The sequence below is a fragment of the Primulina tabacum genome, chromosome 14 (assembly GCF_025594145.1).
Source record: "Primulina tabacum isolate GXHZ01 chromosome 14, ASM2559414v2, whole genome shotgun sequence".
Lineage (NCBI taxonomy): Eukaryota > Viridiplantae > Streptophyta > Magnoliopsida > Lamiales > Gesneriaceae > Primulina > Primulina tabacum.
Window position 1 is genome coordinate 30159832 of NC_134563.1, and position 72089 is coordinate 30231920.

The window sequence follows — 72089 nt, forward strand, 5'->3', positions numbered from 1 at the left end:
TCCATGAAAAAAATGAAAAATGGAAGGGAATGCCACGTTCAAGAGGTGACCAAGACAAGTGTCCCACTTAAATTTTCATATTTGCACTTTAGTCCCTCAACTTTTCACTAATTGCAAATTGGCCCCCGCTCAATCTTTTTAATTCAGTTCAATCCTAAATAATTCCATTTCAATCCTAAATAATTGCAAACATCTTGGAATATAATTCAACACTCCAAAAGTTTCCAATTACATACTCTCGGATTAAAATAATATCATCTTTATTATCTCGGGCCTTACATTTCTCCCCCTCTTAGATCTGAGTTCGTCCTCGAACTCATAATAATCCATTCAGAGATATCAGAAGAAATGCATAACAGAGTTTAAACCAAGAATTAAATATCTGATTCCAATCTGGAATAAAATTTCACTAAGTATAATTGTCATAATACTTCTCCAATCCTTCTGACAGAATCAATCTCGAATTACTGGCTATACAACATTCGTATAAACCAATCTACAGCTCATCACATATCAGTACCATCAGCTGTTATCAAATCTGTTTATCTCAAACAAAGACATATACAATCTTCAGCTTCAAATACCAATCGTCATCCTCCGACGTTGGTTTCTTAAATCTGTCCATTCTGAACTGTCTTAATAACTGTTGTCATATAGTAATTCATACAGTGACAATAATTCATAACAACTAGTGCTAACATCCAGCACTAAAGCTGTACCAACATCTTCTAATATCTGAATAATACCATCTGACAGTCTGTTAATCTGTAAAACAAGCTAAGAGAGAGCTCGTGATATACTCGGTCACAAGTATAAAATCAATCAAAAATTACAATCTGATATAATCTACTGTGGCATTCTGATCTTTCTGACCACTTCTCTGACATCGATCTGTGTCATTTGGTCATGTGTGTACGTTATCTGGTACAAACTAATAGATATAGATTGAACAATCTGTCAATCACAATCATATTCTATCACGATCTGGAGAAAATGGCGGTAATTTCATTACGAAAGCCATAGAAATGTACTCCCATTTCTATTTAGAACTATACAATTCTGTAATAAATCTTCTGATCTCTATCTTTCTTTTTTTTTCTGTTAGTAATTCAGACATATCAGTACAATTTCTGCCAACATTTCAATACAAATTCTGTCATAACTGATCTAATCTGTCTATATCAAAACTATCTGTTCGAATATAATATATTCTCAATTATCAAACTGAAAACTGAATCCACTACGGCGCATTTCTGACCCTATCTGTGATATCTGATTCGAACTATTTGATACAAACAAATCAGTTAATAACATAAATTAAGGAAAATATACCTACCTGGTATTCGGCTCTGACTATCGATATCAAATTATGTTATACAATTCTGAAACATTCTGACATCATAAGATAATCAATCTCATACAAAACACAAAATCACATATCTGTTACTCTGTTCTGATTATAAAAATCTAGTTCTGCACTGATTACATTCTGAACTGCTGTAACTCTCGAAATCAACTCTGATTCGGTTGGAACTGTATATACTCTCACTGGTTCACAATAATCTGTAGCATATACGGATTCAAAACAACAATAATACCAAATCAGAAACGAAATATCAATATCCTATACAGATCTAGTGAGTTCAGTGAACTCATAAAACAATGATTTCTGGTCAATATCTTCATGTCATTCTGATCAACTGTTATATCTCATCTGCAAATAAAATATGCTCCCCAAAACAATATAAGATGTCTCAAATACTGATTTAGAACAATAACAATACTCAGCAGATATAAAGCAACAGTCGAATAAAATAATCTGCCAAATCAGACAAAATACATTTCTGACAATTCTGACATTTCCGAACTTTCTGGTCTTTCTGATATCGGTATCTTATCAGCCACTAATCGAACTCTCAACTGTGTCAAAATCAATCGGTATACTAACTTCAGATAACGCATACTCTGAATACAATCTGTTTTAAGCAAGATTCTTATCTGAATAATTTATGTATACAATCAGCATAGTTCTCAGAATATCCAATAAAATCTTTCGTTATCCGATTCGATCAATCAAATACTGTAATTATATCAAAATATCATAGATATAACAAGCATAGAATCATCAGAACATTCCTGAAGATACTGAAACATGCCACAGAGAAACACTAAATCAGATGTAACTCCTGTTTGATATTCTTCTACTGATCTTTCAATTCATTCTGTATCATTCTGTACATTCAATATCATTCTGTACTGAACTCTAAAATAACAATCAATATATGATCTGGATTCAATTCTGAAATCTATCTGTCTGATATAAAGCAAATCTAAAATCTTATCTAAGCAAGCATCAGCCAATTCGTATATCATTGGCAAATCTGCCAATGCTATGCTGGATTTCAGTATATCTACTGAATACATAAGGATACCATATGTTCTTTTCTGTATAAATCGAGTCATAGACAATTTAAATATCACAGGAATTCTAAATCTAGAATACTGTGAAATCTCTAGTCACCAACCATATCTGGTCTGAATCTTATACTCTCCTGAAAGGAATCTATAATAATTTTGTACTTGTTCAGCATATTAACATCAATAATGCAGTCAAATCAGAAAACACAAGTACATCATAATCTAACTCGATCTTATTTTCATCTTACTGTAGTATACAAGATGGCACAAAAATCTCTGATATCAATCTTTCTTTCTCAACAAGCAAAGACATAAATATTACAGTAATACAGACCCAACAGATAATGCATATCTCCATGCAACTCATTCAAAGATAATCATAGCAAGTGCATTTGTATATAAATCAATACATATGCAACATAATCATAAAAGATTAGTACCTGTCACTATGTCACCTAGTGGTTCCTGGGTCTGTCCCTCGATCACATATCCACATGGTCCAGCCCTCTAAGATCTGCGGGAACCTCTCTGTGGACAAACCTTAGCAAAATGCCCTGGCTGTCTACAAATATTGCATCTACCAAGCACTCCTTGGCATTGCTCTGAGGAATGTCTCCCTCCGCAAGTCCTGCAATAGACCTCAGTATGACTTGGACTGGAACCACTTGAGCTAGAGGAACCACTTCCCAACTTCTTGAATGGCTTCTTTCGAGCTTTCAGCAAATCTTGCTTCCTACTCATACTGCCGCGCTCAATTTGGAGAGGGGATTGCTGTGTCTGGGGTTGCTTCACACACAACCTTGTTAATTGTCTAATCAGACTCGCCTCCGCTCTCTTCGCTCTACTCAAGATATCAGCAAAATGGTAAGGTCGCTGCAAATTCATCAATGCAACTACCTCCGAATTCAACCCTCTGATGAACTGATTCACTACAGCTTCATCATTTCCAGCTAAATTAGGAGCAAAACGCAGTAGAGTAGAGAATTTAGCCACATATCCTTCAATATTCAGCTGCCCTTAGCTCAAATTCTCAAACTTTGCTTTCTTGTCCTCTCGGTACGAAACTGAGAAAAATCTTCGATAAAATTCAGTTCTGAATATTTCCCACGTGATCACAGTACCACGTTGTGCTAAGATTCCTTTGATTGTAATCCACCAACTTCTGGCAGCCTCTCGTAACTGGTGAAATACCAATTTAACTCTCTGTTCATCTGTACAAGCAAGTAAATCGAACAGTATTTCTATGTCATCAACCCAGTTCTGACAATCTTCGGATGTCTCGATACCACTCAGAATCGGCGGCTGAAATAACTGAAGTTCTGCTAACTTTACTTCCATCTGAGTTTCTGATGCATCTATCTGTTCAGACGAAATACTACCCTTTTCTGGAATTCGCCGTGGAGGTATATCTGAACATCAACAAATTAATACACAATCTATATAATCTGTCTCAGCCCTCCTCTGATCATATACCTCTGATTCAGACTCGGTTCTGATCCAGTCTTGATAATTACATGCTGTAATCAACTCAGATAACAAACAACATGTAATAGGGAAAGCAATAAATCATGCTAGCACACACAATGTAGGTCAACATTGAAATAATTCTCATGCTAGCAATCACATGCAAGGAAAGAAAATTCAATCTACCCCGCTCATTCTTTTCTATCTCAGTCTAAAGAATCTATCAACTCTGACTATCTCAATCTAAAGGATCTATCGCTCTGATACCACCTGTTGTGGGGACCCGGACGCTGATATTCTTCTTAATCATCTTTGAGATTTAATTATCAATTAAGATAAACAGGGTCTAAAAATTTTTCTTTTTAAAATAAAGTGCGGAAGGTAATGGCATCTACATAATATACATATCTGTATAAAACTACATTTCAGTATAAAGGTACAGTAATGTACAACATTCTTTTCAATTAATCTAAGGTTCAACTACTAAAGTTCAAGTAATAAAACCAAATCTATCCAAGTCCGGAATCACCACGCTAAACTCGTCTTCTCTCATCATCTTCTCGACCCCGATCTTGTCCCACCTGTTGTCATGCACACATACAAAACAAGACAACAGCCGGATACTCCGGTGAGAATAAATCCCAGTATAAAACATGGTAAGCATGCATATAAACAATCTAAATTATAAACATGCTATCATGGACATATTTAAAAGTAATAGATTTCATAATCTATAAAATCAAATCAAAATAAGCATGCAACTCAATTCAGATAAACATGCAGTTTAATCAAATCATAAACATATACTATCATGACTGAAAGCAATAAAGATGGGTTTCATAGTCTATGAAACCACATCCATAAACGCATGCAGTTCTAGTCAAATCATGTCTAGACTCGACTCAACTATAACTCTAGGGATCCCGGTATGAATAAGACGATCTATCACCTACCCTCCCAATCGAGGTGACGGTACGTCTTATTCCTAGACTTCGGCCTGATCTATATCCACGTCTACAATAGGAGACTGATCTTTCCCTACGCTGTGATATAGCCGAACATCTAGAAGTTTGACTGATCTGTCAAGACTCCCTATCTTAAATGCAATAAATAACAATCTGTAATTAAAGCATAGCATATCAACACATAAACAAAACATATTCATATCAGAATATAACAATAATCTAGTATGTGATTTTGTTGGGAAACTCAAATAGGATCTTATTTGAGTCGTGTCTTCCCGAATATCACATGAATTATACCTTTGTCGTCCCGGTCTGACGAAGACGATGACCTGTATTCAAATCTGTCCATATCAAATCTGAAATGACAATATCGAATACACTGTATCAGTGAATAACTCAATACACAATCTGTTCTGATTAATACTCAACTCAATACACAATCTGGTCAATATCAATGTAATCTCAATCACTATCATATCTAATCAATCTAAATCAATACTGAATCTGATCCATCTAAATCCAATAATTCAAAGTAAGACTTGGTTTGCTCAAAACTCAATCTATATCAATTCCGGCGGCATAACGGCGCAAATTCGATATACCCGGCAACTCAAACATCATTAATCTGATACCAACGACTAAAAACCTCACAATATCAACCACAACATAATAAAATCTGCACCTACTAGGTTCGAACAACATGCTGGATTTTTCAAACCAATTCATATGATGTCCGTTCTTCGATCCGATTACGGTTCTATAATCTCTATATACTCAAGAACACATATCAACAATTAAATCACAAATCCTCCAACATCTAAATTTTGAAACATGCTGGAAATGGATGAAAATTACCTCCCCTTGAAGCTCTTAAGGTAAGGATCAAGAATCTATATTTGGATTAATAAGTTGATGGTTGGATGTTGAGATATGAATTTTTGAAGATCAAAATCTTTGAAGGAACCCATGGAAACTCACGTTTTCACCCTTCCAAGCTAGGCATCCATGAAAAAAATAAAAATTGGAAGGGAATGCCACGTTCAAGAGGTGACCAAGAGAAGTGTCCCACTTAAATTTTCATATTTGCACTTTAGTCCCTCAACTTTTCACTAATTGCAAATTGGCCCCCGCTCAATCTTTTTAATTCAATTCAATCGTAAATAATTCCATTTCAATCCTAAATAATTGCAAACATCTTGGAATATAATTCAACACTCCAAAAGTTTCCAATTACATACTCTCGGATTAAAATAATATCATCTTTATTATCTCGGGCCTTACATCATGTGTCTGTACAACTGGTTCTACCATAGTAATGTTTGGTTCTGGATTTTGACCATCTTTGACACTTGATTCTGCATCATCTTCACTATCCAGTTCCAGATGAATTCTGTGTAATCTGTTACTTAGATATGTTAGAAATTTCAGGAGCATTGCTATCTTCATCAAAAACGACATGAATAGATTCTTCAAAATTAAGAGTTCTATTATTGAAAATTTTATATGCTTTGCTTACCGCTGAATATCCAAGAAAAAGTTCAACATCTGATTTTGAATCAAATGCTGATAAAATTTTTTACCATTATCATGCACAAAACATCTACAACCAAACACATGAAAATATGATACATTAGGCTTAATTCCTTTCCATATCTCATATGGAGTCTGATTATGTCTCTTGTTGATCATGGTTCTGTTTTGTGTATAACACGCTGTGTTGATTGCTTCTGCTCAGAAGCGCTGAGAGATGTCTGCATCTGCTAGCATTGTTCTAGTAGCTTCTTTAAGAGTTCTGTTTTTCTCTCATATACTCCATTTTGTTGAGGCGTTCTGGCAGCTGAATATTCATGATGAATACCCTGTTCATCCAAATATAACTCAAGAATTTTGTTAGTAAATTCAGTGCCCCGATCACTTCTGATTTTAATGATAGAAACTGATTTTTCATTTTGAATCTTTTTTAGAAGCTTGATCAGGAGGCCACTGGTTTGATCTTTTCCAGCAAGAAAGATTACCCAAGTAAATCTAGAAAATTCATCAACAACAACAAAAGTGTATTTCATTCCCCCTAAGCTCATAATAGGGATTGGACCAAACAAGTCCATATGCAATAATTCCAAACATCTTGATGTTGATTTACTATCTTTATTCTTAAAGCTAGATCTTACTTGTTTGCCAAGTTGGCATGCAGAACATACATGATTCTCAACGAAACTAATATCAGGTAAACCATCAACTATATTCTGCTTCTTGAGATTATTGATTGACTTGAAGTTAAGATAATTCAATCTCTTGTGCCATAACCAATGTTTATCACTTAGGGAGGCAACTAAACATGTAGGAACATTAACATGATCTTTGTTCCATGATACTTTGTAAGTGTTGCCTTCTCTCTTTCCGCCTAAGACTATAGACTCATTAGCATCTTTAACTGTTCAGGTATGCTTCTGAAAAGCTACTGAGTATCTATTATCGCATAGTTGACTAATACTAATTAAATTGTAACATATATTTTCAACCAAGAGCACATCATTTATAGTGATATTACCGTGGATAATCTTACCCTGACACACGGTTTTACCTTTTGAGTTGTCCCCAAAAGTTATCTTTGGTCCATTACTACTCATTATTTCTGAAAGTATACTCTTTTGCCCAGTCATATGTCTGGAACATCCATTGTCCAGATACCATGTAGAGCTGCTTATCTTGGCTTTCCTCTCCTGTTCATGCAAACACAAGTTTTAGTAACTGGTACCCAATCTATTTGGGTCCAAGCCTTATCAGTCCTTTAGGAACCCACATTTGTATAATTTTAGGTGATCTTGTACTTCGGGTATCCTTAGATGTGCGTGCAACAGAAGGTTTATTAATGTTATTTCTAACAAAATGCATTTTAGGATGTTGTTCTTCCCTTCTGTTTTTATCGTCTGGTCTGTATCTCTTCTGAACTGATATAAAATTATAGTACTGGTAGTTTCTAACCTTCACAGAAGGTTGTCTTCCTGAGTTGAATCCTCTACTGGATCCAGCACTCTGATGGACTCTACTCTTAGGTTCAACGTAACCCAGACCATAATGTTTACTTTTGTTCGTCTGGTCTACAAACCTTTCAATTTGAACAGTTGGTACTTCTGGTTTATGTACCATACTGGATTTAACAAAGTGAATGTATTTCCCTTTGCACATATCCAGTTTTGGCTTTGTACTTGTTTCAGAAGTGCTTTCATCATTACTGAATCCGAGACCACTTCTGTCTCCATATTGCTTATGTAATTCTTGCATCTTTTCTCATGAAACATAAGACTTATTCCATGAATTCACCAGTACCGATAGCTTCTGATTTTCATACATCATCGTCTGGTAATCTGCATTTACTCTGTCATTCTCAGTTCTTAATTTACTTATCTCAACTTCTAGATCACTGCAGCTGTTTTCTTGCAAGCAAGTGAACTTACTGATTTGATCATTCAAGTTTTGATTTTCAATTTTAACTTCCTCGAATGACTGAGAAAGTCTTGAGTACTCTTCTACCATATCATGCAATGCTTTAACTAAATCATTTCATGTAAATTCATCAGAATCAAAATCAAATACCTCTCCAGATGTCGAGATTGATTCGGTCCTTCTTAGGTTTCGGGCAGTCAGCAATGAAATGTCCAATTTTTCACAGTTGAAGCATGCCATATCACCAGGTGGTGATTCTTTTTTGAAGTTTCGGTTTGGACTTTGGTATGCTCAGTGATTCTTCTTCATGAATCTTGAAATTTTTTTCACAAATAGGGACATTGCATCATTACTGATTTGTTCAGTAGTCTTGTTAGATGTACTTTCAATAGCAGCAGCAGGTGATACACTTTAAGCAACTGTAGCAGTAGCTGCAAGAGCCTTGGTAGGTGGATTCGACAAGGGCTCTTCTCCATTTATTACTTCCAATTCAAACTCATAAGCTTTCAAATCTGCAAACAAGTCATATAGCTCCAACTTGTTGAGATCTTTTGAGACTCTCATATCCATTTTCTTAACATCTCATTACCTGGGTAAAGCTCTCATCATTTTGAGTGTCACTTCTCTATTGCCAAGTTCCTTTCCCAAAGCTGCTAGTTCATTTACTAAGCTGCTGAATCGCTCATCAAATTCGCTTAGAATTTCTTCAGCTTTCATCTTAAGATTTTCAAACATTTGCATTGCCACAGACATCTTGTTTTCCTTTGTCTATTCATTTCCTTCACAAATTTGGATGAGTTTCTCCCAGATCTCTTTTGCTGTAGGACACATTTTGATTTTGCTAAAGGTATTCTTGTCAAGTGTTTTGTAAAGAATATCCTTAGCAACATTATCTAGATTTGCTTTCTTCTTGTCCTCGCTTTTCCATTCACTTCTTTGGTTTTCAACCATTTGTGGTACACCTACAGTAACAGCAATAGCTGTATTAGGCTTTAGAATTTTTAAGGGACCATTTGTGATGACAAACCACATATCATCGTCTAGGGTTGCAAGATGGGCTTGCATCCTAATCTTCCAAACATCGAAATTCTCCTTTTAGAACATAGGGACTTCGCTGAAATGTGTCATTTCTATTGTAGATTTTCAGAACAAGAATAACCTGCTCTGATACCACTTGTTGGGGATCGATTTAGAGTTTAGAGGGGGCTGAATAAACTCGTTCCTTTCTTTGACGTTTTTTCAAAGTTGCTAGAATCCTGTTAGATTATAACTTATCTTGTTCGAATATATTTCCAGCAGATCACAATAATTTGTGCAGAAACGATTTGATGGTTTGAGGTGAAAACAATAAAACAGTGGGTAGTAAACAGTAGTTGTTTCTGGAAGTTCGAATATGAAATTTTCTACGTCTCCCCTTCTTTTGTTTCGAGAAGGTATCACTAAAAGACTTTGGTTTTTACAGTACAACTCTTATACACACCCACTTCAGTTGGACTTACCCTTTAGTGATACCTTCTGGAAACAAAAGAAGGGAAGACTTTCACAACACAATATAATGAATACAACAAGTTTCTGGAAAAGACTCTTTTCCAGATTACAAACTCTTCTCAATAAGATGTAATAAGGTGAATAACTTGTGAAGAGATAAAAAACAGCAGCACAAGACAATCTCAGAAGATCAGATGTCTGCTATAAAGAGTGTGCTGCTTTTCTGTATATTGAGCTTGAAGATAAAGAGTAGTTCTTGATTGCTCAAAACAACGTAGGAATGATAGACAAAGAATGTGTTCCTTGTTGATAATAATTGTTGTTCTCTATATTAGATTGATCATTTAATATATAGAAACCTTGAATTCAACGTCTATAAACAAAACGATTTCTTTGACTCTGAGTGAATCAGCTTTATCACCGAAAAAGGGTCATGCGAAAAGCTTCAGAATAATCAGTCTTTGTTTTATACCAAAACTAGTAAGACGTGTTAAATGTCTTCATACATCATTAAATGGTGCAATTAATACTAGTACTATGTAAAGTAACGGTAACATTAAGACTTGTAACGATCAAACGAAAGACATTAAGTTCTGCTTCTGCTTAGGCTAACCGTTAAGTTTAGCTAAAAAATACTTGATAAGTACTGCTTTTGTTTTAGCGATACGAGTGCTTCTGCTATTTATATTTAACTTTGTTTTTAATATCATCCTCTACTGATTTTGACTCGCATCATCATAATTAAAGTAAGTCTAACATAGACTAACATAAAGAACCTTAATGCAAAATGTTTCGAGAAAACACAAGCATTAACTATCAGGAGAAATGCGGATATTACAATAACTCCATCCACAATGAGGAAAAATGTTGGAAGAAGCATGGGAAATATGTGGTTTGCTGAAGTGACAAGCATCATATTCAAGACTACTCGAACAAAAAGGACAAACGCCACTTGCACCAAAACTCAAAATTTTAGTCAGAGCATCGTTGGAAAAAAGAATGTGTCAATCCCATACCCGAATAATGATATAAAATTATAGATAGTGATTATTTAAATAAATCTAAAAATAATGATTGATATGTACTCATGGAAGATAGGATAATAAAGGATATTAAGTTTAAAAAAAAATAGTATAAGAGATCTAAATTTTCAGGGTGCAATAACAACTCTTGTTAGGAGAGCAATTGAAAGATTACGTTTGAACTGTTATACGATTTTAAATATTAGATTTATACTATTAATATTAGCTATAATTTTTGTTTTAGCGGCAAGTGCAATATTAGAAAGAAGATTGTTGTGGTGAAATAATTGCCTCTGCTTAGGGATGTAAACGAACCAAACTGTTTGTGAGCTATTCGAAACTCGATTCGATAAAAGCTCGTTTGAGCTCGTTTAATGAGGCTCGTTAAGATAAACAAATCAACTCAAGCTTTACAGTATTTGGCTCGTTAGCTCGTGAACATGTTCGTTGGTAATTTTAATGAGTAATCTTTTAGATGAAAAAATAATATTTTTGATATTTGATTTATTGATTTTGCATATTATTTATGAAATAAGAATTATTTGATTTATTAATTTTAATAAGAATAATATATTTTTCTTTAAATATATAATTTACTTTTTAATTAATTTAATGAAAATTTAAATGTATAATTCATATTTATTAAGCTTGTTTAGGCATGATAAATGCTTAAATAAGCTCGTGAGCCATGCATATATTCGTTAAATAAAGCTCGAGCTCGGCTCGATTATAAACGAACCAAGCTCAAACATTCAAGAGTTCGGCTCGGCTCGACTCGATTACATCCCTACCTCTGCTAGGACAACAATCAAAACGTAGCGCTTAAGCTGCTGTACGATTTAAAAAATTAGAATTCAACCGTTACTACTAGCTATAACTTTTGATAAAAGAATAAACATTCGCTCATACAAAATTAATGAAGATTTTTTAGGTAGAAAAAAAAATTATTTTACCATACATACCAAAATTATTTAATTACTCTATAAGGAGTATTTCTTAATCAAATGACAAATATTTTGAAAAAATAATTTTATATCTGAATTTTTTTTAAAAAAATTATTCATTCCTCTAAAGCCTCCATCATTTTCAGTTGGTAGAACCCCATTGATCAACTTTTGGTAACTTTTTATCATTACAATTTCGTAGTATGATCTTTAATGACTTCCGATAATTTTTTTTACCGAGTACTTTTCTAAGCAATTCTCGTGTTTGAATACGTCATTAAACTCTTTTTTTCCAATGCAACATAGCAAGTTGTTCGTAGAAATATGATGCACATTACACATTTGTTCAGTCAACCCACCTTTTCATCAACGCAAGATTAGTAGTAGTCAAAGAAAAAAATGTCATTGTCCACGAAGAACGTTCGACTCGATGGAATAAGTGAATGATTGCTTTAATGATCAGACGTCCGATTTCTCATGCCGACATCATTTCAGACAAGCTTCACACACATAAATTGCTCATTGTAATCTATCTGACTGATATAATTTGCAGACTATTACGTTAATCCAACGATTTATCCAACCGGATATTCCGACATGGAAAAAAGTCATTTGCATACCTCCCTTTAGGTGGGGTCGAAAGCTAACTTCATGTATTTATTTCATTGTCGCCTATGGAGACTTTTGTCACCTCAGATTAGGTGTTTTCGATGCACTCAATGCAACATTTATGACTCTATGTTACTTTTCGATTAAAAATATATAAAGTCGTCTATTTCTTCAATAATAATTTAAGTTCAACTCACCTATTTTTTTTATTATATATAATACAATATATAATATTAATTCTTATATTTAGAATTTAAATTATAAATCTTGAAGTTTCGCAAGCATGCCACGAGTCCTCACTATTTCATCTCAAGCATTCAAAGAAATTATATTTTATTTGTGTCTTGGTACACGATATGTATATATATATATATCTTAATTTTTATTTTTTTTGTGTTAAATGATATGGTACTTTATTGAGATATAATAGTGATAAATAATGTACTAAAATAGTTTTATGATATTTATTTATATAATGACGATCAAGTATTTTATAAATTTTTATTAATATTTGAGTAGATTTATTGTGAAATGGTCTCACGAATCTTTATCTGTAAGATAGGTCAACCCTACCGATATTCACAATAGAAAGTAATACTTGTAGCATAAAAAATAATTTTTTTCATAGATGACCTAAATACGATATTTGTCTCATAAAATACAATACATGAGACCGTCTCACACAAGTTTTTACTTTAATATTTTCGTATGCGCAAAATACATTTAATTTTGTAATGTAATACATGAGAATGAAAATAATCTAGAATTTTTGCAGACATAGGCACGAAAAAATACAAAAAAAATAATTTTTTTAAATTTATGATTTTTTATATTATTTAAAAAGGAAAAAAAAAATTTGAAAAGTCGTTAAGGAGAAACTTCACTACCTAGCGTTCACCAATTAATAGAGACGTCGACGAAAGCGTACCCACCAAATCTCCACCAGCACGGGCGACATTCTTTAAATACAGCTGCTCCACCGATTACTTCGAGGATTCACGCTTCTTGTGCGCTTGGCATCCGATTCTCTTACGCGTTCGATTTCTAAATTCCGATTCTATCTCTAATCCCTTTTCCTGGTGAGCTTCGATGATAACCCTTTTCATATACTTTGGAAAAAAAAAAAGATTTGTTTTTTGGTATTTTGGAGGTAAATGATGATTGCATTCACGTTCATTGGCTATTAGTGAGTTGTTGTTTTTTAATCAAATTGTTGGATTGAATCTGTTTGTTCATGAGATGTTCCTGGGAAATGCTTGTTTTAGTTCTCGGGTTATTATTATCATGTTTTTTGGTTTTATCCGGAATTATGGATAGTGGTGTCTTCAATTCTGATGAATTATATGTGATGTTTGTGAATATAGTATCAGAAGAATCTTCACTTTGCTGTGAATTAGTGTTCCGATGGGATTGGGAAGCATTTACAAGAGGCGTGCCAAGGTTTTTACATTAGCTGTTGTAATTTACCTCGACTATAAGGTATAGTGTGCTTCTTTCGGTTATCTTGACCTGATTATTTACTCATGCTGCGAAATGGAAACCATTTTCTTTGCTTTGTTTTCTTTCTGTTTTAATGTCTCGTAATCCTGAGGCAATTTCCTCTCATTTTTGTATGATTTTTTTTTATCTATAGGCCCTGCAACAGAGAGAGAAATGGATTCGCAAGTCTAACAGTGATGATCTCTGGGAGAAAGCTCACGAACGTAATGCTAAGCGTGTTCTTAATTTGATAGTTGAGCTGGAAGGTTTGTGGGTGAAACTTGGGCAATATCTATCTACACGAGCTGATGTGCTTCCCCAGGCCTATATTCGGCTTTTAAAACAGCTGCAGGATTCTCTTCCTCCTCGCCCTTTAGAAGAGGTGATTACTTTGATTTTAACATTTATCGGTTTTGTGAAAGTTAGTGGAAGATGAGCATGGTTCCACCCTAACTAAAATTTAGGCATGCCACAGCAAGAAGATCACAAGTTATTAGAGGTTGTAGTCACCATCCTCGAGATCCATGAATGGACCAAAATTTTCTGCCAGGAATTTGCATATATACCATGTCACTCTCCCATATGATTGGCTATCAGAAATATGCATTTTTGTTTTGGTTATATTGTTGTTGTACCATAGATATCTACATTTTTTATGGCTACATTGATGATAGTACCTCAAAAATTTGTGGGGAAAAACAGCTTTTTGAGTTTAAATGAGAGTGGAAATTTGTTGTGATAAAAAGTGGATAGGCCAAACCTGCATGATTGGGGAAATCAATCCTAGCCATCTCATCTACTATTTTTTTTATAATATTTTTTTTATATATATGAATATGCTTACCATTGTGAGATAAAAATTTGAGCAAATAAATCAGTTTTACCCTCAAATGGTGAAATTTATGCAAATGTTCTTGGGAAACCTATAACTAGATTCTTTTATGCAGGTTCGTCAAACTATCAAAACAGAGTTAGGGGGATCCATGGACGAGCTCTTCTTGGATTTCGATAGAATTGCTCTGGCAACTGCATCAGTAAGACCCTTGTGCAAATATTACTGTCTGAGAGAACCAAGGAACTGTGGATGCAGATTATTGCTTTTTGATAACACGTTGAAGTACAATTAATCATTTTTTTGTTAGTAGAAAGGAACGGATATTATACCATTACCGTAACAACTTTGTACTTGTTCTTAGTGATGGAAATTTTTAGACAAGAGTAGTTCTGCTGATCATTTGAAGCTGTTATCCTAGTGTCTTAAGAAAAATCATGAATAAATAGGTTCTCTACAGATATCTACTTCCCAGATACAGGACTAGTGGTCATTCTGACATTTTTTCATTTTGTCTTTTATGAACATAAGTATTATTTTGCCTATAGTTGTTTCCATTTTTGCCTGTGGCGGAATGATTTATATGCTGGATGTACGTAATGATCTGTTTGATCTTTTATGCAGATAGCTCAAGTTCATCGGGCTACCATGATGGATGGGAAAAAAGTGGTTGTTAAAGTTCAACATGAGGGCATAAAGGAAATTATATTAGAGGTCATTATAGACCTTTGTTCTTGGGGTGTTAGGATGTTGTTTGAGTAATGTGCCAGACAATAAAAGGATTATTGCAAACTTCACTTTTGCAGGACTTGAAAAATGCCAAGTCTATAGTTGATTGGATTGCTTGGGCAGAACCACAATATAACTTCAATCCCATGATAGATGAGTGGTGCAAAGAAGCACCCAAGGAACTTGACTTCAACCATGAGGCTGGTAGGTGTGAATTCTTCATTTAGTTGTATCTTTTGTCTTGCACTTGCAGTATCATTTAACTCTTATGTTGCTTCTCCTTTTTGTGTAGAAAATACTCGGAAAGTTTCAAGGAATCTTTGCTGCAAAAGTAACAGTGGTGATGACAATATAAAACGTGTGGACGTCTTAATTCCAGAAGTTATTATGGTATTATTTTTTCTAAATCTTTGAGATGAAATTCTGGTCTACATAGATTGGTGCTTTTCCTTGAGAAACTAAACAATCATGGTTGCTAGTCAAATTTTCAATGACGGTAGTGAATACAAAATAATTGTTTTCTATCAAGTGTTAAAGATTTAGATTCACTATTTTTTTTAAAAAAAAACCGTTATCTTTTTTTTATTGTTATTAGAGGCAATGAAAAAATTAACCGGCCCTACCTATAGCAATGAAGCATAACAAAACCACTTTTCAAGTGCCTACCAACAAGTGCACCACTGTCTGTGTGGGTGGCAGGTTCAATATGAGTTGAGCCTGCTCAATTGATTTGTTAGCTTCCTTGAGTATGATGCTGAAGCTCGAAATTTGCGGACTTGTGAGGTTCAAAAGCTGATGAGCCTAATTGTGAGCACTTTTTTCTTTGATATGAACTTAATCTTCAACGGGTATTCAAACTTTGAGAGGATCCCATTTAGCTGTTTGTTATCGAAAATATTCAAATTTTACTTGTACACTTGTATCAAATGTAAAGGGAAAAAATGTATAAGAAGATAGAAAGAGATGTAATTGCTGCGGATACAATGTGATTTGCCTTATTTGCTCTGTCAAAGATAAAATGAGTAATGCGCTGCATCATAAGTGAGATTTATCATCTTTGATTTTATTGCCAATGGTTTTTCTTGAAAGACCACGATAAATAATATTTTTTTATTTTTGTTTGAAGTACAACTTAGATAGGAAGTACAATTAAACAGATTATTTAGTTGAAAGGTGGCTTGGAGTTGGTTTTTTCTTCAGAAATATCAAGACACGGAATTATTCTATAAACTTTGTTGGATTTGTTCTTTCTATCTTGTGATGGTAAAAACTTGAATTTACTAGTCTTACTCTACATTTAAGAACTTCTGTATTTATAAACCTTAGACAGACCAAAAATGCTCTCTAGGTATCTCTATCAATCAAATTGAAGCTCCATGCTTCCACGGGAAAAGAAAATAGGAGTATAAATCTACTTCCTTCAGTAATATGTTATTATGTTAGCAAAAGTCGGTGAATAGTGAATACCTAACCGGATGGCAGCTACAACATTGTGATACCATATTAGTAGTTTTTCAATTGGGTTCAACTGCTCTACAAAGGTGGTTCATGAGATTCAATAAAATGTTAGTTGTTTTCATTTATTATGTACAAATTGTTCTGAATATAGTTCTCTGGGTGTGGTAAAATGTTCCTTTGTACTGAAGACCCCACCCATCCTCAATTTTTTCTTTTTCCTGCATTTTACTGTGAAAGGAGTTGTATTAACTTTTCACTCTATTTTTCGTTAAGTCAACTGAGAAGGTCCTCATTTTAGAGTATATGGATGGAGTACGACTAAATGACTCAGAATCATTGGAAGCACTTGGTGTGGACAAACAAAAACTTGTGGAGGAAATTACACGCGCCTATGCCCATCAAATCTATGTTGATGGTTTTTTCAATGGTGATCCTCACCCTGGTACTCTCTGCTCCCTCTATCTTTTACATGTCTGTATGTTATTTTTCCTAATAGTCCACAATTTGTTAATTGTTTATGGGATGTAAAATAGGAAATTTCCTTGTGAGCAAGATTCCTCCACATCGACCAATTTTGTTAGATTTTGGTCTTACAAAGCATCTATCAGCAAGTATGACACAAGCACTGGCAAAAATGTTTCTAGCATCTGCTGAGGTTAGAACTATTCTTTTATTTTAGTTCTTTATATTACCTGACACGTAATTGCCTAAAATGATTCGAAAGCACAATCCAATGTATAACTATCCCTCGATACTTGAAACTTCAATTGTTTTGCTGACTCGAATACATTCCAACTTTGACATTCTTTTATTGTGATTCTTTATAATAAACTAACACGTAGAAGCTCATAAATAATCAGAAAACCCAGTTCAGTCAATAATTATCCCCTGATTCCAGAAACTTCAATTGTATGGCTAAGTCAAATGCCTTCCACCTTTTACACTATCCTTTTATTGTGGTTCTTTTTATTAATTGACACGTGGAAGCTCATAAATGATTAGAAAGCACCATCCAATCTATTACCATCCCCTGATACTTTCATTCCTCCTTTTGCATGGAACTGTGCTGCTATTGAATTTTCTAACTTGTACATCACAAAACACCCTTTCTCTTGCAGGGTGATTACGTGGCACTTTTATCTTCCTTTGCAGAAATGGGACTAAAGATGCGGTTGGACCTTCCGGAACAAATGATGGAGATAGCAAATGTGTTCTTCCGCACCTCAACTGTGGCAAATGAAGCTCCTGTAAGCTAGCACATTTTGTTATAATGTGAGTTTTCCAATTGTGTACTCAATGAACTTTACTCATTGGTCTAGCAAAACATGAAAATCTTGGCTGAGCAAAGGGCTAGAAACATGAAGATTGTGCAAGACAAGATGAAACTCAATAAGAAAGAAATGAAACGTTTTAATCCCGTAAGTTCATAATGTCTTTCGGTTTGCTACTATCAACCTATTGATGAGCTATCTTTTCTTAGTTTCTAAGATATTTCAAACATTTCTTCAGGTCGATGCTTTTCCTGGTGATATCATTATTTTTGGCAGAGTAATTAATCTCCTGAGAGGTGGAACACAGATATATAGTATAATCTCTATAATTCATAGCATCGGGACCACGTAAATTCTATCGACAAAGGAGATATTTAACAATCAATACACACGTATATTTTAATTAATTTGCATAGTAATCTAGGATTAAATGAGCATACACTTAATCAACTAAAAAATCATGTGCATATTATTAAAGTTGAATTACTCTGTTATCATGTTATGAACTAAGCAAAAAAATGATAAAAGAGGAGTATATAAATTATATGATATTGTTAGTATGCCAAATGGTAGCAAATCAAAGCCCTAAATATAGAAAACAATTAGTCAATTTAAATTTATATAGTTTTGGGGTGTGACAGCTAAGGAAGTATACAAGTATCAACAACACTTCGCGATTTTTTATTCTTATAGTATGATAAGGCAATTACAAACTTCTAGATCTAATTGGAAAAATTAGAGATGATATTTAATTATTTTTTAAATTAAAGAAAATTAAGAAACAATATTCTTGTTTTAAAAAGTTGCCGGCTCAACAAACAGTCACGGTTTCTATTTATTTTTATAAGTTTAGCAAATTATTAAGTTAAAAAGATTATGATGTATATGTATACATATAATTGTATATAAATTTTTCTCTACAAATTTCTCCTGAATTTGGGAACCGGCATGGATATCAGGGCTTTCATCATCCATGAATGTACGCATTGTATATGTGGATATCATGAGACCATTTGCTGAATCCATTTTGCAATTGTAAGCTTTGCTCTCTCTCTCTCTCTCTTTTTAATATTTTCAAGGTCGCTTGCCTCATTTGCTATTTGTGTAACTTCTCTTAGCAACCTAAACAATGGTCCAGCATTTAATGCACGATGGATCCATGACACTCCGATCTTATCTAATGTTGAAGACAAGTTGAGGCGGCTCTTAGTTGATCTTGGGAATGCTGATAAAGTACTTGGGATCCAGGTGCATACTACTGCTTCATGACATGTCCGAAAGAGAGCTAATCATTTTTTTCCCAAAATAGATAGTGCTTTTGGTAGTTACTTGATAGAGGAATTGATATCTGCGTTCATCTAGAGCTTTGGAATAGTGTGTAAGAGATTAACAAGATATAGGATTTATCCTAGTACATTCTTGTCTTTTTTATATGATAACATGAAAATTTCTGAAAAAAATTCTGTTTCGGCAAAAATTATGTCATTTGTTATACAATGAATGACTAATTTGTTAGTATGTCTGACACAGTATTTTAGTTTGTCCATTTCTTCTATTGAGAAGGCTGATTTGACTCGTCATAAATTCCCGTGGCTTCTTTGACAGGCCTTCATTTCTGTTTTGAAAATGTATAGGTATGTGCCTATAAAGATGGAGAAGTAATTATTGACACGGCTGCTGGGGTGCTTGGAAGATATGATCCTCGGCCTGTTCAACCGGATAGTTTATTCCCTGTTTTTTCTGTATCAAAAGGGATCACGGCAGGCATGGTACATTGCCTAATTGATGATGGGTACGCAAAAGCTTCCGTGCTTATGTTGTCCCTTGCAAGGAAAATCTTAAGTGATTGTGCTTTAAATATTTTGTACTAGTCACTTAATATTTGTCACTTAAATAGTTTAATGGATTATCACCGTGATTTGGGAATCAAATACTTGTCATTTTACAGAAAGTTATAACTAGTGATAATAATGCAAATCAAATATTTTAAATCATAAAGCATCCCAAACTCCATATCTCAAGTTCTTGTCGCAGGAAGCTGAATCTCGAGGAGAAAACTGCAAATATCTGGCCTCACTTTGAATCCAGCGGAAAAGATCAAATTAAGGTAACTTTTTGTGCTGCAGTTTAATTTTGCCGATGCTATTGAAGTATGTCATCTATTTATGGCAAAACTTGTAGTCGTTGAGAAAAATAACGAAGATGGTAATGAGAAAATCTGAAGTTTCTGAACTCCAACCTTTTAATTGACAAAAGTAAGATGCAGTTTACAATTCCCAAGTAGAACTCCTATTTTGTTTTATTTGTTTATGTTTAGCATAATTAAACAAAATGTAAATATATATTTTTTATTTATGCAAAATTAGGTTCATCATGTACTTAATCATACGTCTGGGTTACACAATGCCTTGGCTAGTCTGACACGTGAAAATCCGTTGCTAATGACTGATTGGGATGAGTGTCTGGACTGTATTACGGCGGCGACACCAGAGACTGAACCCGGTCATCAGCAGTTGTACCATTATTTATCTTTTGGATGGCTATGTGGCGGTATTATTGAGGTATTTCAGATCTTTTTAAAATGGAAAGCATATAAATTCTGGTCTCATCCAAAATGGATCTCTATTTTTTTTTTGAGTTACTTCAGGTTGAGGTTTAAATGCTATCAAATGCCTGATATACCTGATTTGTTTAGCAGCAAACATTTCACATATTATGACCCTTACATTCAAAGTTCTATTTATTTGACATATTAAATATATGTAGATGGGGAAATGAAGGAAAAAACTTGTAGTTATCATGACTAATCATGATCATATATCCAGTAGTAAACAGTTATATGGCTTAGAAAGATTTTGAAACAATCTGCTGAATGGATTTTGTCGCAGGACTACAAAAAATCTACAAGAAAAAAGGATTGTGGTGGATCCTTTTGCATATTCTGTTTATATGCCTTGATATACCGCATATAAACTTGTCGATATTTGAACTGGCATGATATGGAGATAATAAAATATCGTCATCATTCTTGTTGTGCAGTATGCCTCCCATAAGAAGTTTCAGGAGATTCTTGAAGAAGTGTTTATTCGTCCTCTCAATATAGATGGCGAGCTATACATTGGAATTCCTCCAGGCATGTCCATTCATCAACTGTTTTGCTCACACTCACTTGTGCTCTTGATACACTGTGTTCATCTTTGCTTACTCAATTGAATATCTTGACTGAAAGGAATTTCATGCTTCACACTACCCAGAAGGGTGTCTCTAGGAGTGAATATTTATCAAAACATCCGCTTGTATTGATAAATTAATTTCCATGAATCATTGGGGTAATGCCCTTAGGGTACCATCTCATCACCCCTTAACTGAGGATCAAACTATTTTTTCAATTCAAAACATAGTATTTTTAAACCTCGGTGGAGTTATACATAGTAATGGCTATGGCATGGGAGGTTTTTCTGAACCTTTAGGGTTGGAACATTCGGTTTACTAATTTTTTAGTCGCTCGTTATTTTGTTCATTTATGACATCTATTTATATTTGCGAAATTGTTAAAAGCATGGGCGACCCTTTAACATGGGCGACCCCAGAATTCGACTGCATTGTTTGCCTCTGGGTTTGTTCCATTTGGGGGACAACATATTAACTTCTCCCTTGCCAAAATTATAAGCTTGAAATTGTCCTTAGTTTTTTTTTCCGGCACATAGCCTGACCATATAGTTTCTTTCTCGTAGGTGTGGAATCTCGACTTGCCACGCTTACCGTAGATATGGACGAAATACAAAAATTTTCAGAAATCAGTAAGCGTCCAGACCTACCATCCACCTTTCAGAACCAAATACAAGATGTTTCTCAAATGGCATCCACTCTTCCTGCCTTATTCAACACACTTAACGCACGCCGTGCCATCATACCTGCTGCTAATGCACATTGCTCAGCTCGAGCCTTGGCACGCTACTATGCAGCTCTTGTCGATAAAGGTGTCATTCCACCGCCACATTCTTCTTCCACCAAGCCCCCACTCGGCAGCCATCCGCACATTCCCAAGTTCTCGTCTCCAAGAACCTCCAAGAAACGGACGTGTTTCAGCCGTAGCTCCACTAAAAAGTTGAGTGACAATAACTACTCTCAGGTTCCGAGCAATGACACCACCTCCAATGGCTCGTTACCTGATTATCATAGCAACTCTAGAACTACGAAGCTTTTTACCAACAGTAACATTCACGATCAATTCATGGGAGTTGGAGAATACGAGGGTTTGACACTTCCGAACGGGCAATTTGGGCTTGGATTCAAGAGATCTTACTCGGAGGATGGTAAATTAATCGGTTTTGGCCATTCGGGCATGGGAGGTTCAACCGGATATTGCGACATAAACAACCGGTTTGCGATTTCTGTGACTTTGAATAAAATGAACTTGGGAGGTGTGACTGCAAAGGTGATGAAGTTAATTTGTTCAGAACTTGATATTCCATTGCCTGCAGATTTTTACAGATTTACAGAGAGGATACATGAGAATGAGGTAAATGTGGCTAGCCCTTTGATTAATTGAGAAGCATCTTATAGTATATATTTCTTTGATCATATTTATTTTCGTTGATCTGGTTTTGCATGATACAAATTTAATACAGATAATGGAATTTAAATGAATTACATACTTGAATTTTTATATATTTATTTATTCTTTTTTCATACAACGGGTGTGGGGGTATATATATATACACATATATATTGTTTTTATCAAATTGAATTGAGGCATATAGAAGTGACTGGATACTTGCATTTTTAAACCTCCACCGTCAGTGTCGACCGGGGGCTTTGAAAATATAACAGTAGGCGAGGCCACGCCTGCCACAGTGGCGGGGTTCTGTCCTTTATATGTTGATCGATTTTTATGGCCTTTGATTGTCTTGTTTCGCTTAAGATTCCGAGAAACACAGATTTCTTTAGGATATCTATCGTGAGTTCAGAATTCTATAAATCTCTATATAGTATAATTATTACAAAAATTCATGTGAGACGATGTATTATATAATAGGAAGATAATATATACTAGTCGTTAAGGCAACATTTTACATGTGTAACATAATACACAAATATTATGTATGACTTGAACTACTGTATTTATATTTTATAAAAGTATTTTGATAAAAATGATGTTTAATATTAAATAGCAAAGATACCAAAATATTATGCTGTTGCCACAAATTTTTCGACATTACATAATCAAAATGTTAATTTCATTAATGAAAAATTAGTTCATTTATGTAGTTAACCAAATAGATTGTACTAAATGATATTTTAGGTAAATTCGAAATTATACCATGATCCAAACGATTATTCAATGGTTTAATTATTATAATATAGTAAACATAGCTAATGTTTGTGTCTTATATTGTATGAGGTAATATATATTTGGAATATTAAGTTATATTATATATGTAAGGATATATATCTAATTAATTATACTATTTTCATTTTATTATATAAAAAAGTAGCATCATATTTTTTTTAATTAGGTGAATTTTATTTTAAAGATCCCGTACCAGCTTATGGTCTTGCAAAGCTATTGTTGTTTTACTTAAGCGAAAATGGAATGTATGTGTTTTACGATGTCATCTTTCAACGAGAGTCGTAGTCAAATGATTATCATATTTGAAAGAATAATATCATAAAGACCCCACCCACACCATTTAAACGTGCAAGAACACGACAATATAAGGAAATTTAGATGGAAAGGTTTTTGTGTCGTCTCGTTTAAAAAAATAGCCTCCACCAAGAAAAGACATCGTTACCCCCATAAAAAAAGAATTAAAAATTGTTAAAAAATAAGAAATGTAACACTCCAAATAGTAGCCACACAATATTAAAATAAAATAAAATAATATAGTTAGTTAAAATAATATAAGCTTTATTCTGGATAATATTTGCAAAAAAGAGATGTTATGCATAACACAATTTTGACATCATCTTACAATTAATAATGAGTTTTTCTAGATAAATATCATTATTATTTTAAGTTATTTGAATTATTTAATTTTGAGCTTGGATAGCACCCCAAAAATATATGTATTTAATTAGTTAAACCCTCATCCAAATCTGCACCAACGCCGTTCCAAAAGAAAGAGAAGAAAACGTAAGAATCTTCATTCTCAAAGCCGTCCGGTTCCGACTGCCAAGTCAAATAATCGTGAACTTTTTCATTTCTCAAGTTAAGGTTATTTGTATCATAACTAGGGATGTAAACGAATCAAACCGTTTGTGAGCTATTCGAAGCTCGATTCGATAAAAGCTCATTTGAGCTCGTTTAATGAGGCTCGTTAAGATAAACAAACCAAACTCAAGCTTTACAGTATTCGGCTCGTTAGCTCGTAACATGTTCGTTGGTAAGTTCATGAGTAATCTTTTAGATGAAAAAATAATAGTTTTGATTTATGATTTTGCATATTATTTATGAAATATATAGAAAAATCTATTAAATTTATTTATTATAATAAATTTACAAATTTTAATAAGAATAATATATTTTTCTTTAAATATATAATTTACTTTTTAATTAATTTAATGAAAATTTAAATGTATAATTCATATTTATTAAGCTTGTTTAGGCTCGATAAATGCTTGAATAAGCTCGTGAGCCATGCATATATTCGTTAAATAAAGCTCGAGCTCGGCTTGATTATAAACGAACCAAGCTCAAACATTCAAGAGTTCGGCTCGGCTCGACTCGATTACATCCCTAATCATAACCAAATATACGTAAAAATAGGGAAATATCATCATTTACTGTCCATTCACTCCGATCCAGAACCAAATATATCATATCTGAATAAGCTAATGACCACATATGAGATGAGTAATAACGTGAACTTAAGGAATAAAGTTCGATATTGGCAGCATCACTTGCTGCAATGGCGTATGCAGTGGCGGAGCCAGAAATATGGCTCCGTCCGGGTTGGAATTTTAAACTCTAAAATCTTTTAATATTTTAAATTGATCTACGGGACTAATATCATATTATTTCAAATTTATACAAAATTTACATATATATTTTTAAAAAAAATTGGACCACCCGGGCTTCAACCATGTGACTCCGCCTCTGGGCGTGTGGACATGAGATTCTAGCAACATCAAACGCTAAACAACTGAACGAATTTGTTTGGAAGTCAACTATTGAATTATGTGTGTATGTCGTAAACATTCTACTTATTTTGATAGCATGGATGAGTGTAATATTAATGTGTATTCTATCTTTGTGTATTCCCCACCTATCCAGGTGATGTGTATTCTATCTTTGTAGAGTACCGTGAATAAAACCCTTAATTTTACCAATATGCTCTCTTCACAATAAAACCCTATAAAATAAAAATAAAGTGAGACAACTATAGCAAATGTTGGGTGGGATGGAATTATTTTGAAATGTGACATGCATTATTTTGAAAACATATTGAATTAAATTATGAAATGTTAATAAAACTCACAGTAAATAACATGACATAGTGCTACTATCTATGTGACAGTGGTTATGGGCACGTCGAGGGATTCTTAACACTATATAGAATAATGCGTTATCATATGAATGATTGGGCCATTGGCAACATAGCTCTAATGAACTATAAGGAAAATTTCAACTATAAGCATTGTCGCGCAGAAAATGCTATTGAAAAGGTGTTTGAAAGACGATGGGCTGTACTCCGAAGTCCTATATCCTACCTCTAAAAGTCCAAAATCGTAAGATTGTGGCATGCATTTTCCTACACAACTTCATTCGTTCTGAAATTCAAGATGATCCAATGAAGGAAGTCGATGATGGAACTAATACTTCTAATGAATACATCGAATCTGATTTCATAAAAAATATGGAGTCATCACCAGCTTGGGACATTTGGAGAGATAATTTAGCGATGTCATTGTATCAGAATTGATTAATGAATTCTCAGCGGCTTGTATTCTACTTTAATATCTTGACCATGTGCCGACATATGAGAGAGAACTTGTGGCTTTGTTTGGGATATTAACTTCTATTGTTTTCTGTTTTTAGAATGTTTAAAACTATTGATTTCTTTATTGTTTTGGATTAATGTAGTTGTGTTGTTCTATTTAGTATTTTCATAGAAAGATTAAGTACTTGTCATTTACCATTTTTCCACAAAATCATGTTTACATTTCAGGGAACACATTTGTACTAAACATGAGCAATGGATGTTGGAGCATCCAAAAATACCGTTGGTGGCAAAGAAAAGAAATCGGACAAAGGTAGACGTGTGTGGAGTACTTATGAGGAGGAAGTCCTGATTGAAGCACTGAAAAGTTCCATCCAGCGTGGGTTTAAAAGTGAGAATGAGTTCAAAACTGGATACTTGGTTTTCTTTGAAGGTGCACATAAATTCTAAAATACATGTGTGGAAGAAAACATATGGTAGTCTGGTCACGATGCTAGCTGAAGTGGGATCGGATAGAATGAAACCAAAAAATGATTGAGTCCACGTACAGAAGATGCTGGGGCTTACTATTTAAAGTTTTTGTCGATCTTAATTTAAATATTTTCAATTATTTTTTATATAGTAATATGTTGTGTGAGATTTATTAAATATATAACATATTGATAACAACGTCCGTCCGATGCGATACAAGTCGTGGCCATATTATTATGATTGGTGTGAGACCTTTGGAAGTGATCGTGCAAGGGGGAACGCGCAGAGAGTTTCGCAGATACTGTGCAAGGTGTTACTTAACATGAATAATGACATTCCTCCTCAAATGGATGACATATTGTGATTGTGAATATGTCTTATTGTGAACAAACCATGTAGTTTTTGAAATACACAATATTGTACTTTCCTGCCACTCTTAAATATAAGTATTTCGTTTGCAATTTGGTTTTTCTTGTGTGTTCATTTTGGTAATAAAATATTCTTCGACGGGTTGACAAAAATAACAAGCGGGATTAGTGAAACAATAAGGAACAAGTAGTTGATGTATGTTGTAAAAAGTTAAATAATAACAAACTCAGAACACTGTAACTGCAATAATAACAAACCTATTGATAATGAGGAACTAAATTACTATATCTAAAATCACATATTTGCAGATATGTTAAAAAATATGGAAAGAAATATGTCAATAGTCCACAGTGAAGTCGGATGATGTTGGTGAAGTCGGCTACAGTTTTTGAAGGATTGGATGTTCTGCAGCAAATCAATTTTTGTATGCAACGGTTTTTTAAAGACATAATGATGTTTTCTTGTGGTCTAGGAGACACCGTGAAGGGTTGAGTGAATTTCTTGTATGTAGGTATGGAAAGAAGGTTCGATTGAAGGCATTTTGGGAAATTAGGGTATCATTTTAAATTTATCACTTTTATCATCAATCACACCAAATGATAAATTATTTATAACAATTTTCTAGTAGTTCATATCAAACACTGTATATTTTATCACATTATATCAACTATCTTTATATTTTTATAAATCATCATTCAAATATTTTATTACTCAATTATCACATCACACGAATCAAACAATACTTAAGTGACCTAACATGAACAAATCTGTAGCAATTCTTTTTATGCCAAATTTCATCATAATTTATTTTTCATTGTCCATAGTATTGAAATATATTGTTTGTAACTATAATATTAGTATATATCAAAAAAGAAAACAAAATGACTAGAATTAATAGGATTCAGTGGACTTGAATTCAAGTACATTGAGCTTCGATGAATTTGGATGGGGTTCTTGTACTTCAATTCAAGTCAACTAGAACCTCATTCAAAGTCCATTGAACTCAAATCTGGTGGACTTGGATGGGTTTACACTAGTGTAATGACTCAGATTATTTTTTGAATAAGATAATTGTTAAACATGATTCAAATATCATTATTGTTAAGTAAGGTGGACCAAAATATTTTTTATATTTTTCAAATGTGGCGGCTAGCAATACTTTTCAAATGTGGCAGCTCGCAGATGCATATGTCAAAGAATGGTTGGTGGCCGCTAGAAAATACAGAAAATAGAGCTCCCCCATCTCAATTTAAGATATTCTAAAAACAGAAACAATTACAAAGTTTTGAAAACAAGAGAAAGCAAAGAGTTGTGAGTTTCTCTTGTGAGAGTCTGAGAAAATATTTTCTCGGTTATACTCGGGGGCTCCGGATTGTGAGATATTAAGTGTTTTGTATGCACTTGTAATTTTCTCCCTATAATAAAGATTTGCGGTAGCTCTGTGGACGTAGTCTATCTTGGGTGAACCACATAAATCTTTGTGTTCTTAATGATTACTTTATTTCGCATTTTTGGGTATTATATTATCATCATGGTCGCCATCGTTTCGGTGTAATTACCCAACAATTAGTATCATAGACTTGTTGAAAAATTTCTTAGATTCTGAGTATGCTATGTGGTTGCAGATTTGTTTGATATTCCACATCAGAAAAGATTTTTTTAGATTTTTTGCTAAGGCTAGAGAAGCGATGGCCGGAGATGATGGATCGGGACCGGGAATCAACAAGTTCGATGGAACATATTTTTTGTTCTGGCGGTTACAAATTAGAGAATTTTTGTACAGTAAGAAGCTGCATCAACCTCTATCAAGAAAGAAACCGGAAAAAATGGAGGATGATGACCGGGAGCTCCTTGACCGACATGTGTTAGGTGTGATACGATTGACCCTAAAGAAGAATGTGGCACATAACGTGGCGCAGGCACAAATCACAGAAGAGATGATGTCCATTTTCGGACATGTACGAGAAGCCATCAGCAAACAACAAAGTACATCTCATGAAAAAGTTATTCAACTTGAAAATAGGAGAAGGTGCTTCGGTGGCTAAACACATCAATGAGTTCAACACGATTGTTTCTCAGCTAACATCGGTAGAAATTAATTTTGATGATGAGATTCCTGCACTTATTTTTTTGATGTCTTTACCAAATGTTTGGGAGCCAATACAGACAGCGGTTAGCAACTCTGTTGAAAAAAGAAAACTACAATTCAATTATGTCAGAGATCAAATTCTTGCTGAAGAAGTTCGCATGATGGATTTAGGTAAAGGAATATCATCGAAATCTGCTCTAAATCTCGAGAACAGAGGAAGGGGCAGTAGTGGCGAAAAGAGTTCTAACCGATGGCGCAGTAGGTCCAAGTCAAGAAATAGAAAGACAAAAACAATTTTGAAAAGAATTTGAAGTGCTGGAGCTATGGTGAAACTGGTCAGTTAAAAAAGAACTGTGTTGGAATATTTCATGTTCGCAATCCTGATTTTGATGTTAACAAAACTTGTTATTGTGTTTCTAACGTATTTACTCAAGTGTGTGAAGTTATTAAAACAAGAAGCAAGCTGAAACTGAATTCTGCACAAATTGAATTTCTGGCGAGCTTTGGTGTTTTGAAGATCTCTCTCAGCTGGAATGACAATCCGCCACTGGTCAGAAAACTCAATTTGGAACTAGTTGTATTTCACGTCAGTTGGACAAAATCGGATGTTATCAAGGTCAAACTGATCGTAACTGATCGCACGAAGACAGCAATCAGTTGGGTTTGAGCAGCGGCAGTATTTTGGTCATATCTCTCAGATCAACTATCAAAATGAATGGATTCAGTATGCGTTGGAAAGATAAGACGATGATCTACAAATCATTTTCAAAAATCAAAATCTGAATCGAAGTTTAAGATGCTGATAAATGACGATGAAGCTACTGGTTCTGTACAAACTTAAATCAGCTAGGCTGATTTCAGCACACCAGCTGAAACTGAACCAGCTGAAACTGAACCAGCTGCTGACCAACCAACTGAACTGAACAAGCTACTGACCAACTGAAACTGAATTAGTTGAACTCAACCAGACCAGCTGAAACTGAACCGAACCAGTTGAACTGAATCAGACCAACTGAACCAGCTGAATTGAACCGAACCAGCAGCTGACCAACTGAACTGAACTGAACCAGCTGCTGACCAGTTGAACTGAACGACCAGTTGAGTTGACCAGTCGGAAAAATGTCCAGCAAAGTGAATTTGATCGTTGCAATCTCAGAAACAGTACAGAAACTTTTCAAACGATCATATTCTTGTATCTAACGTATATATCATTGTTGGGGCCTATAAGTACATCTAGAAGATCAAACAAGAGCTTTTGAAGAAGATTCAAAGCATGGGCAGTTAGCATGAAGAAATCAGCTAGTTGAGAGCACAAGCCCTTGTGTGAGGATATATTCGATATGTACACTATAAAGGATAAATTCATCACACACAATCACTCACACATATACAAGAGAGTTGAACTTCAAAGATTAATTGAGTGAGTCTTGCACAAAGACAATAAACTTGTGTATGTAGTCTTTGCATATGAGACATTAAACAATAAGCTGATTGTTAGGTGCTGCTTAATTTCCTGAGTGCTAGGAGTTCTAGTTGGGTGCTGCCCTTCTGGAGTGGGTTTGTACAAGTAGTTGTATAAATCAAAGTCTTCTAGTGAATCATTCCTAAGGGGAAGAAGGGGTGACGTATGAGCATTTGAAGTCTCCGAACATCCATAAACAAATTCGTGTCTATTTGTTTATTGCATTTACTTATCATTTCCATTGTTTTAAGGATGCATTGTTGAAGCATTTTATGTGTTCTTCAAATATAAATTTATTGCATACCAAGTGTTTGATAAAATACTTCAACCAAATTATTTTTTACTCATTCAACTTGCATATATTTTAAATGCTTTACAAAATATTTTATCGATTTCTAAGAAGGATTATTTCGAGTTTCTTCCGCTTGGTTTGAACATCAAACTCGATTTAATTCATCGGTGTTCAATATTCAAGAACCGAGCTATTGTAGCTCAACGATGCTCCCCATAATCGATCTTGTCAAACTACAAATCAACAAATAATAATGCAAATGTTGTTACTGAGGAGGTACATGATGCTCTATTGCTATCCATGGAAAGCCCACTTGATTCTTGGGTTATGGACTCAGGAGCTTCATTTCATACAACTGGTAATCGTGATGTATTTGATAATTACATCAATAGCGATTATGGAAAAGTTTTCTTGGCTGATGGAAAGCCTTTGGAAATAGTTGGATATGGGTGATGTCTGGACGAAGATGTCAAACGGATCTGTATGGAAAATCAACAAAGTCATACATTTACCAAAATTGACACGCAATTTGATCTCAGTGGGACAACTCGATGACGAAGGCCATAATGTAACCTTTGGTGATGGTTCCTGAAAATTAAACAAAGGAACCATGATTGTTGCTCGAGGAAAGAAAACTGGAACACTTTATACGAGTTTCAGTTGCAGAGATACATTAGCAGCCTTGGATGCTGGAGTAAATTCAAGTATATGTCATTATAGGCTTGGGCATATGAGTGAGAAGGGAATGAAGATGCTTGTATCAAACGAGAAGCTACCGGAATTAAAGATCGTTGAACACAAGCTAAGTGAAAGCTGTATCTTTGGAAAGCAGAAAAAGGTGAGCTTTTCAAAAGGTGGTAGAGAATCAAACGCAGCAAAGTTAGATCTGATTCATACAGATGTATGGGGACCGTCTCCTGAGAAATCTCTTGGAGGCTCAAGATATTATGTCAGATTTATCGACAATTTGAGTCAAAAAGTTTGGGTTTATTTTCTGAAAAATAAATATGATGTTTTTGAGACCTTTAAAAGGTGGAAAGCCATGATTGAGAATGAAACCAACTTGAAGGTGAAGTGCTTACGGTCTGATAACGGTGGTGAATATGAAGATGATGAGTTCAAGAAATATTGTGCACAGAATGAGATCAAGATGGAGAAAATCATTCCTGGTACACCTCAACAGAATGGTGTAGCCGAAAGGATGAACTGGACCCTGAATGAATGTGTTAGGAGCATGAGACTACATTCTGGATTACCAAAATCATTCTGGGCTGATGCTGTTAACACTGCAGCATATCTAATCAACAGAGGACCTTCGATACCGCTTGACTGCAGAATACCCGAAGAGGTATGGAGCGGCAAAGAATTAAACATTTCTTTCTTTAAAGTGTTTAGATTTTTATCCTATGTTCATATTGACTCAGCTAGCAGAACAAAGCCTGATCTGAAATCAAAGAAGTGTTTCTTTATTGGTTGTGGAGATAATGAGTTTGATTATCATTTCTGGGATGACCAAAACCAGAAAATCATTCGGAGCAGAGATGTAATCTTCAATGAGCAAGTTCTTTACAAGGACAAGTCAGACATTGGACTGAAGATGAAAGTTCTGAAGTCAAGAATAAATATGAAGTTCCATTAACAGATATTCCCGTGAATGAATCAAAAAGCAATAACCAGAAAGATGAAGAATCAACTGCACAAGATGATGACCCACAAACTCCGGTGATTCAACTCAGGAGATCTTTGAGAACAATTAGACCAACTGAGAGATACTCCCCTGCACTTCACTATATTTTACTGACAGACAAAGGTGAATCGGAGACCTATGAAGATGCTATGAAAATGGTGATTCAATCAAGTGGGAGTTAGCCATGGAAGATGAGATGGATTCACTATCATCCAACCAGACGTGGCAGTTGACAGAACTTCCGCAAGACAAAAAGATATTACATAACAAGTGGGTGTATCGGTTAAAAAAAGAACATGATGGTAGCAAGAGGTACAAGGCAAGACTTGTTGTAAAAAAAGGTTTTCAACAAAAGGAAGGCACTGATTACATTGAGATTTTATCTTAAGTGGTTAAGTTAACCACAATTAGGTTTATACTCGGATTAGTGGCAAAAGAACATTTACATATGGAGCAGTTAGATATAAAGACGGCGTTTCTTCATGGTGATCTAAATGAAGAAATTTATATGAAGCATCCACAGGTCTTTGAAGTACAGGGAAAAGAGAAAATGATGTGCAAACTTCAGAAGAGCTTGTATGGTCTCAAACAAGCTCTAAGACAGTGGTACAAGAAGTTTGATGGATTCATGAGTAATAATGGTTTCCCAAGGTTACGTGAAGAAGTTTGATGGTTCTTATATCATTCTACTGCTATATGTAGATGATATGTTGATAGCAAGAGCTTGTCTGGAGGAGATTGATAAACTCAAGAAAGAGTTATCAAAAGAATTTGCTATGAATGATTTGGGTGCTGCAAAGCAAATCCTTGGAATGATAATCTTAAGAGACAAGATGAACAGAATCTTGAAGTTATTTCAAGAAGAGTGCATGAAAAGGATGGTTAGCAGATTTAACATGGATGAAGCTAAACACGAGAGTACTCCTTTGGCTAGTCATTTTAAACTAACCAAAGCACAATCACCTTTGACGGAGCAGGAGCAGGCTTATATGAACAAGGTTCCTTATGCTTCTGCTGTCGGAAGCTTCATGTATGCAATGGTGTGCACTAGACCAGATATAGCACATGTTGTAGGAGTTGTGTGCAGATTTATGAGCAATCCAGGAAAAAAACACTGGGAAGCAGTTAAATGGATTCCGATGTATTTGAAAGGTACTGCTAGTTTCTCTTTATGCATCAGAAGGTCAAAGTTGGGCTTACAAGTTTTTGTCGATGCCAAAATGGGTGGTGACCTAGATGGCAGAAAAAGTACCACTGGATGTGTGTTCACATTAGGTGGTACGATAGTAAGTTGGTATCTAAGTTGCAAAAGATAGTTGCATTTTCAACTACTAAAACTGAGTACAAAGCAGTGACAAAAGCTAGCAAAGAGATTATATGGTTGAGATCTTTTTTGGAAGAATTGGGTCAGAAGCTTGAAGGTAGCACATTACACTGTGACAGTCAGAGTGCTATTCATTTAGCAAAAAAATCATATTTATCATGCATTTGGTTTCACATATAGCGCTCTCTCATCTCAATTTATGATATCCCAAAAATAGAAGCAATTACAAAGATTCAAAAACAAGAGAAAGCAAAGAGTTGTGAGTTTCTCAAGTGAGAGTCAAAGAAATTATTTTCTTGGTTATACTCGGGGGTCAGGATTGTGAGATATTAAGTGTTTTGTATAAACTTGTAATTTTCTCCCTATAATAAAGATTTGCAGTAGCTCCGTGGACGTAGCTTATCTTGGGTGAACCACGTAAATCTTTGTGTTCTTGTTGATTATTTTATACCGTATTTTTGGGTATTATATTATCATCATTGTAGCCATAGTTTCGGTGAGATTACCTAACAATTACTTAGGTAAATTCAATTAATTTTTCAACATTCAATTCTGAACCACCGAAGCTTAGATCGAAACCACCGAACCATTCAGAGCTTCCTAAGTCAGATTAGAGCTTTTGATCCAGTAAATGGGCTAGGTTTTGGATCGATTTTGACACGCTAACCATTCACCAGTTCAGACTTTCCGAACCCAAGAAGCTCGAAAGGTGCCATCGTGTCTATCAGAATATGACACGTAGGTATCGGAGCTTCCGAACCCGAGTTTGGAACTTTCAAACTCCGCTATAATAGGCCATCCAAAAATCAAAATTCCTGCACCATTTATAAATTTTCGCACCAATTATAGCCGTTTTCTAAGAATTTGTAGTCGCTCCCAAAGGCCGTACGAGTTGCAAAGTGCTTCCAAAGGATCTGACGACCTAAGGATCGAATTATGCAGCTATTGACCCCAAAGGGTTGACGACGGACAAATGTATGATCCGATGGCTTTGTTAATTGGGGGATAATTCTTAAATCATGATTGGTGAGTAATATAGGTTATTGGGTTATAATTTATAGGATCAGCGGGTAGACATACAGTATTCCAGGAAAGTTTACAGGAACACAAGTATTGACCGACATATCCAGCTGAGCATGCAGTCTTATATGTTGCATTTTATTTGTCATATGATTATGATGCATGTTTATTTGTCATTATATTGTACGCGACATTTGCATATCCTATCGAGCGAGTAGACATATAGTATTTCAGGAAAGTTTACAGGAACATAAATATTAACCGACATATCCAGTTGAGCATGCAGTCTTATATGTTGCATTTTACTTTTCATATGATTATGATGCATGTTTATTTGTCATTATATTGTATGAGACATTTGCATATCCTATCGAGCCTTGTATCCCTTGAGAGCATTGTTGAATAGGGTCACTTAGATCTCTTTCTTGGACGACCGGGTCCTATGAGGCACCAAATAGATCGACTAAAAAGTATGTGTGTTAAATTAGGGTATTTACAGGTCAAAGATCTCTACGAGAATACGAGGCACCCATTGGATTGGCAGAACAATGTGTGCATACTCTGGCGCCTAGACACATACTGAGCATGAATTTTCAATTTGATCCTTGATCACCAATTCATGATTCATGCAAGTACATATATGCTTGTATACTCATACATTATGTACTCTGCGATTATGTCGCTCATATACTTGCTTTTATCTTGAACACCCTATTCTCATGGGAAAATCTCAGGTTAGAGGGTCATGCGGAAAGAGAAGTGGCTAGTGAAGACCGGTGATTACCGAGGATGTTCGACAGGGTTATTTAGGTTTATTTAGTTGTTTTTTTTATTTCGGGTTGGAGATACAAATTCGACATGGTTGTGTAATATTATAGTTAGGATTATCGCTAATGTAGATGGGATATTATAGTTTACATATTTCGTAGATTTTATTATTTTAATTGATGTACGGATTATTATTATTACTTTGATTATGAATTATTTAAGATATTTATTGCATATTGGTAATTATATAAGGTTGAAGATCTGTTTCACAAAATTGACTCATGAGACGGTCTCACAAGAGTTTTTGTGATATATATTGCAAATTTGAAAAAAGAACTCTATATTAAAGGTTTTTTTTGTTTTTGTTTTTAGAAAGAAGCTATACTATATATATAATATACTGTTTTGAACTTTTGATATGTTGGATATCTACCGTGAATATTTATATGAGAACCGATGAGATGATACTTACCTATTGGATATGATGAAACATGGAAAAATTATACATCCAATAGGTGAATGGCATCTAATCGATACTCGCATAATTGTGCATGATGTGTATGAATCATATCAAAACTAATATTAAAACTATTTTTTTTTTTTTTTGAAAAAGAAGCTATACTATATTAAATTTTTTATCACGTCAATAAGAGCATGGCCATGCAACGGTGGCCAAAAATTCCCCCACGAAAAAGTAGCGGTAAGCCCACCAAAGACGGAGCTCCTCTGAGTAGGGGAAGCGTTTCTAATTCGTGAAAGAACACTCTTCTTTTGGTTTTTTTTTTTTATCAACAAAATTCCAATTTCGATTTGTTTTCTAATCAAGACATATCTTCCCAAAATCAAGAAATCGTCAAGGAATTCAAGAACCTAAAAAACATAGAGAAGATCGTTATTTTCTTGGAATGGCGGCCCATTACATTTTGTTCGATACGGTACTTAAAATGCAAATCATGGTTCGAAGAATCTAAAAGGATTCGAGGGGAGTCATAAGAGCAAGGAAATGTGGCCTCCGCCGTCGCCGGGAAATAATGGGGAGCGAGTGGCTCCGATGGCTAGGTTGGTCGCTGTGGCTATTGACAGAGATAAAGGGAGCCAAATTGCATTGAAATGGGCTACGGACAATCTTGTTACTCAAGGGCAGACTATAATTTTGGTTCATGTTAAACTCAAACAGAATTCGAATGAATTATCTGCACCACTACACATGCCTGCCAATAGTAATTATTTATTCCTCTCCTTTTGATACGTGATTAAATGTAGTCCAAAGATAACGTAATCTAAACCGAGCTTGAAATCTTAAATTAGAGGGACCTAAGTGCCCAAGGGGAGACTTGGGCGATGCAAAACTTCGAATTTCATGTGTTTTTTTTTTCTTTCTGAAAGACATAAGCTTTGTTTGCAAATTATTCCAAGCATTAATCTTGGCTAGTGGCTACTATATTGATTTGCATGGGATCCATTGGTTTCTTTCATGTCGTTAATCATCATGTGTTCTACTTATTATGTTGAGTGGATGCCAACATTTACTGTTTAGATCATTGTGTTGCGGCAAAATGTTGTAAGAGAAAATTCCGAAATTACATTTAGTTTAAACTTTTGTTGGTCGTCATATGTTGGAGTCTTCTTTATTCAACATATGATGCTTAAAGCTTCAAAAAAAATTTGTATAAGGATAACATGAAGAAGGTTTTAGTGTTTTACTAATCAAAGTTGAAGTTAATTGAATCAAGCACAATCTGGATTAATGGATGCTTCGTAAAAATGAAGTATATTTTAGTAACTTGAATATGTGAACTTTGCATCACTTATACTTGAGATACTTGTTTGATTTGGTGGAATGGTGTCCAAAAGTACATATTTTCTTTATAGTGCTTTATCTTTGCCTTAGTTCTCAAGACTCTAAAACTAATTTCCATGTTACCTATGGCACAGGACCAACCTCCATTTCTGACTTGAGCAACCAAAATGGAGAATGGGATGCCCAAACAAAGGAAGTGTTCCTTCCTTTCCGTGTCTTTTGTACACGCAGAGACGTAAGTTTGATTGTTTCGGTATGTTATTTCTCAAGCAGTTTCAAATATTCTTCAGTTTCCTGTGGATTCGTTTATCAGATACAATGCTTTGACGTGGTGATAGATGACACTGATGTAACAACAGCAATTATTGAATTCATCAAGCAGTCGGCAATTGATGTTTTGGTCCTTGGTGCTACTGCAAAAGGAGGAATTTTCAGGTATTAGGCTCTGCATTTTGTCGAAGAGTACTATGTCTAGAGTTTCATTTACTTAGCTTTTCTACACCTCAGATTCAAAGCGAAAGACACTCCCGGAAATGTTCTCAAAGGGGTACCTGATTTTTGTACTGTGTATGTAATCCATAAAGGAAAAATTTCATCAACTCGAGCTGCTTCCCGTCCAGCCCCATCAATTGTCAGCCCGCTGCATCGGCAGATACTGATCGAAGCCAATAAAAAATCCAATGCAACGGAGCCGCTTGAACCCTCCAGCACGGTTTCCCGAAGTTGGCCATCTTTCTGAAATATTAGTTGTATCTTTTTATATCATATTTATCTAAAATATGAGATTAATCACGAATTACTTCTGTGCAGGTTCGTTTTCAGGACATTCGAGGCCAGGATCTGAATTGTCTCCACGTGCCAAGCAAAAAGATGCGAGCTCCTTCAAGTATGTCATATTTAAACCATAATGCATGTTAGTGCACCATCTGTTGTTATTTATACAGGTGACTCAACGAGCACTCGAAGATATCCTATTCCAAATGATATGACAATAATTATTGCATGTATCTGTTATTTCTATGGGGTGATATTTCATCCATTCACCTACCAGATTGGAGATTTATCCCATTCACTGATCACAATGGCCTTCATTTCTTTGCTTTTGTAAATGAAATCATATAGAATTAATGTTCATATAGACTGGCATGCAAGGATGGACAGACATGACATCACCCCACTCAAACGAAAAATAAAATGCATGTGTAGTTATTTTTAAAATTTATCTTTTGCCCTTTCCAAAAATCATTGAATCAACCCAATTACCATCATGCATCCACACCTGATCCAGTGGAAACTAACTGGAAATGTTACTACTGCAAGCAGATCCCCATTCACTCACAGAAAGGGACCCAATGGAAAACCATACGAACTCTCTCAACCAGAGAGTGACATATCATTTGTCAGCAATGAACGGAGAAGTATCGACATGTTTCCTTCATATGCCGAAAGCTTAGAAGGCAATCATACCCCTCCTCGACTTTCGGGTTTCTCAGATATAGACCAAGGTTTAGAGACCTGGCAACTTGGACGTAGATCCCTCGATTTAGCGGCCTCACCAGAACGAACCTCCTACGCTTCAGTTGAGAGTGGTAAATCGTATACCGCACAGGCAATGGTAAGTAAATTTACTACAAATTCAGTACTCAAGGACTTACATTTTTATTAATGTCATTTAAAGCGCAGTGAAGTGCCTCAAAAATCACCATCCAGGGATTAAGTATGCCTCTTGCACTAATGAATGAATGAATGATTATGACACCAAGTTGAAATTTCATATTCATATTTGCTTATATGCTTATAGATATTAGATTTTATGTTATGGTTTTTCGTATTACTTTGTATTCTTATTCATTAATTTGCAGATTATGTAATGGATCCATTGTTGAATAAGTACGCTTTAAACCACATGAAAAATTGAAACTTGGGTTTGTATTTTGCAGGAGGAAGTAGAAGCAGAAATGAGAAGATTAAAGCAAGAGCTCAAGCAAACAATGGATATGTATAGTACTGCATGCAAGGAAGCTCTCTCAGCTCAAGAGAAGGCATGAGAGACTTTTTCTTTCCTCTTGATTCAATAATTATTACCTGTACGTCTCAAAATATCTTTCAGGTTTTCAGGCAAAGGAGCTCCAGCGTTGGAAAATGGAAGAACAACAAAGGTTAGGAGCTGCTCGATTAGCTGAAGAAGAGGCGGTCAGAGTAGCAGAAAACGAAAAGGCCAAGTCGAGGGCAGCCCTTGAGCATGCTGAAGCATCTAAAAGGATAGCGGAGCTGGAAGCTCAAAAGAGAATTAGTGCAGAAACGACAGCCTTGAAAGAATCAGAAGAGAAGGCTAAGGTAGTAACATCAATGGCACAGACGGATTACAGGTACAGGAGATATTCGATCGAGGATATCGAAAGTGCTACAGAATTTTTTGCACAATCTAGGAAGATTGGAGAAGGAGGGTATGGGCCAGTATTCAAGTGTCATCTGGATCATACACCAGTCGCAGTTAAGGTCCTCCGTCCCGATACTACACAAGGAAGATCCCAGTTTAACCAAGAGGTCCGTGAATTTGATCAACTTATTTGTTTATCTCCGTTTATTTATAATTCTTGAGCTCTACTAAATAGTTAGTTGAGAAATTATGACTGTATAGTGCCTAAAAAGTAGACACACATACAGAATAGGGGATAGAACATTAAAGATCTCTATTTGTGTCCAAAATTAGTTGTTAAAATAAGTGTCTTCTTATTCATCGTTGATATGTTATTTTAGGTAGAAATTCTTTGCTGCATAAGACACCCAAACATGGTCCTTCTCCTAGGTGCATGCCCCGAGTTTGGTTGTTTAGTTTACGAATATATGCACAATGGAAGCTTAGAAGACCGATTATTCAGGCGTGGAAACACTCCTCCACTATCTTGGAGGCAAAGGTTTCGTATCACTGCTGAGATCGGAACAGGCCTCCTTTTTCTCCACCAGACTAAACCGGAGCCATTGGTTCACCGGGACCTAAAGCCAGCTAACATTCTTCTGGACCGCAGCTATGTTAGTAAGATCGCTGATGTTGGCTTAGCCAGGCTTGTCCCTCCATCCGTAGCCGACACTGTCACTCAATATCGGATGACATCGGCCGCTGGAACTTTCTGTTATATTGATCCTGAGTATCAGCAAACAGGAATGCTGGGCATAAAATCGGACATATACTCCCTTGGTATTATCTTTTTACAGATCCTTACAGGGAAGCCACCAATGGGTTTGAGTCATACCGTTCAAAGAGCCATTGAGAAAGGGACGTTTCTTGAAATGCTGGATTCGTCGGTGCCGGATTGGCCTAAGGAAGAGGCTTTGTCATTTGCCAAGTTAGCACTCAGATGTACTGAACTTAGAAGGAAAGATAGGCCGGACCTTGGAAAAGTTGTGCTCCCACAATTGAACAAACTTCGAGAACTGGCTGAAGATACCATGTCTGATTCGTTTCCAGGCATCGCCGACCGCTCACCTACACACATCCGAGTTTCTATGTCTAAAGTAAGTAAAGTTGCATCATATATCTTGTTAAGCCTCTATTTCCATTTTGCAATTACTATTTGAATTCATGAAGAATGAAAGACTTGGTTTGTCTAGCATTTGAGCATATAATGAAACAGATTTAACATTGAATTTTGCAGGAAGATGAGAGTTGACCCATCCTCTCGAGTGGCCGGAAACCGATACAATGGTGAAACTGGGAGGAGGCTAAGCATGGATTGTTGCACATCTTGATGTTTGTTTTGTACATGATGCCATATAAAAAGAGTTCTAACATTTGGGTATTACACACCCGGTTTTCATACCCGTTTTTTTTCGCAACGATTATTTTTATGTATATTTGATCATTTTGAGGTCTGTTTGATATGTAAGATAAGATGACGTATGAACAACAAAAGGAAGAATAAAAAAATTAATCAACTCACTGACTCACACCACAATACATTGTGGTAGATGTTAATTTATGGGTAAATTGCGAAAAAATACCCAAACCAACTAAACTTTAAATTTATTACCCACACTAAAAAAACTTTGGCTCCACTACCCAAAAAGAGTTTAAAAAGACAAAAAATACCCATATTTGTACTTATATGTGAAAAATTCACATGGTTGATTTTCTGGGCCGAAAATGATATCAGAGCCTAGGTAAAATTATTTCAAACATACAAATTTATTATTATGAAGTAATTAAATTTTTGAGGAGGAGAATTTTCTCAAATTACATGAATCTGAACCCAGGTTCGAGATTAATTATTTACAGGACCTATTCCAAAAAATTGAAATACTTGCAACAGGAAGATCTAACCACTGTTAGATATCAAGAATGAAATTATCAGAGTCCTAGGGTAAACTTATGATTCAAAATAACAGGTTCTTAGAAATAGTACCAGATTCTTCTAAACTCTCCGGAGATCTTAGAGAAATTCAAAAGACGGTACAAAATTATGGCAATATGATGTATTATGTACCACAAAATGTGGAGAAAATATTTGAAAACCAGGAAGAAATTCTTGGAGTATTAAAGGATATTCGAACAAGAATTCAAATCCTAGAACAACAACCAAGTTCTAGTAAGAGAACTTCAGAAGGAAGGTTACCACCATCTTTTGGTACTGAACTCTTGTTACATCAACAAGAGAAGGCCAAAGTAGTGTCAAAACCTTTGACTGAAGAAGAAAAAATGATCAATCTAATTAAATCTGTCTCAGAAAAGAAATTAATATGATGACAACTTTATAAAAGATTGGTCTCGAGGATCTACAAGAACTTGCAGAATCATTTGCAAATCTCAAGGTCGTAGATCTGAAGATGAACACAACGGGAGGTGAACAACCTTCTATAACCTGATCATCTTCTGAGGAACCACCAAGGGAAAATGTGAGATCTCAAAATATAAATATGAGAGAATCTCAACCCGATTTCCATACTGGTGGAGAATCACACCCAGCGGGAACAAGGACAAGAAGAAATCAAACTCTCTTGCACCAAACACCCTATGGGAAAACTGTTTTAGAACCTATACATCATTATGGGGTTATGCTTAACCTTGATGTCCTATATTTCAAAAACAGAGAAATCTCATAGATGACTGGACATCTGCTATGAGAATCGCTGCAGGAAAACTTGATCTCAACAGAGAAGGATTCATTAAACTCCTAAAAATGAGTCCTATGGGATCAGTTAAAATTGCTTGGGACATGACTTCATTAGAAACCAAAAAGTTAGTCCTAGCTGGAGAATCTCTTAGTGAGATAGTTGGAAAAATGGCTACCCTATTTAAAACACAGTTTATAGGGCTAGACTATTTTAATAGTCAAGATACAGAGAAGAGGAAGAAATATACTCAAGCTCTGTATAGCCTTGAATTACATGACATATGTTTAGTGGATGAATATATTATATTATTCACTAAATATAGATGGAATTCAGGGGTCGAAGAAAATATAGTATGTAGCTTTTCTTCGCCAAAATGCCGAGTCCCTGGAGAGAAATGCTTATAAGGGAATATGTCCCTGGAAATCCAGATACGTTGGCACGAAGAGCTTCTTTTCTCAAAAGAAAATTGGCAGAATGGTGCCATATGGCAACATTACAAAAGAATTACAAACGTTTAAGGGGTATCAATAGAAGAACTCCTTTGTGTTGTAAAGAAAATGATCTTCCAACAATTATTGGAAGTAAACCACAAAAGCAGAAAAGGAAGAATTTTAGTTCTCATTCTTACGCCAGAAGTGGAAGAAGTTCTTGGAAACCAAGAACAGTATGGTCTAGACAGAAAGCCAGATCATACAAATCTGGACAAAGAAGTGGACCATCAAGAAGTAGGATATCATCTCAAGCATCGAGTACATCTCGAAGCACAGAGAGAACACCTACAAAGAAAACTTTTAGAAGAGCTCATACTCGAGCTAATGAAAGTTTTAAGGATTGTAATTGTTGGACATGTGGAGCAAGAGGTCATATTTCGATTAACTGTCCAGAAAATGAAAAAAGAGGAATAAAATGCTTCGATCCAACCCCGGATATTGAAGAAGCAGTTTATTACAAGGATCTTATTCAAGTATACCAGTTTGAGGATATCGTCTCAGACAAAAATATATATGAAGGAGAAGAAGTTTTAAGTCAGGAATAATATTGTTGCGTATTTTCTTGATTGCTCGCAAGCGCACGACATCAAGTTATAGTAAAATGTATTTTTGAATCAAAGTGTCGATCCCACGAGGAGTGTGTATAAAAACGTATATCAGTGCTTGTAATTAAAATAGTCTCGACTTTATTTAGAAAAATCAACTAAAAAGGTTGTTATACTTGGAATCTATGAATCGCGAAATTAGTAACTAGTCACCGAATTTAGACGAATATCAAGATGAGAAAATGTCTAGAAAAATGATTTCACTAAGTGCCCACGATAATTAACTTCATTTGAACTTATATTCACGAATTCCAATTATTTAATAGCCAAGAACACTTACTTATTTTATTCCCCCTTTCCCAAGTGACGAATAAACTGTATCAATAAAACTTCGATTCTAATATTCCTAATTACAATCTAAGTTTCATGGATAGATGCAAACAATGTTCTTACCTAAGCTTCGCTAAAGTTATACGTCTTCCGATCGCTATAAACATTCAACGATGTGTTTCTAATGATATATAATCCTAGTCCCTCTCCCGAGTTATAGAATTAATCAGACAACACACAATTTATGGCCAATGAATTGCAGTAGAATAAACACAAAGAAACACAATTAAACGAGAAGTAATTCAATCATATAAAAACTTAGTCAAATTATCGTATCCACAAAGCTACATCATCCTCTAGAATAGAAAATTAGTTCATGACGAAATCGAGATAAAAATAATGCATGTTCAAAGTTTTAGACATCAAAATGCGAGAAAATATAAACACGAAAGAACAGATAACAAATCCGAAGTGTCGTCTCTGTCCCCAGATTCATCGTTCTTCGTATTTGTAATCGATCTTCGCGCGCCTGGTCTTCGTCTCGTGTTAGCTCTGACTCTTCTCTCTGTCTTTTCTCCAAAAACGGCGTACCCCTTTCTGAACCCTCGTTTCTTCCTTTATATTTACGCGTCCGGGCCGTAAGTGGAAAGCCCATTTTCTTGTTTCGCCGCCATTAGCGCCGCGGCACTGAGTAAGTGGCGCCTAGGTGCCCGTCGTTCGTGGGTGTGAGCACCGCGGCGCTTGTTCCTTAGCGCCTAAGCGATTATCTCTCGGCAATGAGGCGCCTAGGTGCTGCCTTAGGCGCTTGTCTTTCGCACATTGTGGCGCTGCAGCGCTTCTTTTATTGCCATTTCACGCTCAAAAACATCTCTGATTGGTCTAAATCATCCCATAGTTGTATATCCCCTGCATTACACAAAAACCGAGCATAAATCTGTTCGAAACTAGCATAGATCAAATGGATTAACATATAAATTAAGTGCAATTCTTGCACTTATCAAACCCCCCAAACTTGAACTTTTGTTAGTCCCGAGCAAAATAAAAATAAAAATAAAAATGCAAACTCAAGCACGAATTTAACGCTGACAACTATAGTCGTGGATACGCAAAAAGTGACAGTGGCCTCAGATTTATTTATTTTCATGTGATTCGTATTTACTCGAGAGTCACGTGCGTGTGTGGTATGTCAATGTTTATTTACCTCATCGAATGCGCAAATAGATTCACAATGCAAAATCGCCTTGTAAACTTAAGAAGTTCTCAGTTTGGTGCAACTCACACTTCATTAAAATACACATTTACTTGCAAAGATCACAAAGGACTTTATTGGTGATTGTTTGGCTCAAAAGATATTCATCACAAGTATACCAAAGATGAAGTCACACAATGAGATGCTTGCATGCAAACAATTAAAGTATATACTCGCTAACCATGTTTATCAGGTATCCATAAGCTTGATTTGAACAAATTTTCTCCACTAGTATATTGGATAAATGTGACAAGGTTAATAGGTCTTGTAGGCTTATAACATTAGGCTACGGCTCATGGCTACAATAAAGGTATGGAGATCAAAATTTGAGAGAAATACTTGAACTTCATCAATTTCACTCATTTTCGTTTTCTTTTCACTAAACACTCCCTTATTGTTTTCCTCTCATTTATACCCTTCATTTCCCATATAGGTTCTTTTTCACCACTTTTGATTCGTTCTTTTCATTTTTTTTCTTTTTTCTTTTTTTTTCCTTTTTTGAACTTCTTTCTGCACATTCATTTTTTTTTTCAGGAGTATTTGAATCATTCCAACGCCAATGAACTTATTTCTCTCAAAATTTAGGTAGGACAATAAGTGTATAAGTTTCATTAGGTAGTTGTTGTGGGATGTAGAATAGATACAAGCGGGGGCTAATTGTGTGTCATTGACACACACCACTTGATTTTTAGTAGGCTCAAAGTAGGACACTAGGGATATTTTGTTCTGATTTGGTGGGCTCGAAGGCTCAAACGGTTCCAAAGATCGCCTAAATCATTCCTATATCACATATTAACCGTCTTTCGCCTCGAAAAGTGTTCAAACAAGTTCTAGATTTCCGTCAATCCATTAATCATCTCATACAAACCAATCACATGCAATTTTCAATCAAAATGATATATGAGTTAGGTGCATAAAGAAAAGTCAAGCATCTCAATCTACTCGAGGCTCGATGGGCTAACAATTGATAATGAATAAAGAAGATAGGCCCAAAGATATTGAGAAAAATTGCCTAGATCATCTTTGCGTTCGCAAAAGTGTCAGTCAATGTCATGCGAGAATTACTAAAAATCAGATTTCTCTCGTTTAATTAGCATCACAGGCACGCAAATTGTCTCTGAGCACCGATAATATCAACAAACATGATAGTGCATTAAAATGTGACTCCCAAGTATTCATGAACACATTCCTACTTCAGACTCACTGATTTTATTTTCATCATCGGCCTCACGATAGCTTATCCATTACTAGTCCTAACAATTCTAACATGCAATGAAATAGATAAACTGAGTTTATTTTTTTATCAAAAAGTGCGGGGAATAACTGATCAAGCAATTCCTAAAATAAGAACGAAAACTGAAACTCAAAAGTAAAACAGAGTAAAGCAGAGTAAATTACAAGTAACGACAGTAGACGACCCCCCCCCCCCCCCCCCTAAACTTAAGTACGTGCATTGTCCCCAATGTATAGTAATAAAGCAAGAAAAACCAGGGGATTACGTACCTCATACAGCGAGCATCAGGACTCCCTGTCCTCGCCTGACAGCTCAGGTTCCTCCTCATCATCATCATGTCCATGTCCAAATGTAGGCGGTGGTGGGAATGACTCACCAGATGGACTAGTAGCAGGGTAATGATGCGCAAGCACGCGATGATAATCATACACGTACTCCTGGTGCTCGCACATCATCCGCAATAATCTCTCCAGCTTACGCTCAATTTCATCCATATGGGGGCTGTCGGTCTGTGCACGTGAATGCTATGGGGCGGGCTGTGTCGGTGCACCACTGCCTGAAGCTTCTCCTGAACCACGAATAACCATTTGTCTTCTCCTATCCCTCGGGAGGGGTCCAGACAGTGATATATCGCCTTTTGTATGCAGTAATGTCTCATTAGCATCCCAAATGACCCCCGCTGCATGACAGAGGTCGGTGATAGTCGATGAATGGGGCATGCTAACAGTGGATGTACCCCTAGCCGCCTGCAAAATAGATGTCATAATCACCCGGCCCGCGTCCATTGTCTTGCCTGTGAGGATACAAAAGACCAATGTTGCCTTCGTCTTCGTCACGTCAGACACATGCCCAGATGGCATCAACCGCGAGGCCACAAAGTGATACCAGTTGTAGGCCTCCCTTTTCATCGATGTCGCTGGGAATGTGACCGGGGCTCGTTGATTGTTGAGTTTCCAAACTGTACCCAGTTCACAAAGTGTGTTTATGACCTTATCGTAGGGGTACGGTTCTCTCATGAACAATGTGTACCCGTCTGTTTCATAATCTGGCATCGAATACAGCGAATTGATCGTTGTGCTGTCGAAGGCAACCATTTGCCCTCGAATCCTCACGTGAAAATTCTCATGCTTAACTTTCAGATTCGCATAAAATTCCCTCACAGGGGACATCACAGCATCAACCGGGGGCTTAACAAATTCGCCCCAATTCATTGCTCGAGCACGAGTCAATGTAGCACAATTTGGGTGGCTCTGATCCATGCCTCGCTCTCTCTGCATGTTTTTCTCTAATAGTTTCATATAATTCTCGGCGGCAACTGCATCCCAGAACCGTCATCTATCAAAACTGGCATTAGACGACTCGCCCTCCCCAGATGGACCCTGTTTGCTCTTCTTTTTCGGCGGCATTTTTCAATTCAAAATCAACTCGCTCAACACCTTTCCACAATAACTCAAACAATATTTCAATAATCAAGCAGCCACAGTATTAACACAAGAAATCAATTGCCAATCCCCGCTAACATGCAATATTCCAGATCCAATAATTCTTAACAACAACTCACAGAGGCAATTTGTCAAACACCTTATGTGTACCAACCCAAGAATACAATTCCTCTAAATCACGAGCAAGAGCGTCAAGAATCACAATGTCTAAGATTGTTACCTTACGATATGGTATCCACACGATGATTGCAATTTGGTCGGTGTCGGCTCGATGTAGAAGTTTCGTCAAAATTCTGCTCCAAAGGCCTTAAGAGTAGGATATGAAGATGGATTTTGCTTGGGAGAGATTAGTGTGGTGTCTCGTGGTGTTTAGACAAGGAATACGGTGGTGGTGGCGGAGTTTTCTCGGTGGAGGCGCTTGGGAGGCGGCGGCGCAACTCTGAGTTTGATTTAGAAGAATGAACTGAACCCTTTTTTTAAAAAAAAAAACACGAACTAGCGCCGTGGCGCTGAGTAAGTAGCGCCGCGGCGCTTAACCTTCGGCTTTAAGCGCCTAGGCGCTGGATATCTAGCGCTGCGGCGCTTAGTCTTCGCATTTTAGCGCTGCGGCTCTTCCTTCTCGGCTTTTAGCGCTGTGGCGCTTCTTGTATAGCGCCTAGGCGCCATTCAGGTGCAACTTTTGCCAAAGTGAGTTCGTTCTTGCCCTGTTTCAACTTGTATCTACATAAAAACACATAAATCAGTATCTAATCTTCACATGCCAAATTAAATAAAAAGAAAACGTAAAAGTAATTATACCACTGAAAATAAAGAAAAGCAAATAAGAAACGAAAGCAATAAAATATACTGGTTGGGTTGCCTCCCAACAAGCGCTTGGTTTAACGTCGTCAGCCCGACTGTCACCAGTCTATTCAGTTTGGTTCGCTCAACTTGACACTGTCGATATTCCTTACTTCAGTCTCATAGTAAGGCTTAACCCGCTGTCCATTCACCTTGAAGGTTCTCCCATCACTGCACTTTAGCTCGATAACCCCATGAGGATACACTGTTTCCGCAACAAATGGCCCTGACCAACGCAACTTCAGCTTACCAGGAAACAACTACAAACGAGAATTGAATAATAGTACTGGTTGTCCGGTTTGGGCTCCCTTCGGACAATGATTTTGTCATGCCACTTCTTAGTCTGCTCTTCGTAGATCTTGGCATTCTCATATGCGTCATTTCGGAATTCATCCATCTCACTCAATTGCAGTTTTCTAATATATCCTGAAACTTGCAAATCAAAATTTAATTTCTTCACTGCCCAAAATGCTCGATGCTCCAACTCCAACGGCAAATGAGACGCTTTGCCAAAGACCAGCCTATAGGGAGACATCCCAATAGGTGTCTTGAACGCAGTCCGATAGGCCCACAATGCATCATCTAACTTAATGGCCCAATCCTTCCGGTTTGTGTTGACAGTCTTCTCCAGTATTTTTTTAATCTTCCGGTTTGATGCTTCAGCTTGCCCATTTGACTGAGGATGATATACTAGTGCCACCTTGTGCTTCACACTGTATTTAGCCAAAAGTGAGTTGAAAATTCTATTGCAAAAATGCGTACCTTCGTCACTTATGATGGCTCTCGGTGTTCCAAACCTGGTGAAGATGTGCTTATGCACGAATTTAGCTACAGTACGAGCGTCATTATTACTGGTGGCGATTGCTTCCACCCATTTCGAGACATAATCCACAGCTAATAAAATATAGGAATTACCAAAAGAAGGGGGAAAAGGTCCCATGAAAGCTATGCCCCAAACGTCGAAAAGTTCCACTTCCAAAATATTTGTCAGTGGTAATTCGTGACGCCTAGAGATGTTTCCTAACCTTTGGCATCTATCACATGATTTTACTAAGATATAACTATCTTTAAACAAACTAGGCCAATAAAAACCAAATTGCATTATCTTAGCTGCTGTTCGTGATGTTCCAAAATGTCCACCATATGGTGAAGAATGACATTTCTCTAGAATTTGTTGTGCTTCGACACCCTCCACGCATCTCCTAATTACTTGGTCAGCACACCTCTTGTACACAAATGGATCGTCCCAAAAGAAGAACTTGATATCATGGACGAACTTCTTTTTCTGATGATAGCTCAAATCTAGAAAAAGGGTGCCGCAAGACAAAAAATTAGCAATATCAGCAAAAACCACGGAAGTACAGAATTTACCTCAAAAAGCTGTTCATCCGGAAATGTCTCCTGTATATCTCCCTGTTCTTTCATCTCCTCCAACTCCAGTCTTGACAAGTGGTCAACCACTTGATTTTCACTTCCTTTCTTATCTTTGACCTCGAAGTCAAACTCTTGTAGTAGCAAAATCCACCTTATCAGGCGTGGTTTTGCATCATTCTTGGTGAATAGGTAGCGAATAGCTGCATGGTCAGTAAAAACAACTACCTTTGTGCCGATCAAATAGGGCCTGAATTTGTCGAAAGCAAAAACTACTGCAAGCATCTCCTTCTCAGTCGTAGTGTAATTTTGCTGTGCGGCATCCATTGTGCGGCTTGCAGTAGTAAATTGCTCTAAACATCTTTTCCTGTCTTTGGCCTAAGACAGCGCCCACTGCATAATCACTTGCATCACACATTAGCTCAAATGGCTCCTTCCAGTCTGATACTATCATAATTGGTGCAGTCACTAATGCCTTCTTGATTTTCTCAAACGCCTGCATACAATCATCATCAAATATAAACGCAAAATCCTTTTCTAGCAAATTGCAGAGGGGTTTAGTGATCTTAGAGAAATTCTTAATAAATCTACGATAAAACCCCGCATGTCCTAGAAAGCTTCTTATTCCCTTGATGTTTCTTGGTGGGGGAAGTTTTTCGATTGCAACGACTTTAGCTCGGTCCACCTCTAATCCCTTAGAAGACACTTTATGTCCAAGAACAATACCCTCTTAGACCATAAAGTGACACTTCTCTCAATTAAGAACTAAGTTCTTATCCTGACATCTCTGCAAAACAAGGGATAGGTTATGTAAACAATGATCAAACGAAGAACCAAATACCGAAAAGTCATCCATGAATACTTCCATTATTTCCTCCACCATATCTGCAAATATGGCCATCATACACCTCTGAAAAGTAGCAGGTGCATTGCAAAGCCCAAAAGGCATTCTCCTAAAAGCGAACATGCCATAGGGACACGTGAAAGTAGTCTTCTGGCGCTATGACAATTTGGTTATAACATGAATAACCATCTAAAAAGCAATAATGACAATAACCAGCAAGTCTATCAAGCATTTGATCAATAAAAGGCAGTGGAAAATGATCTTTACGTGTGGACATTGTTTAACTTTCTATAATCAATACATACTCGCCAGTCCAGTTACAGTACGAGTAGATATCAGTTCATCATTTTCGTTTCTAACCACAGTTATTCCACCCTTTTTAGGCACTACTTGCACATGAGACACCCAACTACTATCAGAAATAGCATAAATTACTCCAGCATTTAACAATTTCAGTACCTCATTTTTCACAACTTCCTTCATCGCTGGATTCAGCCTCCTCTGATGATCCACAGACGGAGTATACGACTCCTCCATCAAAATCCTATGCATGAATATGGTAGGGCTAATTCCCCTAATATCAAAAATCGACCATCCTAACGCATTTTTATATTTCCTCAACACTCTCAATAGTTTCTCTTTTTCAGCGCTATAAGAGAGGAAGAGATGATTACCGGATATGTCAACTTCTCACCTAAAAATGCATAGCACAGGTGGTTTGGCAATTCATTCAAGTCAGGGGAAGATGGTTTTACCTCAATTTTCTCATTTACATTCTACTCCTCATTCGGTGCATCTTTTCTCCTTTCATTCTGCAATACTTCAAGAGCCACCAGTTGCTCTTTCACTTCCCAATTATCTTCATCAACAGTTCCTGCAGCACCTACCAAACAGCTCACCAAAGGATCCCTAGTTCCTGCACATTCAAGAGACATACATGAGTCTATAACATCAATGCTTTTACAAGTGCTTACCTCATTTGATCCATTCATGGCGTGATAGATATTAAAAATGACTGCTTCTCCGCCAACTCTCAGGGTGGGTTCACCCTTATGCACATCTATCAATGCCCTTCCAGTCTCCAAGAATGGTCTCCCAAAGATTAATGGAGCATCATAATCCTCTTCCATATCTAAAATCACAAAGTCAGCAGGAAAAATAAATGTATCCACTTTTACCAGTACATCCTCAACGATCCCACATGGGTACGTGAGACTTCTGTCTGCAAGCTGTAGGGTGATAGTGGTTGGTTTGACCTCTCTAAGCTCCAGTTCCCTGTAAATAGAAACTGGCATCAAATTAATATTTGCTCCCAAATCACATAAAGTTTTACTACATTTAGAACCACCAATAAAGCAATGAATAGTAAAACTTCCCTGGATCTTTTAATTTTTGTGGTAGCTTCTTTTGCAGTATGGTACTGCATTCTTCAGTCAGTTTCACAGTCTCAAATTCCTACAGCTTCCTCTTCTTAGACATCACATCTTTAATAAACTTTTCATAATTCGGCATTTGCTCCAAAGCATCAGCAAATGGTATGTTGATGTGTATCTTCTTAAAAATCTCTAAGAATTTTGCAAACTGATAATCCAAATTCTTCTTTTTGAATCTCTGAGGGTATGGAAGAGTCGGCTTAAATACTGGTGGTCGTTCAACTTCAACTTCAGCTTTGGATCCCTCAGTTTCACCTTTTTCTACTGTCTTCTCACATTCCACTCCCTCTTTAGGACTTTGTACCTCCAATTCCTTTCCACTCCTTAAAGTGACCTGCCTTGCACTGCTCTTTTGGATTACTTCTGTGTTACTAGGAAATTGACCCCTGTTCTGATCTCTCAAAGCGTTGGCCAACTGTCCAATTTGCGTCTCCAAAGATTTCATTGTGGCACCCATATTTCCCATGTGAGTCTCCATATTATCAAGACGAGACTCAGTCCTTGCCATTCTTTTTCCAGACTCTGCAACAAACGTTCCTACCAAATCCTCAAATGAAGGTTTTCCTTTCCCCTTTGATGTATTGAACCCCGGTGGAGGATTCAACACATTTTTATTATTCGCATATGAAAAATTTTCATGATTTCTCAATCCTGGATGATAAGTATTAGGGGGAGGGTTACCTCGATATTCTCCTGAATCCACCAAAATTTCGGTTGTTGATATACTGAGCTTCTTCAGGTAGAGGTGGTTCTTCAACAACAGTCGATGGATCCTCAGTTTCTGAAGTGCTCACCTTATTCATCGCTGCTATTTGTGTGGTCAATGCAGATACATGTGCAATGAGTGATGTAATAGGGTTCACAGCATACACTCCTGCTGTCCTCTTTACTCCGGATCTCTCAGACGGCCACTGGTAACTGTTTATAGTCATCTGCTCAAGCACGTCATAAGCTTGCTCAGGAGATTTGGCAAAGATCGTGCCACCAGCAGCTTCATCCACTGTTCCTCTTTTTTGCCCATTCAGACCGTTGTAAAATAATTCGATTTGCACCCAGTCTTCAAAACCATGGTTCGGGCACTTTCTCAATAGCTCCTTGTATCTTTCTCATGCCTCGTACAATTGCTCAAAATCAGTCTGCCTGAAAGTGTTAATCTCAATCTTCAATTGTGCCGACTTAGCAGGGGGAAAGTATTTTGCCAGAAATTTCGTCGCCAGCTCCTGCCATGTCGTGATACTTCCCAAGGGAAGCGATTGGAGTCATCCTCTTGCTTGATCCCTGAGAGAAAACGAAAACAAAAGCAGTCTAATAATATCATCATGAACATTATTAATTTTTACCGTATCCGTTATCTCCAAGAAAGTCCTCAAATGAATGTGAGGATCAGCAGTGGCAGTTCCTGCGAATTGGTTCTGTTGAACCATATTTATCAGTGCAGGCTTCAGTTCGAAATTATTGGCGTTGATGGTCCCTCTTGCAATACCAGAGTAATGATTGTTGATCACTGGTTGGAAGTGATCTCTGATAGGTATAGCCTCTGGCGGGTTTTGTCTGTCATTCTCTCTGTGTTCAGCCATTGCTTGGATCTCTTCTCTTCTTGCTTTTCTTAATCTTCTCGCAGTTCTTTCGATCTCCGGATCAAAAATCAGCAAGTCTGAGTTTTGCGATCTTAGCATACACTGTCAAACAGAACAAATGAACAACACAATAATTATAAAAATAAAATAAAATAAAGCTCTAAATTAAAATCTAGACTAATTGGTAACAATACTGATATAAATTCAAAATTTTGACACTCCCGCAATGACTGCCAAAAACTTGTTGCGTGTTTTCTTGATTGCTCGCAAGCGCACAACGTCAAGTTATAGTAAAATGTATTTTTGAATCAAAGTGTCAATCCCACGAGGAGTGTGTATAAAAACGTATATCAGTGCTTGTAATTAAAATAGTCTCGACTTTATTTAGAAAAATCAACTAAAAAGGTTGTTATACTTGGAATCTATGAATCGCGAAATTAGTAACTAGTCACCGAATTTAGACGAATATCAAGATGAGAAAATGTCTAGAGAAATGATTTCACTAAGTGCCCACGATAATTAACTTCATTTGAACTTATATTCACGAATTCCAATTATTTAATAGCCAAGAACACTTACTTATTTTATTCCCCCTTTCCCAAGTGACGAATAAACTGTATCAATAAAACTTCAATTCTAATATTCCTAATTACAATCTAAGTTTCATGGATAGATGCAAACAATGTTCTTACCTAAGCTTCGCTAAAGTTATACGTCTTCCGATCGCTATAAACATTCGACGATGTGTTTCTAATGATCTATAATCCTAGTCCCTCTCCCGAGTTATAGAATTAATCAGACAACACACAATTTATGGCCAATGAATTGCAGTAGAATAAACACAAAGAAACACAATTAAACGAGAAGGAATTCAATCATATAAAAACTTAGTCAAATTATCGTATCCACAAAGCTATATCATCCTCTAGAATAGAAAATTAGTTCATGACGAAATCGAGATAAAAATAATGCATGTTCAAAGTTTTAGACATCAAAATGCGAGAAAATATAAACACGAAAGAACAGATAACAAATCCGAAGTGTCGTCTCTGTCCCCAGATTCATCGTTCTTCGTATTTGTAATCGATCTTCGCGCGCCTGGTCTTCGTCTCGTGTTAGCTCTGACTCTTCTCTCTGTCTTTTCTCCAAAAACGGCGTACCCCTTTCTGAACCCTCGTTTTTTCCTTTATATTTACGCGTCCGGGCCGTAAATTGAAACCCTATTTTCTTGTTTCGCTGCCAATAGCGCCGCGGCGCTGAGTAAGTGGCGCCCAGTCGTTTGTGGGTGTGAGCGCCGCGGCGCTTGTTCCTTAGCGCCTATGCGCTTATCTCTCGAAAATGAGGCACCGCGGCGCTGCATGGACAGCGCCTAGGCGCTTGTCTTTCGCACATATTGGCGCTGCAGCGCTTCTTTTATCACCGTTTCATGCTAAAAATCATCTCTGATTGCTCTTAATCATCCCATAGTTGTATATCCCCTGGATTACACAAAAACCGAGCATAAATCTGTTCGAAACTAGCATAGATCAAATGGATTAACATATAAATTAAGTGCAATAATTGCACTTATCAAATATAATGGAACTGAATCGGAATCTGACTGAAGAAGAGGTGTTTCGACACGAGACACATGAAGATTTGTCTGATTTCTTTAGCCAGACAACAATATCTCATAACATGGTTCAAAGAATCATGAGAGAAAAATCATAGTCTACAGAGACATCAAGAATTCTTTGCAGGACATGTAGAAAAGTTTTTAGGAAGTCTTGGCCTAAGAAACAGAAAGCATGATCTAATCTATAAAATTTTCAGAAGGTAAATGGCAATTCCAATGGAACTTACAGGAAATAGAATGGAGATGCAATTAATTCCTTCTAAAGAAATTAGGGAAAAATTATAAAAACTCAAGTCAGAAGTAGCACGGACAATGTCCTGGAATCATATCGGAACAATCCAGATTACGATAAAAGCTACTTTCAAAGAAGGAATAGATTCACATATTGATATTGCTATATGTGATAAACGAATGGGTAACATTCAAGATTCAGTACTGGGAACCATCTCAGGAAATTTATGCGCAGGAAAGATTGTAAGAGTAATCTATCTGAGAATCGCCTGCAACTTGGCAGATAGAGATTTTAGCCGAATATTGACATTGCACTAGAATTTCAAAGAAAAAAGGCTAATGAAGAATGTAATAGACTATATTCTATCACACCTATCAAATTTCATATGCTCTATCTAATACACATCATTCAGAATTGTTTATTAGAAATGAGTTTATTGAAATACCTGAGATATTTGGGAAAGTTACTCAGACAATTTATCCAGAAAGAGTTGAGTTTCCTTTAATATATGAAACAGATATCCAAATACAAGACAACCTGATTCTACAAAGGAATCAAAATCTTATATTGGAATCAAGAAGACTATCTTTTCAAGGAGATAGAATAACAAGTTACAGGTGGGAAAAAGTACATGTCCAAGAAACCCAACGGGAGATAAAAAGCTTTTCTACAATAGGAAAGCTTAGATGCCCAGAGGGGTGGAAGAAAATAGAAATAGTATTTGATATTACAAAATAAAGGAATCAATTTTCTTGTAATACCATATACTATTTAGAACAACCTATGATAGGAACTTACCAATGAATGATTAAAATTGGAGAATTGGAAGTTCATATCAAAAGAATTCCAGGGAAAGAACCAGATCGATTGATTCTTGGACTAGGAGTTTTTCGAGGAACATAAACCTTGGAAACGTTTAGAGTATGGAATGGAGTTTCTGGCTGACGATAGGATGTGGAAAATCCAATGACCACAAGCTCATTCTCGATATAAATTCTAGTAGTAATGTTATACGAACAATACAAGGCAGAATATTTCGTTGCTTATATTGATTCAGATGCTGGAATCTGTACAACAAAAAGATGAGTTTTTCCAAATAATTTGAAAGAAGAATTACCAAAGATTGATAGAAGAGATTTTTAAATCGTAATTGGCGGTGCTGGACAAATACCTTGATATAAGGTAAAAACACCACCAATTTATTTTCATGATACATGAGATGACATTTTGCTAGGAAACAATTTCTTACAAATGTTTATGTCCTATACGCAAGAAAATGAAACTAGACGATTAGTGTTCACAACACCTTGTGATCACAAAATCATAGTCCAGAGACTAAGAGAGGCATTTTACAGAAAATTGTCAATCCAGTTTCGCAGCAAGCGTGGTGATGAAGGGAAACTTCTGAACCCAAAAATGAAGGATTTTAGACGGTTTGGAGAAACAATGCTCCAACTAAGAGCAGATAAAGAGCTCCAACCAGAAGAAATAGAATACCTTAAGATAGCTCTACATAAGAATGATGTAGAATTTGAATCTAAGGTATGTTTAGAGGATGTCAAGAAAATGATCAAAGAAAATTACAATGAATATCCATTGGCATGGTGGGATAAAAATCAACTCAAAGCTTGTCTTAAAATTAAGGAAGGCAAATAGTATGAATTTGTTCGTTGCAAGCATATCCCAATTAACATAATTGATTAAAGAGATATGCAAATTATAATCGAGGAAATTTGGACCTTGGTTTGATTAAAGCAGGAATTTCACTATACAACAGCCCAGGATTCCTAGTAAGAAATCATGGTGAAATAAAAAGGAACAAACTCAGATTGGTTATTAATTATCAGGAGATTAATAAGATACTGGAGTTTGGTGGGTATTTCATACCTATTAGATAACATCTAATTAGTTGCATACGCAATGTAAAGATATTCTCTAAGTTTGATTGTAAGTCTGGTTTTTATCAGATTCGAACGCAGGAAGAAAGCAGCTCTCTCCACACCACAAGGACACTATATCTGGGAGATATTACCAATGAGATTGACTAATTCACCACAAATATTTCAGAGGAAAATGGATAATCTATTTAAAAATTATTTCAAATTTATGTTTGTCTATATTGACGATGTGTTGATCGCCTCTAAAAATATGGAAGAACATATTAAGCATCTAGAGATTTTCTCGGATGTTTGTAAAAATGAAGGACTGGTTCTATCAGAAAAGAAATCAATCATTGCTACAAGAAAGATTGAATTTCTAGGAATAGAAATCGATGAGTTTGGAAAAATTTTGCAAGATTATATAGTAGAACAAGTGCAAAATTTTTCAAACGAACTAAAAGAAATTAAACAACTTCAAAGCTTTCTGGGAGTTGTTACTTTTGCGGGATATTTATTAAAAACCTAGCAAAACACAGGAAGGTGTTTAGTTCATTACTAAAGAAAGATTCAAAATTTATATGGACAAAAGAACACACACATGGACTTAGTCAACTAAAAGAGATTTGTAAGAATCTTTCGAAAATGGCTATTCCCCAAGATGGAGATAATCTAGTATTATATACGGATGCCAATGATCATTGATGGGCGGCAGTCTTAACAAGGCTTAATCCAGAAGGAGAACAGCCATTTAGATATCGCAATGGACTATTCTCAGATGCAGAAGCCATAAGATGGCATATCAACGAAAATGAATTTTATGCAATAAAAAAGGCTTTTAAAAAATGGTCATTATTCTTACTCGCAAAGAAATTCACTTTAAAAGTTGATAATACACAGGTGAAAGCTTTCTTAAGGAATAGAATATAATCTAAACCTGAGAAAGCTAGATTATTAAGATGGAAAGCATTACGTCAGAATTATATTTTTGATATTGTGATAATTAAATCTCATGAAAATATCTTGCAGATTTTTTAACAAGAGATGGACAACAGTGATATCGATGCCATCATAAAAATGCAGAGACATTTGAGGGAACACCTTGAAATGCTTCAAAACGAGTTCAACAAGTTGTCCTTAAATGCAGAAGTTGCGGGAAGGCTACAACAAGCCGATAAGATAATTGTGTGACGTCTACTCGTTTTAAAATGCGGAAATAAATTTATATATATATATATATAAAACTCGCATTTTCGAAATAACATTTAAAATAATCGTATTTATTTTACCGTAAAAATAGTACAGTTTAAATTAACTCAACTCGTCTAAAATCATACGTAAACATAAACGTATAAAATTCTTAAAATCATCAACGTATATAAATATTTCATCTCCTCTCAATCTCATAAATCGTAATGCGGAAAACATGTGGTCCTCGGGTCGTGTCACCGCACCAGATCTGCCTACTCAGAGTTCAGCACCTCTAGTCTCCTCATCATGAAGCTCACATGCATCACACACGCCTAGTGAGTCTAAAGACTCAACACACCTGTACCGTTAATAACAAGTACATATACCTAGCACACAGCAGTTAAAAATATCATACTCAACATATCTTTCATGAACTTAAAAGCATAATGTAAACGTGTTGTGTAAAATCATGTCATGTCAAAGCATGTCATCTCATATCATCATATACGTAAACATATCTTTCATTAACTTTAAAAGCATGAACATCAACGTCTCGAGTAAAATCATGTCGTGTCAAAGCATGTCATCTCATATCATCATATACGTACACATATCTTTCATGAACTTTAAAAGCATCATGTAAACGTGTTGTGTAAAATCATATCGTATTAAATCATGTCATCATATACGTATACATTTTCTTTTTAATTGAATTCAGTTCATTAGTTGTGACTTTCGTATCAGCTCTATCATATCAGCTCTATCGATGGATCCATCTACATGTTACCGTGGTACTCGGCGGCAAGGGACATCAGCGACAGTATTACCCGTCCACTGAGCCAGGGCCTCAGCTCATCATATCTCATATCATCGTATACATATACATCGTTAGTCACAACCAAATCTCATCCTTCAAAAATAACATCATAATCATCACTTAATAAAATCATGCATATACGTAATTTTTTCCTTTAAACCAAACATGCACCGTATTTATCGTAATTACATAAAAATCATGAACGTGATGCATAAACATTTAAATCATGATAAAATGTGCTCAGGGCGCTGCCAAGACCAAAATCTCAACTCGGGTGCAAAATGTCCATTTTGCCCCTGGAACCCAAAAATTATCGTTTCACCTCTAGACGTAAAATTTCACGTTTTTTATCTTTTCTTAATTCCATTGACTCTAACATGTTCCAAATAATTATTTAAGCCTACATGAATTTTCCCATATTTTTATTTGGCTTAAATAGATGACTTTTAAATTAATCCTTACATATAACATATTAATGCGTTTTAATCCCGAATTAAACCAAACTTTAGCATAAAATTCCCAAATTAATAACTTCGACTTCTAATAATTATTGGAGCTTAAGTATAATTTTCCATAATTTTATTAAGCTTAAATCTAAACGTTTTCAATTAATTCTTTAATTAATGTTTCGTGCGGCGACTAAATCCCGAATAAATCCAAAACTCATTATTTTGATCCGAAGCTGACCAAAATCCTGAAAATGTCCCAAAACATTTTTAAAATCATTCCTAGACATAAACTCGGGCCAAATTCACAACGTAACCAATTTGTTTTAAAACTTGAACCGGGGTCCCGGTTTTGACCCGAATCGAACCGAAACTTAACCAAATTTTTCCCAACTTTTTACCATACCTTAAAAACATCTAAAAGGTCCTAGAAACCAGACCTTTAGACACATGAATAATAGGCCAGCAAGCTGCTGTATTTTACAGCATGTGCTAACCCGAAAGCCTTAGTCACCATCTTTCCTTAATTGACTCTCATGCTTAAACCTACTCGAACCGGACCCAAACCAGGCCCTAGACCCAATCCTTAGACATAACTTAAGACCATGGTACACCCCTTTCAAACTCAGAACTAATGACTGAGCCCCAAAGCAAGCAAGAGCCGTGAATAGCCTAAACCGTCTCCTATTGGTGCAGCTGGTTGCTTCCTGGTCTAGCCACCTTCCCTAGCCAACCCAGCCCTGAACCAACACCACCAGGCCCTCCTTAGGACCCTAAGGAACGACCCAAGACACTGCCCCATGCCCTGGCCCCGTCCAGCAGCCGCCCAAAACTCCACAGCCATGACTTGCTCTACGTGAACCCAAATTGCACAGCCACAGCTTTCTTTGTTCAGCCTCTTGGCTGCTGCTCCATGCCATGAACCACCATAAAGACACTCATCCTAGGACCCTTAGACACGCACCAGACCATAGCCCCAGGCCCCCAGCCGACCGAACTCACCCCAACACTACACCAAAGTCACCCGAAATCTTAGCCACACGCATGACCCCATCGTTTTTCACCAAGAGCTGAGTGTTCCTTAGAATCCCTTCACCATATCACCTTAGACACAGCATGTTCACCTCTAGGCAACCAAAAATGAGCAGCCCCCTTGCAACCATTCAACAAAAACGTGAGAAGAGAACAAAAGATGCGTGTATTTAAGCCAAAAACCGAGGGATTTTCATGACATGCATCGAATCGAGAATTCCACCAACAAATAAACAAATTACAGCATGTATATAGCATATATGATGCAGCAATAAAAGTACGTGGCGTGCCTTAGATGTTATAGAAGCGAGGAGATCGAAGAACGAGCGCCGGAGACAAATTTCTTTGAAGGAAATGCTATGGCCGAGGGAACTAGTTGCTAAGTTGCTGAAAATGAGAGAAGAGGTTGAGGGAGGGGATAAAGTCTGCTATCTTCACTCTTCACGTGGAGGGGCTGCTGAATTTAAATGGGTGGGTGGAAAATTAAGTTTAGGTTTAGTTTAAGTATAGTTTAGGTTAATTAAAATGTGTACTAATCAGCCTCAATTAAAATAAAAAAAGGATTTTAAGTCCAATAAGCTTAAAAATAGGCCTGTAAATAAAAAAAGGATTTTAAGTCCAATAAGCTTAAAAATAGGCCCGTTAATTCCAAACACACTCCCGAAAAATATTTCGTATTGGAAAGATTTTGAAATTATTAGCCGAACCCTCAAAAAGTCCCCCGATTCGATAAAATTTACGTATCGTTAAAAATTAAAATCATGCGGGTAAAAATACCCAATAAATCCTAATTCTTGAAAAATACCTTTAAAACATCTTATTTTAATTAATAAAAATTAATCATGTAATAAAATAGTTTTTCCTGAAAATTCTCCGGTCTCCGTTCCTCGTTCGAGCGCAAAAATGAAACTTAAAAATCTTTAATGCATGAACCTTTAAAATTTCATGAATTAAATTCTACCATGCATGAATTATGCATAAAATGCATAAAAATATTTAAACACAAATCAATGAAATAAAAATGCATTTAAAGCTTTAAAATAATTTAATAAAATACAAAAGAAATTTAATAACTTGCATGCATGTGGTTCACGTGGACTTTCGATTTTTCGGGACGTTACAAATTGTCTCTGATCGAATCACAAGATGTTTACAGGCCTATACTCAGTTATGGTCTGTAATGCAAAGGCCTATCCTCCAAGGCATTGAGAATTCCCAAATGAAGAGTTTCGAGTACATGACTCTATACCTGGAGCAGGGATTCAAATACCCCTAGCACAAGTGTTAAGTCGGGATCATCTCCAGATGAATTGATTGAAACAAAAATTGAGACTCCAGATCCTTATCTCGAGTTCTCAAGTCAACCCTTCACCTCGAGGATTGAAGAGGGAAAGATCAACCTTACACCTAATAGTGACAAAGGTAAATCTAAGGTTGATACTAATAAAGCTGCAATTTCTCCATTTCAGATTTATCAACAAAACTGTGAGAAATTAAAAACAAGAGTAAGCATTAACCCAGCTACTATCAGGGATGTTTCAGGAAAATATCCTAGGGTATGGATGAAATCAAATTGATATCCAAAGGAGGTCAAAGCTTGGTATGAATTTGGGGCTCTTGCCTCAGTTTATACCACATTGCCAAGCTTCCCAGAAATTTCAGGATTATCGAAATGGATCCATGATGCTGTTCATGAAACTTGGGCAAATAACGATTATTTGTCTAGATGAGATATTCTGGAGTTATACTTCTTCAGTACAGCCCCAGAACAGCAGGAAAAGGCTCACACGAAGCCTTTCATTTTATCAAGCTAAGGAGGCCAGATACAAATATTCAGAAATTTATCAAAGATCATCCGTCAGAAGAAACACCCCTTGTTGCTTCAATAACTGAAAATGACATTTCCACCAGAAGAGCATGAGGTCTATGGGTCTGTCTTATTGAGATGGACAAAGTCAAGTTTCCGTTTAAATTTTATCATAATTCGGTAAACGGATCATTCTTTTTAAATACTATGACAAGAAAAATCATGAGTTTTACAGAAGATCTATTCGAAAAGAAAAGAAATCTTATGTGGAATAGCAAGCTGCCGGGGAGTACAGAAACTCGTCTGAAATTCTGCAATATGGCTCATGTGGGAAGATGTTTAGAACAGATCTGCCCAGAATGCCCAAACCAAAAAGAGCCAAAATTTGGCAAGGGCTTCAGATCTCGGTCAGATAGGAAGCATCTTGCAGAAACAAGACCAAGTGGTGAAGGACCACAATCACGTTTTCCTCGGGGACATCAAAAGTTTAAGATTGCTCGACAAAAATAAGTGGACATGTGACTCTAATCACTTTTCTTGGGGATAACAAAAGTTAAAAATTCTCCGACAGAAGATAGTGGGCATGTTACTAACCCACTAAATGAACAAGAGAACTTGGACTCAATTACACCTATAAATAAAGAGTAAATGTGAACTAGTAAAATACACACGAACAAAGTCAAAACCTGAAGAAGATGTATTATACATATTTGAAGGTTTTTAAAAGATCCATCAAGAAAATAAGAAAACAGCTGAAGAATTTCAAAGCCTACCACAAAAGGCTAAAAGAAGTAGGAAATGAGATATCAGCTGATATAATTCAGACACATATCAACTGGTTATGCCAGGAGATAAGATCAGAAGAACAAGCTGTTTCTAGATTAATAATCTAGGAAGAAGACAACTCAAGTGGAGGGACCACTCAAACACTCACTCGACCCACTCAAGAGATAAGGCCAACCACAGCTGGAAGGCATTAAAGAAAAGTTATGCCAAAAATTGAAGCCCGGGCGCAAAGGGCTTCTATAAATAAGAAGGTAGAATGAAGATTAAGACATCACTCAACATCTTCGTTTTTCTTCAAAAACAAGTTGTAATATTTTCTCTTTCAATTTTATGTGCGTTGTGAGTTTGGCTATTATAAGTAGCTAAACAAGTCTCTCCTCCTCTACAGGAGGTTACTATATAATAATAGTTTGTATGTTTGAATAAAAGAACCAAGGCTATTGCCCCTCTCATGTATTATTTTCAAATTGAACTACTTTACTATACACCCTGAGGTAGGAAACGAAACAGGGTTGTGCTAAATGCTGTTGAATTAATTTGCGTCAGGAACCATCTGTTGCGACTGTGTGGTTAGGCTGTGAGGAGCAGTCTGTAAAACCCGGTGGATATAACCCAACGGCACGTTGGTCAAAGAGGTAAATTGTTCAATTTATTATACGAAAGCATGATGAGCCATTTATATATATAAAAAAATTTGATAATTGAATATGATATATAGGCTGTAAACCTTGCGTAGCTACATGTCTTGGGGCTATATGTGTTTAAGAACATACTTGATATGTATAACAATGCCACGTACCGAATTTGAAGGAATGAGAGTATTCTTAGAATTTACAAAAAATAGGTAGTTAAAACTAAGTTTTGAATGAAAGAGTAGTAAAAAAAAGTTAAAAAGAGAGTTGAATATTTTTAAACAAGTTGTCCTCAATTTATCTCTATTTTATTTTCATTGCTGGTCCAGTAGTTCAGTGAACCTGGATGGTTTCCAATTTACATCACATGAAAAAGAATAAAAACAATTATTATTATTATTATTATTATTATTATTATATATGTATGTATATTGAGATATTTATTTATTGTATATTTTATTTATTTTCTCTCTTTTTACTAAGTATTATTATTATTATGTGTATGTCATATGATACATTAGAAGTGAGTTTAGATATTTTAACTTAAAAAATAATTAAATAATTCCAATTTTTTTAAAAGAAAAAACGAGTTTGACGTTCGGATAATCTAACACTATATTTTTAATCAAAATGTGCGATGATTTACGAATCCCCCAACTTTATATTTGTTTGTCAACTTGTTTTATTAATGTGGAAATAATATATTTATTTTCTTTTATATTATAATATAATTTTCTTTAAAATTATTAGGACATAACATGGATTATATTCACTACAATTTAATAATATTTTAGATTTTAAAAATAATAAACAATAATTATTTTAATCGGATATAAATAATTGTTTTGAGGAAAATTCCAAAAAATAATCAATCATGAATCCTATAAATAAATCGAGAGTTTCTCCTCCACCTCCTCCCTCCCTCCCTCTCTCGCGGACATCGACAAAATTTTCGGACAGAGAGAGATCCAACAAAGATCGAAAGAAAATCCATCCCCATTTCACCTTTTCGATTGTTTGCAGGATCCACGTTGCTCGATTCCATTCCGAGTTTAATTCACAGCTGATTCGTTGCGTTTGATTCTTTTGTAAGTCTTTTTTGGGTGTCGAGGACTTTTTTTGTGGTGGATTGTTGGTTTTGATTCTTTGCTTGGGCAGGTATTTTTGTTCAAGCAACGAAAGATGGTGTTCTGGATTTTTGGGTACGGGTCATTGGTGTGGAACCCAGGATTTGAATATGACGAAAAGGTGATTGGGTTTATCAGAGACTACAGGCGTGTATTTGATCTGGGTATGTTTTCTTTCGTATTTTATGGAATTTTTTAGTCTTTTATTTCTTTAAATTCTGATTTTTTTAGCAGACCCCCTTCGATTTCATTTTTGAGTAATTATAGTTAGTTGCTGCTAAACTCGAACCTTTTTCAGCTGTATTTGGAGTGGTATAATTAGTTTCTTAAAACTTACTTTGATAATTTTCAGAACAATTCTAAGAATTACCGCTAGTTTATTGTTTAATTACATTTACTTTTATGGTTTTCAGCCTGCATTGATCACAGAGGTACGCCGGAACACCCAGCAAGAACCTGCACTTTGGAAGAACATGAAGGAGCAGTCTGCGTAATGAGTTTTCCTCTTAAAACGTTTGTTAATTTCCTTTGAAATGATATTTCTTCCAATGCTATGAGCCACACAAAGTAAAATGTCGAAATCCTTTTAGATAGTGATACTGATTAAGTGAAACGTGTCTGGTTTTTGGTGTCTTGTTTGTTCGTCAACTGAAAGAAAATCTGAGGTGCTAAATGCACTGGGATCACAGCTCAAAATCTTTCTATGACATGGTTTCTTTCATCTTTGGGATAGATGAACAGGGATTGTTGGTCCTGGAGGTAATCAAGAATTAGGTGATTGGGTTTCTGTGCCTAAATTTGATGTATCCTTTAAGAAAAAGGCCAAAATTTGCCTACAAATTGGACCCCTGCTTTTTCCATTTCTCGTATACTTTTCTTATTTTGAATCTGAACATTTTCTATTTTGTACGAGTTTTCAGTTATTAGATGATTGATTATGTCACTAATTTTTTTTCAAACTTTAAGAAAAGGTCAATTTATTCCAGCAATTTGGACAACTATTTTCCCATTTATTGTATGCTTCTCTTATTTATGGATGTGGCCCTTGTCTAGTTTTTATTGTAACGACCATGGGCTATCCCGATCTTGAGCTCCATCGGGGGCCTTGTCCCATCTTGGGTTCCCACTAGGGTCTTTTCTCTCACGGGCTTTTGTCCCATCTTGGGTTCTCACTGAGGTCTTTTCTCTCACGGGCTTTCCCATACATCATTACTCATAGGACTCTCCACACCAGGTTGGTGGAGTGATATCTCCCCAAGTCTAGAACTCATGACCTCCTGGCATAAGTACATAGTTCAAAGAGACTTGGTACCAGTTGAGCTAGTTTGAAAGGTTATCTTTGATATGTCAATTCTTATTTCAGTGGGGAGCCGCTTACTGCGTGCGAGGAGGGCCAGAAAAAGAGGAGGAAGCAATGGCGGTATGATAAATTTAATTGTTCATTTGGTTCGAGTACAAATTTGCCCGTTGGGATTTGACTTTTCCCATATATGCTGACTTCATAATTTGTATCTTAATGTTGCTTTCTGAATTAATTATTTTGTTTATCAATGTTTTGTTAGTATCTGGAACGAAGAGAATGCGAGTATGACAGAAAAACTTTGGTAGACTTTTTCAAAGTGAGTTGTACTTTTTTCAGTCTTTTCTTGTTCATTGTCCTTGCACTATACCATATCGAATTTTTTGCATGTTTCATTAGCTTAGCTATTTTGAAAGCATGTCAATTTTCATGGTTGCTGATTTTGTATTTTTGTGTTTTCTTAATGCAGGATGAAGATTCGGAAATGCCCCTTATTAACGGGGTAATAGTGTAAGTGATTTATATACCTCAAACATTCAACCAAAAAATGTTGTGCTCTATCTGGTTTTAATTTCAGTGTTTTCTGGTAAAAAGTTAAATTTTGATTAACGATTATGTTACTTGGTGTGAGCACGAGGAAAAATTTGAAAATGGAAATGAGGGTGTGATGTTTGTTTATTCGAAAAGAGCACCGACTGGAAACAAAAACGATCATACGCTTGATGTTTCATTGGTTCAACAATGGTAGCTTTCCATTTATCGTTGCAGTTTCACATCCACGCCGGAATTATCGAACAAGTATTATCTCGGGCCTGCCCCCTTGGAAGACATGGCTAAGCAAATAGCTACTGCCTTTGGCCCATGCGGGAACAACCGAGACTACCTTTTCAAATTAGAGAAGGCCTTGTTTGATATCGGTAAATGCCCTGGAATCGACTTTTAATATAGGAAGATAGATAATCTTTAGAAATTATCTGGACCATATGAAGTCATTTTTCCAAGTTCTAAATCAAACAGTGCATCTATATAGGTCATGAAGATGACAGCATTATCGAGCTCGCAAACGAGGTGAGAAAGGTCCTTGGAATTGCAAGAATCGTACCCAAGGAAATCAAGGTGTTTGGACCATCCCTCGTTCAACATACAGCTACTTCAGCGCCTCGGAAAATCGCAACCGTTGCCTGAAGTTAAGGAAATCAAGGTGTTTGGACCATCCCTCGTTCCACATACAGCTACTTTATCGCCTCGGAAAATCGCAACCGTTGCCTGAAGTTACAGCCGTTGATGGCTAACAGATGTTACAAATTTTCCTCTAAAAAAGTTGCTCAAGTTTTTTAGCATTCCTCGTTGAGTTGTAGTTATTACACGTTCACGGATGAGCCGAGGAATCGGCTTGCTGACAATGGTAACGCGGGATCGAGTATCCACTTTCGTTTTAATAAAAGAAAAAGATCATTATTGCGCTAAGAGTAGGTCTCTTGTGAGACGGTCTCACGAATCTTTATTTGTGAGACGGTCCAACCTTACCAATATTCACAATAAAAAGTAATATTCTTAGCATAAAAAATAATATTTGTTCGTGGATGACTTAAATAAGAAATCTGTCTCATAAAATATGACTCGTGAGATCGTTTCACACAAGTTTTTGTCTTGCGTTAACTCCTCATTTGTTTTTATTTTTATTTTTTATGTTTCTTATGATGCATTGTCACACTATTGGAGAATAGGATGCAAACAAATGTGGATTTGTTTTACATACATGAAAACAAATAATTTTTGAAAATTTGATGGTTGTCTAGTCTCATTAATCATTAGAATCTATAATATTGCAGATAGGGCTGAGTTTTTGGCAAATGCATTTTTGTTGTAGTACCATTAATAGCTAGTCATTATTGTATCATCTAATCAAATTGCTCTATCCAAACGCAGATTGATCAAAGTTTACTCTAAACCTCTTTACTTTAATAGTAATCAAGGAGAACGAAGAGAGAACCTCTCGAACCTTTTCGAAGCCTGATCTTATCATCAATGTATGCTATTTGCAGCTTCACTTCACTCTCACCACCATATTTGAATTCCCATCCTCCAACTTTGAGTTCTGGAAGCTAGAATACGAGTCGAACACATTCTCCATCCAGAGCTGTCAATTTTCCTGTTTATCAGCCAAACGATTCAGATAGTCTCATGGAGTTCAACAAAGGTGCAGACTATGAACCACTCCAGCAGGTTCAAATACTAGTTATTTCTATATACATATAGACAATAAACATGAGTCGAGCTCTGATACATGTGAAACTACTTGAAATCAAATTCGAATCATGATTCCGAGGCTCAATCTTTTAGGCTTGGAATTGCATAGCAAGCTCCAACTCTTACAAAAGTTGAGCTCTATCCAAAATAGTTCTTTTAGAGCATGGAATTCAGCTTCAGCTTGAATAAATATGAGCATCAACTCATATGGTCTCATTCAATGAAGTCATAGCTATAACCTGATTGTTATCATACGATTAGATGATACAATAATGACATGCACAAGGGAAAAATTACGGTTCAAAGAAACCTCTCCATCGAACAATCCCAGTAAAGAAAAAGTTACTCTGTTTTTTACAGTATCCATGGATTCAATGACCTGAATCATTTCCTTGGTTTTGAATATCAGACTTCCGTATGCATTTCGATATCCATCACCTGGTGATGTAGGATTTGAGTAATACTGCACATCCCATCTGCAAATAAGTTTTTATAGGAAAGATCTTCACATTTTTGAAAGCTAAATGGAATCAAAGAGTAGTTATACATAAAAGAAAAAGGACAAAAGAAAGTCTTTGCTCTTCCATTCATGGAAGCAGCTCAAAATAAAGTAGAAAGCGAAAAGCGAAAAGGGCATTCTTCATTGGTTATGCAATATATCTAGTGTGGAAGTAGGCCATCATTAAATTGGAAAATATGGGGATTAAAAGTCCTTGGATGAGCATCAGGTGGAAACTCGGTCCACGTAGCATAGTGAAAAGAGAGGTTGTTAGCTGACAAACTCTGGATACATCATTTTGATAATAGTTAGAAATGATAGCTCAAACATTCAGTAGAATTCAAATTGAAATTAGCATCACAGAGTGGCAAATAACTATAGTTAAGAGGGATTTTGACCTCCAAATATAAGCGGGCACTTTGTAGGCTCAGCAACACAATTTTTGCAATGCATTAGCCACTTCAGCTACCCATTGGTGTTCATTTCTTGACAGAATAACTCCTCTATCAGTTTGCACAACCTAATGAAGCCAAAGATCTTAGTTTCTCTTCACTAAAAGTTGTAACGAAATATGGAAAAGCTTACAATTATGATCAAACAAAACAAAAGTTTTATTTACAACAAAAATAAGGTAACGGTTAATATTTTGTTGCAAGGAGCTCTAACTTCTCTTCCCCTCCCCCACCTTTGGACAACTCCAACCCTGCGCTAAAATAGTGTGAATATTCTCCGATGGGGCTGCACTATTTTGCCCCTCCTCCTCTACGCTAAATTCTAGTCTGAAAACAAATCAAGCAGGTGGCTTAATCGATCTATTTGATCACCCCGAATGAAACTCAGAAGAAAAGCAATACATGGAAAAAGGATTATTTTTTCCAAAATACATTTCCCATAAACAACACATCGATTTTATAACAAAAAAGATGAAATTTGCACCTGTGATAGAATGGATCCACCAATTCATCAGGCTTAGTCGACAGTGGAGTCGCCGCCACCGACATCGACGCATGTATTCCCTAGGCAGCGGTAGCCGACAAGCGGCGAGGAGAAATCACGAGGGCTTGCCCAAATTCCTTCTCCGAGGAAAAGGCGTGGGGATTCTAACGGAGGCATTTGCAGCAGCGAAGATATACACAGCCACGGTCGCCATTCTCGACGAGTTTTGCCGGCAAGCAGCCAGTCTTCAGTCACATGAAAATCTACGTGGGGCGGATCGAAATTCTAATCCATGAACCTGAACGCGCCACAACTTATTTCTTGTTATCCGGTTCGATTTTCTTTCCTCATATCGGTTTTTTGTCGAAATCAGTTCGGAAAATTTGTCCATATGATACAAGATGGTTAAGAGTCGGGATGGTTACGATCCGAGTTTTAAACTCGGTGGTCCGGGTTTCGAACTGAACGGTCTGGGTCTAGCGCCCGATATCCGATTCAACCCTTATGCTTTTTTTAAAAAAAAAAATTAATTATTAAAAATAACAATAAAATATTTTAAATGAAAATTAAGCCAAGAAAGTTAAGAAAAAACCGAAACGATAACACCCGAGTTCGAAGTTCGAATCCGCAGTCAAAGCGCACAAATGAGCTTTGATACTCACGGGAAATTTAGGGTCCGATCCACGCAAGCGTCACTAATCCAGACACGGGCTCCAAAATTACCCTGGGCCTGAAATCACAAATAAGACCGTTAGGAGGGGGCCAGGAGGGTATCCTGGCGTAGCCCCTCCGACGCTCAAGTCAGAGACTGAGGATATATGGGGGAGCAGCTAAGGGCGCTGCTGAAAAAAAATATAGTGAATGCCATATCGTACGCTCAAACCTGGTATTTATAGGAGAATACCTGGGCTTGTCATGGGCCCTTCACCTGTGGGCTACCTGTGGGCCTTAGGGTTTGGGCCAGATCTTGATGGGCTCATCCATGGGGTATCACCAGTCTCCCCCTCCCGAGTCGAACTGAATCGTAGGTTCAAAGTTCGATTAATGGTGTTGTCCTTGGTTCATCTGCGATGAGGATGTATCGTACCAGAAAAAATTAATTTCGTTTGCCATTAACGAACGATGTTCACCGCTGCAAAAATTACGGGGATCGACCTGCCCGGTCAGGTCGTGGGGGTGTGGGGGCAACGCCCCCATAATTTTTTCAGAAATAAGCACTCGCAAGGGTGAGGCCTTGCGTTTTTCCTGCCGTTCTCCAGTCTCCCAAGATTAGGAAACAAATCAAATCGCAATCTTAATCTGGAGGGAAATATATCAAATCAAAACACAATCTCCTCCTAAATGGTAAGGTATGGGCTGAGCTCCCCTATAAATAGAGGTCACCTTCTCATTTCATTCTTACTTCTCTCACAAAAATTTCCGCTGAAATTCATTCACCAGCTCCTCCCTGCCCACGCTTTACCTGCGCGTTAACCCTAGCGCCGCCCCACCACCACTCCACCGTCACTTTAGTCCGCCGCCCCGGCCACCACTGTGCGCCGTCCCACTCTCGCTCGAGCCATCGCACGCCTCGTCTTAGCCAGCGCGCGCCTCGCCCGAGCCCTGCAGCGCGCCTCGCCCGAGCCCAAGCCTCCCCTCGTCGAGCCTGCCGAGCGCCCCTGCACGAGCGCACGCCCTTACCCCTAAACGCTCCACGCTCGCCGCTCGCCCCTGCCAGCTCCAAGC

General features: G+C 36.3%; 3 protein-coding genes and 1 long non-coding RNA gene across 9 annotated transcripts; 3 read left to right on the forward strand and 1 right to left on the reverse strand.

Annotated features, from left to right (window-relative positions):
- The first annotated feature begins 13240 nt into the window (after positions 1–13240).
- Positions 13241–22792, forward strand: LOC142524099 (uncharacterized). 3 transcript variants are annotated; one of them, XM_075627835.1, is made up of 19 exons: positions 13241–13433; positions 13719–13833; positions 13988–14215; positions 14781–14867; positions 15290–15379; positions 15472–15598; positions 15687–15784; positions 17126–17294; positions 17386–17507; positions 17971–18099; positions 18172–18270; positions 18362–18419; positions 19083–19158; positions 19242–19371; positions 19758–19915; positions 20158–20230; positions 20490–20684; positions 21163–21256; positions 21858–22792. In XM_075627835.1, exons 2-19 carry the CDS (start codon positions 13759–13761, stop codon positions 22673–22675), a joined length of 2826 nt encoding a protein of 941 aa, XP_075483950.1. In that variant the 5' UTR covers positions 13241–13433; positions 13719–13758; the 3' UTR covers positions 22676–22792. The 3 variants fall into 3 exon arrangements, with proteins under 3 accessions (XP_075483950.1, XP_075483951.1, XP_075483953.1); XM_075627836.1 differs by lacking the exon at positions 13241–13433 and adding an exon at positions 13483–13504; XM_075627838.1 differs by lacking the exon at positions 13241–13433 and adding an exon at positions 13520–13540.
- A 13467-nt stretch (positions 22793–36259) lies between these two features.
- Positions 36260–41272, forward strand: LOC142525651 (U-box domain-containing protein 35-like). 2 transcript variants are annotated; one of them, XM_075629999.1, is made up of 10 exons: positions 36260–36768; positions 37484–37584; positions 37663–37784; positions 37857–38071; positions 38160–38235; positions 38673–38964; positions 39290–39391; positions 39468–39896; positions 40110–40869; positions 41035–41272. In XM_075629999.1, the coding sequence occupies exons 1-10, from the start codon at positions 36552–36554 to the stop codon at positions 41097–41099; spliced, it is 2379 nt and encodes a 792-aa protein (XP_075486114.1). In that variant the 5' UTR covers positions 36260–36551; the 3' UTR covers positions 41100–41272. The 2 variants fall into 2 exon arrangements, with proteins under 2 accessions (XP_075486114.1, XP_075486115.1); XM_075630000.1 differs by having other exon boundaries at positions 36262–36768; positions 40110–40865; positions 41006–41270.
- Positions 41273–65125: 23853 nt separating this feature from the next.
- LOC142524498 (gamma-glutamylcyclotransferase 2-1-like) lies at positions 65126–68146 on the forward strand. 2 transcript variants are annotated; one of them, XM_075628516.1, is made up of 9 exons: positions 65126–65340; positions 65411–65543; positions 65793–65869; positions 66743–66799; positions 66942–66998; positions 67149–67189; positions 67448–67596; positions 67710–67795; positions 67881–68146. In XM_075628516.1, the coding sequence occupies exons 2-9, from the start codon at positions 65435–65437 to the stop codon at positions 67947–67949; spliced, it is 645 nt and encodes a 214-aa protein (XP_075484631.1). In that variant the 5' UTR covers positions 65126–65340; positions 65411–65434; the 3' UTR covers positions 67950–68146. The 2 variants fall into 2 exon arrangements, with proteins under 2 accessions (XP_075484631.1, XP_075484632.1); XM_075628517.1 differs by having other exon boundaries at positions 65154–65322; positions 67710–68146.
- A 172-nt stretch (positions 68147–68318) lies between these two features.
- On the reverse strand, positions 68319–70814 carry LOC142524499 (uncharacterized). 2 transcript variants are annotated; one of them, XR_012814907.1, is made up of 4 exons: positions 70365–70813; positions 69827–69948; positions 69227–69405; positions 68319–68831 (listed from the first exon to the last, which is right to left on the reverse strand). It is a non-coding gene; the product is annotated as an uncharacterized LOC142524499 (long non-coding RNA). The 2 variants fall into 2 exon arrangements; XR_012814906.1 differs by having other exon boundaries at positions 68330–68831; positions 69227–69948; positions 70365–70814.
- Positions 70815–72089: the final 1275 nt, after the last annotated feature.

What these genes read in the sequence shown, in the direction of transcription:
- LOC142524099 (XM_075627835.1), top strand. Translation starts at nt 13,759, where the DNA reads ATGGGATTGGGAAGCATTTACAAGAGGCGTGCCAAGGTTTTTACATTA. An exon ending in TTGCTCTGGCAACTGCATCA is followed by an intron (nt 14,868 to 15,289) that starts GTAAGACCCTTG and finishes TCTTTTATGCAG; the next exon opens with ATAGCTCAAGTTCATCGGGC. An exon ending in GCTGAATCCATTTTGCAATT is followed by an intron (nt 19,159 to 19,241) that starts GTAAGCTTTGCT and finishes AACTTCTCTTAG; the next exon opens with CAACCTAAACAATGGTCCAG.
- LOC142525651 (XM_075629999.1), top strand. Translation starts at nt 36,552, where the DNA reads ATGTGGCCTCCGCCGTCGCCGGGAAATAATGGGGAGCGAGTGGCTCCG. An exon ending in CTCCAGCACGGTTTCCCGAA is followed by an intron (nt 38,072 to 38,159) that starts GTTGGCCATCTT and finishes ACTTCTGTGCAG; the next exon opens with GTTCGTTTTCAGGACATTCG. An exon ending in CTCTCTCAGCTCAAGAGAAG is followed by an intron (nt 39,392 to 39,467) that starts GCATGAGAGACT and finishes TCAGGTTTTCAG; the next exon opens with GCAAAGGAGCTCCAGCGTTG.
- LOC142524498 (XM_075628516.1), top strand. Translation starts at nt 65,435, where the DNA reads ATGGTGTTCTGGATTTTTGGGTACGGGTCATTGGTGTGGAACCCAGGA. An exon ending in AAGAGGAGGAAGCAATGGCG is followed by an intron (nt 66,800 to 66,941) that starts GTATGATAAATT and finishes ATGTTTTGTTAG; the next exon opens with TATCTGGAACGAAGAGAATG. An exon ending in CTTATTAACGGGGTAATAGT is followed by an intron (nt 67,190 to 67,447) that starts GTAAGTGATTTA and finishes TTATCGTTGCAG; the next exon opens with TTTCACATCCACGCCGGAAT.